The sequence below is a fragment of the Pituophis catenifer genome, unplaced genomic scaffold (genome assembly GCF_029215685.1).
Source record: "Pituophis catenifer annectens isolate HBS135680 unplaced genomic scaffold, rPitCat1.0.hap2 SCAF_5, whole genome shotgun sequence".
Taxonomy (NCBI): Eukaryota; Metazoa; Chordata; class Lepidosauria; order Squamata; family Colubridae; genus Pituophis; species Pituophis catenifer.
Genome location: NW_027256885.1, coordinates 30,338,945 through 30,411,033, shown reverse-complemented (window position 1 = coordinate 30,411,033; position 72,089 = coordinate 30,338,945). Strand labels below are relative to the sequence as shown.

The 72,089-nt window shown below is 40.4% G+C and overlaps 1 protein-coding gene and 1 pseudogene across 1 annotated transcript; one reads left to right on the top strand and one right to left on the bottom strand.

Annotated features, from left to right (window-relative positions):
* Positions 1–1,828: 1,828 nt before the first annotated feature.
* LOC139317621 (vomeronasal type-2 receptor 26-like) lies at positions 1,829–26,928 on the top strand (annotated as a pseudogene).
* A 12,508-nt stretch (positions 26,929–39,436) lies between these two features.
* LOC139317619 (vomeronasal type-2 receptor 26-like) lies at positions 39,437–70,837 on the bottom strand. The gene is made up of 7 exons (XM_070944706.1): positions 70,688–70,837; positions 56,786–56,853; positions 55,018–55,309; positions 51,402–52,262; positions 50,463–50,690; positions 41,026–41,152; positions 39,437–40,332 (listed from the first exon to the last, which is right to left on the bottom strand). Exons 1-7 carry the CDS (start codon positions 70,835–70,837, stop codon positions 39,437–39,439), a joined length of 2,622 nt encoding a protein of 873 aa, XP_070800807.1.
* Positions 70,838–72,089: the final 1,252 nt, after the last annotated feature.

Here is a 72,089-nt window from a genome sequence, read left to right as displayed (position 1 = left end):
GGAGAGGAGAGGATTTATTTTATTTATTAAATTTATTTGCCCATGAAGTAATAGGAGTACTAGAATAGAATTTAAAAAAAAAAGAATTAAAGAATTTCAGATGAGCATTGTTGCCCTTCCTATCTTGGTGGATTGGTGGAGGCAGCAGGAAAGGGGGGGAAAGATATGATTTTGGACACAAATGCATGCCGCTTTCATAAATGTAGCTTCATATGCATGCACACCTGCACACTCAGCCACTGCTTCCATGTGCCAGTTCCAAACGGGCTGTGGCCCAACACTAAGCCGCAGTTGGGGACCCCTGCTCTGAATGATAGCTAAACTTCCTTTCCGATATCCTTTGTCAAGAAATCTTATTGCAGACTGCAAAATATCAATTGTGCATAAGTTGATTGGTTTGATCAGGTGTAGGCTTATGTAACTAACCAAGACAGGAAAAAAAAGCATTATGTGCAGTGGTGGGTTTCTACCGGTTCGCCCTAGTTCAGCTGAAGTGGTAGTAACGGTGGCAGGAGGCTCCACCCACCCGCCCAGACGTCTCTACACATGCGCAGAAGTGCCGTGCATGCGCATCAGTGTGCGCGCACCCACGAGCAAACCAGTAGCGACCAAAATTGAAACCCACTACTGATTATGTGTCTACAAGGAATGTAAGGATATGGATTTAAAAAATGACTTGAAATGAGAAAAAGAACCAAGTTTTTCTTTGCGGCAAATACAATGTGGAAAAATATGGGTCTCCCATATTTTAGAAAAAATTCTGTTCTGAAATTTATTTATTCACTTTATTAATGTAGCCCAATTAAAAACTTATCTCTACTGGCCTCCCTCCCTCCCTCCCTCCCTCCCTCCCTCCCTTCTTCCTTCCTTCCTTCCTTCCTTCCTTCCTTCCTTCCTTCCTTCCTTCCTTCCTTCCTTCTTTCTTTCTTTCTTTCTTTCTTTCTTTCTTTCTTTCTTTCTTTCTTTCTTTCTTTCTTTCTTTCTTTCTAACCACCCACTGTTTCCATCCCAAATGACTCTGAGCCACTTAAAGACCTGCTCCCATTAACAAAGTTAAAAAGAAATGTCAATGTCATGATATAATTAGATTACAAATACAATCACCCAAGTACTGAAAGGCCTCTCAAAAGAAGAAATTGAGGAGGTGGGGAACATATAACATGATGGGTCGACTTCTCTTTGCTTCTTTAGAAAAAGTTTAAGTGGGGTAGTTCTAGCAAAATGTTTCATGTTTGGCATTTGTTGACTGGAATTGCCTTTTTTTCCTGTCTCTCTCTCTCTCTCTACTTCCAATATTGTTTTCAGTTATGACTGTTTTGTTCAAGTCCATGAATATCATCATTCTATTTTCCTACTCAAAGTCTCTGGGGAGCTTTGCTGAACGTCTATTGATTTCCCCTATAATTACCTATGGATTCTTAGCTTTGTAGCTTCTTCTCAAATCCCTGGTGATGTCCAAGGGACAATCCAAAAGAACAGGTCAAGATTGGAAATTTTATTAATTGTGGGACCCGAGAGCTAGAAACGTGACAATCTGTTCTTTGAGAAAAGATATATATGGAAGCTATTCTAATTAGTGAGAGGGGTTATTATTATTATTATTTTGTCATGTTTCATTGCTGCAGACAGAACTAGTTCATATGTGGTGACACAGGTATTCTCGAAGAAGATGGTATTTTTCATTGCAGTAATGGCAGGGTTACTGCCAGGGTTGACATGCCTTACTCCTCGGATTAATGCATGTGCTATGGGGAAACCTCCCCATATGAAGCACAAGTATTTTTTGTCAGGCGATTTTATAATGGCTGGGATACTATCTCAGTTCTACATGTTATCTGATCCAGTGCATTTCAGAAGGCATCCTTCTGAAGAATTAGTTGATGAGCCCATGTAAAGACTTTCTCTTCTTAACTGTAGCATATCTCAAATCAGATATTCTTCTGTAATAGGATGCTTGGACTGAGTTAATTAGTATTATTATTTGCAACATAAATTATTTCTTCTGTTTCTTGCTGGTTAGTTCCTTCATTCTAAATATGGATTGCTACCCAGAAATATTTCTTACCTGCCAAATAAATAATGAACACATTTGGTGTTTTGGGGATTAAAAATCCATATTAAAGCTTTTCTCACTTACTTACTGTTGTACAAATCACCAATGCTTTATTATCGAATCACTCTTTGTTGCCAATTGAATGTCAACATTTCATGATTTAATGGTTGCTGTGAATATTAGGGAATGATGGTGCTATATAGCACTTGAACGTGATATCTAAAGAGGTGCCTCATGAAGCATGGAGCACAAATGTAGGGTCTGTCTGCCCTAATGTAAGAGCTATCTGCATGAAGGGACTTATATACAACATTTACCTTCAAACATGCTTCAAAACAGATTTTTCACTTAGTTGCTCTATCTGATCTTTATGGAGAGGTTCATCAGCATAACCTTATATCAATTTGAGAATATAACATTTCTCCATTCTCTCTCTCTCTCTCTGTCTCTCTCTCTTACACACACACACACACACACACACATACACACACCCCTCCCAGAAAACCAACCAGTTGGAAAACAAAACAGCTAAAGATAGAAAACTAGAAGTATGTCTGACAATTACAGCTACATGATAATAAGATTATGAATGTAAAGCAATTCATCTGTTTCCTTGTGAAAATTCTATACAATGAATGAATCATAACAGCCAATCTTCATCTAGTGAAAAATTGTACTTCTATGTTTTTCCTAAGAGCATTTTATCTTTCCTTTAAAATAATGTGTTGGACACTCTGAAATATTTCTGCAGACTATTTCCATTATTATGCAAGTGTTTTATTAGATTCCATACTCTTACATTACCTCTCATGTAATTTACACATCACTCATATGATTGAGTACATCTGTAGAAATGGAAAACATTTTTGAGGCATTTACATGATTTCCTGAATGGTAGTGTGTACAATCAAGTTTTGTGTGTAGCGTTTAGTTGAAAATAAAGTATATGTAATGTCACATTCTGTGAGAAATGAAATATGTTTATAATGAATGAAAGAGCCATAACAGTTAGCCTTCATCAACTAAAAAAATGTACTTTTATGTTTTTCCAAAGAGCATTTTCTCCTTTATCAAAAATCATGTTTTTAATTCTCTGAAATATTTTTCCAGACTATTTGAAATAAAGTATTTCATTAGATTTCATACCGTTATATTAGAACATTGTACAGTTTCTGAGTGTATTTACATTATTAATTTAGGCATTTACATGAATAACTTACATGTGTAGTGTTCATTTGAAATATTAAAAAATTATATGTAATGTCACATTCTTTGAGAAATGAAATATGTTTTGGAATATATCTCTTATTGCAGATTTTTCCTACAGAACTATCAACATATTCTGGCATTGGCTTTAGCTGTAAAAGAGGTCAATGAAAACAAACACATTTTACCCAATGTGACTCTGGGTAGCACCTCTCTAATAGTTATTTCATGGCGAGATGGACATACTTGGCTTCAATGGAGCTTCTCTCAACACGGGGCAGATTCATCCCCAATTATAAGTGTGATTCCAAGGATAGGGCAATATCTGTTATTGCAGGAACTAACTCTCACATCCATCAGCACATGGGAAATGTTTTGAATGTCTACAAGATGCCCCAGGTAAAATTTGCCCTTGAATGAAATGTAATGGGCTGTGAGAAGAGCCTTGAGAGACAGGAGGAAGAGCCACAGACTAGTTAATGATCTAATCAAAAGCATCTGAGCCCTAACCAGAAAAGAAATTTGGGGAAGAAACTCAGAATGGACTCTTTCTTGTTCTTTCAAATATAAAGGGAGAGGAGAATTCTTTTAGACTTGCAAAATCAGAAAACCAAAATCACGAACCCTAAACATACTTTTATTGTAAATTTCAGTAACAGAAGCCCACAAGTTTGAAATCAATGCTCCCCATCCTTTTACATTTTGAAAGTTACATTTACAAATGCAAGAAAACAATTACATAATTATTTTTTGTTAAATTTTGTAATTTGGAAATAAAGTGGCCATCCAAACAGAAATGGAAAAAAAATGTGGTGGCTAGATGAGATATTTTAGATACTGTCCTTGATACAGTCTGAATCCAAACCAATTAATAGACTATGATTCCTTGACTGACTTATAAATACACTTTATATAAGTATCGATAGATTTTTGTGAATATATTTTCTTACCATATTTTAATAATCACATGCATTCATGATTAAGAAATTCAAGGTGTTATTAGTTGGGAATTTCAGGTCACAAAAAGGTTGCTACTCCACATTTTCAAAAGCCTGTTTGAAAGAGGGGAGGGAAATTCTTTGATTTATAGTATGCATTCTCTTGGGATTGCTATAAAATAAAATGGAAAGTTAGCAGCAGATGCATGACCCAAATATGAAATAACTGAAGTGAAAAGAGGAAATTCATTCTATGTGCTTCAGAGGTGCTTTTTTCAAAAAGCAACTGGACTTTGCTTTACTTTCACTTCTCATTCAAGAAGCTTCCTCACTTGATCAGAACCAAAGTTGGTTTGGCTGCAACTGCCAAAAAAGCCAACACAGTCCTAGGCTGCATCAACAGAGGCATAGAATCAAGTTCACATGAAGTCTTAGTATCACTTTATAAGGCCTTAGTTAGACCACACTTGGAATATTGCATCCAGTTTTGGTCACCATGATATAAAAAAAGATGTTGAGGCTCTGGAAAGAGTGCAAAGAAGAGCAATTAAGATGATTATGGGACTGGAGGCTAAAACATATGAAGAACAGTTGCAGGAATTGGATATGTCTAGTCTAGTGAAAAGAAGGACTAGGGGTGACATGGTAGCAGTGTTCCAATATTTGAGGAGTTGCCACAAAGAAGAGGGAGTCAACTTATGTTCCAAAGCACCAGAAAGCAAAACAGAAACAATGGATGGAAACTAATCATGGAGAGAAGCAACCTAGAACTAAGGAGAAATTTCCTGACTGAGAACAATCAACCAGTGGAACAGTTTGTCTTCAGGGGTTGTGAGTGTTCCATCACTGGAGGCTTTTAAGAAGAAATTGGACATCCATTTTTCCTAAATGGTTTAGGGTCTCCTCTTTGAGCAGCGGGTTGGAATAGAAGACCTCCAAGGTCCCTTCCAACTCTGATGATGGTGGTGGTGGTGATGATGATGTTGATCAGGACTGAAGAAGCTTCTTTGATGAGAAGCAAATATATGCTTCCTCAAAGAAAAGCAAAATCCACAGGATCCAATCTGGGTCAATCACCGGGGCCAGAGGTTTTGTCTTCCAAGCTTTTGGACTCATGTTAGAGCCCATCTTTGGGGAACTTCTCTCTAGCAGATTGTGTGCTGTTCTATGTGTGGTATTTATAGTGCTTGTTGTAAGTAGTTTTTAAGATGTTGATTGGGTTTGTTGATGGTTGGCTTTTACGTCATTTGCTGTCATTTGTTTGTATTGCCCAGCCCTCACCTTCGAAGTACTTAATAGGCTGGTGGTAAATCAGCACGCCTGTTGAAGTCCAGTTGCCTTTTGAAAGTCCAGTTGCCTTTTGAAAAAAACACATTTGAGGCAACCATGACCTGATTGAGAATCTCCATAGACATTCACTCTGCCCTTCTAGTAACTGGTGTATAGCAACATATATCCATATTTGAATGTATACTCCTATGCATCCACATTAGGATACAGGAAGTATGAGATGGGAACTAAGCAAAGCTGGAGGATGGGTAGGGTGCACATTGAACACAAAACAGTGTTCTTATGCTGTTCATTTGACATAAGATCTCATCTGCATCTCACCATGACTTCATTGCTTTATTTTTAATTTATTTATTTATTTACTGTTTTCTATGAAAAGAAAGGCTAATGAAATTTTGGGATGGATTTCCTTCCTTAATCCCAACCAAACCATTTTAGCCCTTAATATTTCTGGTCCATTTTCAGTATAACATTGCCTGAATTAATGCATTTCTGAGGTCTCTGGTTTTGTATTTATCCTACGATAATGAAAATTCTGCACACCAATTCTTTCTGAATATGATTACCATATTTTATGCTTCATAAGATGCACCTAGGTTTCAAGGAGGAAAAGATGAAAACAAAATATGAACATGGAGCACCATCTCACTGTGAATACGGAGCATTGAATACGGAGCAGTAGTGTAGTGACGGCAGGAGGCAGAGCCTGAGAGGACCACAGATAGGTGTCCTCTCATGTGCCAGCTCCACCTATTGACTCCTGCACTGAGGAAAAGAGACAGAAGAGGCAGGGTTCAGCACTGTAAAAGGACCCTGCCATCGCGGCCCAGCTGCAATTCACCATATTCACTCCATAAGATGCACAGACATTTCCACCCACTTTTTTTTTGGGGGGGGGTGGGAAGTACGTCTTATGGTGTGAAAAATACAGTAGATCTTGGTTATTATGGAAGATAATAAATTAAGAGCAGATATTTTTCAAAAACAATGAATATTTCATTTTGGAAAATCATGTTCCCTTTTTTCTATATTCAGCTGATATATGGATCTTCTCCAATGATAGATGACAAGATACAAACTGTTTTCTTTCATCGTTTTTTCCCAAATGGTGACCAACAGATTATGGGTATTCTCCACTTGTTGCTGCATTTAAGGTGGACATGGATTGGACTGATTCTCCAACCTGAGGAGAGTGAAAAGAGATTCATACAAGATGCTATTATTTTGTATTCTCAGAAAGGTATCTGCTTTGACTTCATGGAAGAGATGGGCAAGGAAACATTTTCTAATGATATTGCAGGAGCATTTAAAGACTTTGTCAGCGTTCCAAATTAGGCTTTCTTCCAGCGCTGACATAACAAGTTGAAGCAGAAAGAGCGGAAGCTTGATTTATTGCTGAGATGAACTTTTACCTAGTTTTGTATGTACAGATAGTGTTTCCTGGGAGACGAGGATGGGGGCTGCATTCCTGTGAAAAGAACGTGCCGGGGTGTAGAGATGGATCTGTATGATGGCCAATGGGATATTGGGGTTGGAGAGCGGAAGAGGAGGGGGTTGGAAGGAGGGGCCAGTTTGGCTGCAATTTGAATCAGAAATGTCGGATTCTGCTATTCTTAAAAATAAAATGATTCATTAGACAGCTTGCGCTTGAGAATGAAGTTTATTCAAGATAGCACCGAAACCTGACAGACAGCCAAACTCTCCTCCAAATCCAGGCTGGCTGAGTTTAAATCATCCCGTTCCCTCCCAGACATCTGGTCGGACGGACTATGGCTGAAGCCAAGCTATCGGAGGAAAGCCTGCTTCAAGAAACGGGAGGAGCAGAAGCGGTCGTGATTCCAGCCAACTTGGAAAATACAAAGGTTCAACTTTCTTCACCTTCCCTCCCCGCAGAACTTCAAGCAAAGAAACGTGAAGCAGATAAGTACCCGGGGACTGTGCCAAAAGCCTTAGAGGCGAAATCCCCTTTTGCAAAGGCAAAAGATAAAGAAAAACCCCTAAGTGAATTGGGAAGGGCGAGCTGGGGATGGGAATGGCAGCGAAGCCCAGACAAGGCAGCACCTCCCCACCCCAGGATGAGAGACGAGGCAGAGGACTATCAACACCAGGGCTGGCCCTCCAGAGCTCAGCACAGAGAGGAGAGGGCAGAAAGACTGAACGCTATGATAGAACAGTATTTAAGATGCTACGTCGACTACCAGCAGTCCAATTGGGCAGACCTCCTATCTTTTGCGGAGGTTGCATATAATAATGCTGTCCACAGCAGCACGGGGCTAACCCCGTTCAAAATAGTGAGTGGCATGGATTTTGTTCCCATGCCAGAATACCCGAGGGAGCCCCCTTCCTCAGTCAGTTTGACCGACTGGATGGCAATGTTGAGACAAACTTGGGAAAATGTTAAGAGGGCGCTGGCAAAGGCGGCTCAATCTTATAAGGACCAAGCAGACAAGCACCGAACTCCCCAAAGACCATTTCAGCTGGGAGAGAAAGTTTACCTCTCCACCAAGTACTTGAGACTTAGACTCCCGAGCAGGAAATTGGGCCCAAAATTTATAGGACCATTTCCTATAATAAAAATAATCAACCCCGTTACAGTGCAATTGCAGTTGCCACGGCTTTTGGGGAAAATTCACCCCGTTTTTCACAGTAGCCTTCTAAAACCTGTAGTGGGGTCTACTTTAAGGCCAACGCCACGTGAACCCCCTGGGCCCCTGGTTGTTGGGGGCCAAACGCACTACGAAGTGCAGCGGATTCTTGATTCAAGATGGCACAGGGGGCGCCTTCAGTACTTAATTAAATGGAAGGGTTACCCATTGTCAGAGGCTTCCTGGGTGAAGAGCGCAAACATCCAAGCTGATCGCCTTATAGCAAAATTCCATGCAGACCACCCGGGAAAGCCGGGAGGGGGGGGGTGCACAGCCAGGGAGGGGCTGATGAGACTAATCTTGTTGTGTTTTCCCTATGGGATAGGTGATGTCGCAGAAGTGAAGGGAGAGGGGCCGGATGTCAGCGTTCCAAATTAGGCTTTCTTCCAGCGCTGACATAACAAGTTGAAGCAGAAAGAGCGGAAGCTTGATTTATTGCTGAGATGAACTTTTACCTAGTTTTGTATGTACAGATAGTGTTTCCTGGGAGACGAGGATGGGGGCTGCATTCCTGTGAAAAGAACGTGCCGGGGTGTAGAGATGGATCTGTATGATGGCCAATGGGATATTGGGGTTGGAGAGCGGAAGAGGAGGGGGTTGGAAGGAGGGGCCAGTTTGGCTGCAATTTGAATCAGAAATGTCGGATTCTGCTATTCTTAAAAATAAAATGATTCATTAGACAGCTTGCGCTTGAGAATGAAGTTTATTCAAGATAGCACCGAAACCTGACAGACTTTGGTAAAATGTACATGATTATCATGAAGAGCACTACCAATGTCATTATCCTCTATTGTGAAAACCAAGTCACCACCATTTTTAGAATGTTGCCCTATTTTACAGATTTTGAAGAGATGCCCGTTGAGAGAAAAGACAAAGTTTGGATAATGCCAGCCCAGATGGAGTTTACATCCCTTCCCTTTCAAAAATATAGGGGTATGGACTTTTTCCATGGTGTTATAACTTTTGCAATTTCTTCCAAGGAGATTTCTGGATTCAATAAATTCCTTCAGATGAGAAACCCAACTTCTGAAGTGGAAGACCATTTAATGAGAGTGTTCTGGGAAAAGGCTTTTGAATGCTCATTTTCTAAAGATAATGCAGATGAAGATGCTGGAATGCTGTGCACTGGAGAAGAGAAGTTGGAGAATCTACCTAAGTCTGTGTTTGACACCACCATGACTGGGCAGAGTTACAGCATCTATAACGCAGTCTATGGTGTGGCACATGCTTTACAAGCCATGCTTTCCCCCAAGTCCAAACACAGAGCAAGGCCAGAAGTTGGGAGAGAAACATTGTTGACTCAAAAAGCATGGCAGGTAACAAAAGAATAAATGAACATTTCCTATTGCTCTTCTTTCTAATGCAATGAGCTCTACCATTGTAGATATGGCCAATGAAAACATCAAACTGATGATTTTTAATTCTTGTATGACTCAATTTTCCTCATTCTTCCAAGATTTAAAAAGATTGGCAATTGTGAATAGATAACAACTTATAATAATATGGAGGGAAGGGTTTATGATTTACCTTATGGAGGAAAAGGTTTAGATGCTGCAGTATCTGTGTGGTTGATAGAGGTACAAAGGATAAATGTTAGAGGAAAATTAATTCTATGAAAGTGCCCAATTATGTTAAAGGGATGACACATAAGTTAATACCAATCTTTCTTTCTTTCTTTCTTTCTTTCTTTCTTTCTTTCTTTCTTTCTTTCTTTCTTTCTTTCTTTCTTTCTTTCTTCTTTCTTTCTTTTTCTATCTATCTATCTATCTATCATTTATCTATCTATCTATCATTTATCTATCTAACTAACTAACTAACTATCATTTATCTATCAATCATCTACCTTTCCTTTCCTTTCCTTTCCTTTCCTTTCCTTTCCTTTCCTTTCCTTTCCTTTCCTTTCCTTTCCTTTCCTTTCCTTTCCTTTCCTTTCCTTTCCTTTCCCCTTCCCCTTCCCCTTCCCCTTCCCTCCCCTTCCCTCCCCCTCATTTTCTTTTCTTTTCACTTCACTAATTAATTGACTACCTCTGCTTCTGTTTAGCTCCATCACTATTTGAGAACCATCTCATTTAATAACACGGCAGGACAGAAAATTTTCTTTAATGAAAATGGGGATCTAGAGACTGGATTTGACATCATCAACTGGATCACATTCAAAAACGAGACCTTTGTTAAAGTCAGAGTTGGAAAGATCGACCCAACAACTTCTCCAGATAAACTATTCACTATTTCTGTACAAGACATCGCCTGGCCTACCATGTTTAAACAGGTATTTCCTGCTCTGATTTTGTACTGTGTGTTCTTTCCCTTCCCTTCTTGTTCACAGAATTATTGATTTGAATGGATGTTACCCTTAAATTTGTCAGACCAGAGACAACAGGGAGCTTGAAATACAAAGACTGAAATTTTAAGCCAGGCTTAAAATAATTTTCTGGTATCTCCTTGTCAAATTTTTATGGTTTTAGCAGAACCTAATTCAATACCTAGAGTCTTTTTTTGTATTTCAAAATTGCCTTGATACACATACAAAAGACACACACAAGTTAAAGTCATTAAAGCTACATATGATGTAATTCACAACATTTCAACACGGACAGTGTGCAAAATTTAATGCCTGCTGTGCATGCTGGGAGATTTGCATCACAAGAGGATATGTTTGGAAAATCCATGGTTTATTTTGCCAATCGTGCTTCTGAATATTATCCAAGCTGCCTGTTAGATCAGGCGCAGGAACAGAAGACGTGACCAGCTCAATACATGTAACAGCTTTATTTACAATGTAACAAGTAAAAGAAGACTGCTGGCGCACTGCCGGAGCTCTCCTTATATTCGCTCCCGGCAGACGCACCGCCCCTAGACAGGGATTCAAATCTCCCGCCCGATGGCTGGCAGCCAATCAGGGCGGATGTCCTTATAAGGACATAACACTCCTCCCCCCTTAGTCTGGACTGTCAAATCTCGTCCACAAAAGTCACGTAATCACGCAGGTACGTAGGACGCCTCGGCACCCTAGCTGACCTGCGCAGTCTCACTTGTTCTCTGTCTCCGACCTGGATGGACGGGGCTCTGTCGTCTCCCGGCTCCCTCTCCGGAACCGGGCTTGGTTCGGCTGTCGAGTGAGCGGGGTCACCCCCAGCGCCTCCGGCCGGACCGCAGACCTTGGATGGCTGGTTCTGATGGTCTTCTTCCTGGCCTGTGGATCTGTCGCCTCATCTCGGTGGCTCGGTTCCGACCCGGGAAGAGCGTCTGAGTCTCGGTAAGTCCATCGTTTGCTCCCCCCTGGTCTCCCGGGCGCTGCGGTTCGGTTGCGGTTCGGCCTGGTGCCGGGTGGGTGGTGGTTCTGTTTGGTGCCCTCTGGACCGGCCTGCGGGTGGTGCTGGCTTGTGTTGCGTTGTCCGACCTCGCAGGGGTGGTGTTGGTCTGCTGGGTCGGGCTGGCGTTGGTCTATCCCGTCTGGTCGGTGGTGGTCGACCTGGTCGGGCTGTTGTTGCGGCACTACCTCTGTGGGGCGGCGGAGGTCTCCCCTGCCGGGGTGGTGCAGGTCTACCTGGCCGGGTTGTTGTCGGCTTTCCCTTCCCCCTAGTCCCTGGTCTACCGTCGGGTGGTGCCTGGGGTCATCCGGGTCGGGGTGTTGTTTCCTGGCTGCCTCTTGTGATGGGCGGGGGTCCCTCTCGCCGGGGAGTCGTGTGCCACCCTTGCCCATGGGTTGGGGGGTGCCCGTCTTGGATGTGTCCCGGTCTACTCGCCTGGAACCGTGGTCTCCTTGGCTGGGCTGGCGTAGGCTGCTGTCACTGGTGGGGTGCGCCGCTCCTCCTCTGGGCAGGTACCGGTCTACTTGCGGGCTGGGTTGGTGGTCCCTGGCCCTGTTGTGCCCGGTGCCCACCTGGCTGGGTTGGTGGTGCCATCCCCCGTGCGGTTGGCCCCGGTCTACCTCGCTGGGCTGTCGACGTGACAGCATCTGGTAGTGGGCTGGGCCGACCTTGTCGGGGTGGTGCTGCTCTGCCTCGCAGGGGTGTGGTAGGCCTACCTCGTCGGGGTGTTGTAGGCCTACCTGGTCTGGGTGTGGTAGGTCTACCTCGCCGGGGTGTTGGAGGCCTACCTCGTCGGGGTGTTGTAGGCCTCCCTCGTCAGGCTGGTTTTCATGTGCTCCCCCCCACCTTTTTCGGAGTTGGTCGATGTGGCGTCTCGTGAACTGTCCATCTTCCAACTCGACGATGTAGGATTTGGGGCCGGTTGTGCTGGCAATCTTCCCTTTCAGCCATTTAGGAGAGCCGCTGAAATTTAGCGCGAAGATTGAATCTCCGTTGCTGAAGGCGCGAAGCGGGCGGCTGGCGGTTGCGGTCACTTCCGGGCTGTATTGGGGGTGCAGCCGGTCCAAGGGTGACCTCAACCTTCTGCCCATCAACAGTTCGGCCGGGCTCTTGTGGGTGGTGGCGTGTGGCGTGATGTGCTGGGTGAGGAGGAAGTTGTCTATGCGCTCTTGCCAGTCCCCCGGGCCCATCTTGGTGAGGGCCTCTTTGGTCAGTCGGACCATGCATTCGGCTTGTCCGTTTCCGGCCGGCCTGTAGGGGGCGGACAGGGCGTGGCGGATGCCCAGTCCTGCCAGGAAGGACTCCATGGCCAGGGATGTGAGCCATTGTCTGAGACCAGCACATCCGGTAGACCATGTGTGGCAAAAAGGCGGCGCAGGGCTCGGATCGTTGCATCTGTTGTGGTAGATGCCATGGGCACCACCTCGAGCCATTTGGAGAAGGCATCTACCACGATGAGGAGGTGTCGCCCTTGCATCGGACCCGCGAAGTCGATGTGGATCCTCGACCAGGGGTTGCTGGGGGTCTCCCACTTCGCGACTTCGGATTGCGGCGGTGCTGGGTGAACTTCTTGGCACGGGTCGCATCTGGAGACCCATTGTTCAATGTCTCTGTCCATGGAGGGCCACCAGACATAACTCCGTGCCAGGGCCTTCATGCGGACGATGCCCGGATGCCCCTTGTGCAGGGTCTCTAACGTCCACCGTTGCAGAGTGCTTGGAATCAGCACCCTGTCTCCCCATAGCAGGCAGCCCTTTATGGTGGACAGCTCCTCCTGTTTCCTGGCGAACGGGCTGAACCTTTCCTCTGGCTTTTCCGCTGGCCACCCTCTGAGGATCCAGGACTTCACTTGGCGGAGTGTGGGGTCCTTTTGGGTGTGGACGGCCACATCTGCGGATGACACCGGGCAGCTGGCGTCGTCATCAATGTGCAGTAGGTGGAGCGTGGGGGCTGGGTCCTCGACCGGCTTCTTCGACGGGCATCTGCTGAGGGCGTCAGCGTTCCCTATGGCTGTGCCTGGCTGGTGCACGAGCCTATAGGAGTAGCCAGCTAGGAAGATGGCCCATCTCGTCATTCTTGGGGACATGAAGGTCGGGGTTGGTTGGTCGCCTGCGAGGAGTCCCAGGAGAGGCTTGTGGTCTGTGACTATGGTGAAACGTCTTCCGTAGAGGTATTCGTGGAAACGCTTCACTCCAGCCACGATGGCCAGGGCTTCTTTGGCCAGCTGGCTATAGTTCCGTTCTGCGCCGGACATAGTCTTTGAGAAGTACGCTATTGGGGCTTCCGAGCCATTGGGCAGTTCGTGGCTGAGAACTGCCCCCACCCCGTAAGGCAACGCGTCGCAGGTCAGTCTGATGGGGAGCGTCTCGCTGTATTGGATGAGGACGCTTTTGGACGTCAATAGTCCTTTGATGGCCCGGAATGCCGCTTCCTCTTCCTGGCCCCACTTCCAGGAAGCCGATTTCCCCAGCAGGCGGTGAAGTGGCTCAGCAACTGTGGCTTTCTGTTTTAAAAAAATGGCGTAGAAGTTGAGCAACCCAAGGAAAGCCTGAAGCTCCGTTTTGTTTTTTGGGCTTGGAGCTTCATGGATTGCTTCCACTTTTGATTTGGTGGGGTGTATGCCTGTGCTATCAATGAGGAAGCCCAGGAACTCGACTTCCTGTACTCCTATGATGCACTTGTCCCGCCTGACCCTCAAACCCTTGGCCTTGAACCGCTGCAGGACAAGCCTGAGCCTTTCAAGGAGTTGGGCTCTTGAGTCACCGGAGATGAGCACATCATCGAAGTAAGGCACCACCCCTGGAACGCCTTGGAGAAGGCGTTCCATCATGGATTGGAAGATACCCGGGGCAGCGCTGACTCCAAATTGGAGGCGGTTACATTTAAATGCCCCTCTGTGCGTGACAATTGTTTGAGCCTCCGCCGTTTTGTCATCCACTGGCAGTTGCTGGTAAGCCTGGGCCAGGTCCAGTTTCGCGAAAATTGATCCAGATCCCAGGGAATGCAGCAGATGTTGCACCACTGGGACTGGGTATGCGCTCTGTGCCAACGCCTTGTTGATGGTACAACGGTAGTCAGCACAGATGCGCACAGACCCATCATGCTTCAGTGGGGTCACAATGGGGGTCTCCCATGAGGCATGATCGATCGGTTCCAGGACGCCCTGGGCGATCAGCTTATCCAGCTGTTCATCTACTTTAGGCCGCAGGGCAAATGGAACTCGGCGGGGCTTGAGCCTGATTGGGGTGATTCCCTTATCTAGATTAAAAGAGATTGGCCTCCCCACAAATTTTCCCAGCTTACCATCGAAGACTTCCTTGAACTCTTCGATGATGGAGTCGAGTTCGTCCCTGCGGATCTCGTGGATGCCCTGAAGTGAAAGTCCTAGCGGCTTGAACCACTCCACACCCAACAGGTTCGGTCGGCTGTGCTGCACGATGGTGATGGGTAGCTTTCCGTCGAAGTCATTGTACTTCACGTGGATGGTGGCTCTGCCTAGGATTTCAATGGGGTTCCCGTTGAAGTCCACAAGTTTGTCTTTCGGGGCTTTCAGCTGGGTCCTTTTGTATGCCGGTTTCAGCTGTTGTAGGTGCTGCCAGTCCATGATGGAGAAGGCGGATCCGGAGTCTACCTCCATCTTGCATGGGGACCCCTCTGCTATCAGCGTCACGTGGAACTTGGTGGTCCCCTCGTCGCTTGTGTGAGCAATGGTGGTGGTCTGGTGCACCGTTCTGTTTCGGGGATATTCCTCCTCCCCGCGCCGGGACTGGTTTGAGGACCGTTTGGATGTCCTCTGATTATCTTTGCGATTTTCCCGGAATCGTGGTCTGGGCGGTTCCGGGGCTGGGTCTGTGGCTCTGCAGGCCTCAGCGATGTGGCCCCTCTTCAGGCATCGGCGGCAGGTCGCGTCCCTCCATCTGCAGTTTGCCCTGGGGTGGTCGCCTCTGCAGCTGCCGCATCGCTCTCCCTGGTCGCCATGCTGTGGGTTTTCCCGCCTGGGGGGGCGGGACACCTTGTGGACGGCCATTTCCCCATCAGACTCGGATTGAGTGGTTGCCTCGTCTGATGAGGTCGGGCCCGACTTGTGGATCTTATGGATCCCTCTTGCTTTTACCATTGCGGCGGCTGCTTGCTCCGACGTTTCAGCCGCTGTTGCCTCGTCGAGGACGTCTTTAAGCGGGATCCTCTTCCTGCTGAGGAATTTCTTTTGCAGCCCCACATCTCGCATTCCAAAAACAATGCGGTCCCGGATGGCATTGTCCACATTGTCGAACTCACAGTTGGCAGCGAGTTGGCGGAGCGCTGCCACGAATTCCTTGATGGATTCACCTTCCCGCTGGTTTCTTTGCTGGAAGGTGAACCTGTTTGCGATGGGGGTGCCTGTAGGTGCATAGTGCTCCTGTAGGACTTCCTGCAGGTCGTTCCAGGACATCTCCTCGATGTCCCTGGGTGCCACGAGGTCAATCGCCATCTCCAGGACGTCCGATCCGCAATGAGCCAGGAAGAGGGCTCTTTTCCTCTCATCGTCGAGGTTCTGGTATCCATTGCCTCGCAGGAACTGCCGGAATCGGACCATGTATGACCTCCACTTCTCCCGGGATGGGTCGAACGGGTTCAGCGCGGTCATCGGGGCTTGCGGGGTAGCCATTCTGGAAGTCGCTGAGGTGTAGTGACTTCAGCTCGTTGGGCGATCGTGCCGTGAGTCTTCTCTTCTCTAGTCCTTCGTCGCCAGTGTTAGATCAGGCGCAGGAACAGAAGACGTGACCAGCTCGATACATGTAACAGCTTTATTTACAATGTAACAAGTAAAAGAAGACTGCTGGCGCGCTGCCGGAGCTCTCCTTATATTCGCTCCCGGCAGACGCACCGCCCCTAGACAGGGATTCAAATCTCCCGCCCGATGGCTGGCAGCCAATCAGGGCGGATGTCCTTATAAGGACATAACACTGCCTTTCCAGAATCTATGCAATTTGAAGTTACGTTTCATTTTAAAGGGGGAATATCTTTTCTGAAATCCTTGATGTTAATGTCATTGAAAAAAGTTGTGAAAAAAGAAGTAAAAAATCATTTGATTGACGACATATTCTAGCTAATGGTTATTATATGCTGTGGTTGGCTAAAGCTGGTCTGCTTCTTTGGAAGGCATGTAGACTTCTGCTTCTCCCTTCTCAGTTATGGCTGTAGTAGTTTCTGAGTGTCTTTGCTCAATCCATCAATAGTTTTGGTCTCAGCTCTTTCACGTACAACTGGTTGCTGTAGCTCTCCAACACACTCTTTTATCTCTTCTACTGCCACCGACTGATCTTCTTTTTAAAGTTATATTTCGTTTCTTTCCTAGGGTTAATTTCTTCTATATGTATTCTGCATTTCTACCTGTTGTTGTTGTTTTTTCCTTTCTTGCTGTCTGTTGTATATTCAAGCAAGCATGGAGATAGATCTACTCTTTTATCTCTTCATTTTTAATCCAAAATTTCATTTTGCTTTTTGCTTTCTGAACCAATCTTCCTCCTAGGACCAGCAAAAGAATGAGCCATCTACCATTTTGAGTAGACAGGAAATAATAAGTTTATCCTCACCCTGTGGCTAAGGAACTGGGAATGCTATTTCTAGTCACATTTCCTTTCCCTCTTTTAGAAGCAGAAAAATTCTCCACATTTGCTGGTTCACTCTGACAAGTATCCTCATATGCCATCCTCAAACTCTGCTTTCCTCAGTATCTTATATACTGGGATTCTGGTCTGTCAGATTAGCTCTTTTATTATGGTGTGGGTGGGGTTCAGAAGTGGAGTGGTGACTCGAGCCTTTAAAAAAGGAATTCAGCAAAGGAATAATGAAATGGTGAATACAGAGATAAATATGATGGATGGATGGATGGATGGATGGATGGACAGTTGGATAGATAGATGGATGTAGAGATGAATGGCAGTTAGATGGATAGATGGATGGGTGGGTGGGTGGGTGGATGGATGGATGGGTGGGTGGGTGGGTGGGTGGATGGGTGGGTGGGTGGATGGATGGACAGTTAGATGGATGGATGGATGGATGGATGGGTAGTTGGGTTGGTGGATGGGTGAGTGGAGACTCTGCCAAATTCTGGTTTGTACCACAAATGGCAGGAATAATGATAAAACTGTGGCTCCTAATTTGCATCTTTATCCACAAGTACTTGAAAGCCATAGTCACCCAAAGGAAAGCAGTTGATGTTAATATTCCTGGCATGGATGAGAAGGAAAAAAGAAAAGTCAGGGATCATGTTAACCATGGTCCACAGAGAATGCCTCACCATTGTTGTAGCCAAAGTAGAGAAAGGCATTGAAACTCAGGAGAAAAAGATACTAATCTCTCTTTCCAACTAATTTTTGTTTGAGATATTTACATTCACCTAGCCAAATATCTTCACATCTCCAATTCTTAGTGTTCCTACGTTCAGTTTTGATTCTAGCTCTCATTTCCTTCAGCACATTCACTGATTTGTTATAAATGCTCTAAAACAACACATTTTTGGACCTCTACACTACATCGTTCCCCAGTCTAGGGAGAGGTGTTCATCTCCGTTTCAAAGACAGCGCAGTCCGAAGATGTCTCCGTGATCATGTGGCTGGCATGACTAAACACCAAAGGCACATGGAACGCTGTTACCTTCCCACCAAATGTGGATACTATTTTTCTACTTGCATTTTTTATGTGCTTTCAAACTGCTAGGTTGGCAGAAGCTGGGACTAATAACAGAAGCTTGCCCCGTTATGCGGTATTAGGGATTTGAACCATTGAACTGCCAACCTTTCGATCGACAACCTCATTGTCTTAGCCGCTGAGCCCTAAAATTAAATTACCTACCACAAGTAGTGTCACAAGTAAATGCCTTATTCTCTAATAGGGAAACTGTATATACTCGGGGTATTAGGGGTTAATTTATTCTTCCTCTCCTAATATATTCATATGTAACCACTCCCATCCTTTTACTCCGCCTTGTGAATATAAAAGGGGTTGTATGCACCTCCTCCTTGCTTCTATCTATGAGTACTTAGAGAATATAGAATGCCTACTGTAAATAAACAGTGTTATGTTTGAATACTTTATTCTTAAATCATTTATTGAGTCTGATCCTTAAAATTACGCAACAATCTGGTAGCAGAGGATGGTTGAATTGACTCAATAAAACTTTAGATATGCCTAAAAGAGAAAACTCCAGAAACAAAAGAGAAAGACCCAACACCAGGGCACACAGTAAAGAAATGGAAGCGGATCAAGAAATGATAGATGAATCCACAACTGTAATATCAAGAGAATCTGAAGACTGCACTACAGACAATGAAGAGATAATGGATGAAACTGATGACCAAGAAGAGAACGAGATAGAAAACAACGAACTCAGGTCAGAGATACTGAGACTTTTGAAAAGTCAAAAGGATGACGAAAATCTCATCGCGAACCTCCAAGACATAATAAAAAACAGCGGAGCAGCGAGAGAGAAACACATCGTAACAGATGAATCTAAAGAATCAAAAATGGTGAGCGAATCGCCTGTAGATAAGAATATAACAAAGAAGAAGACTAACGGTCCCACACAAAATTTTGAATGGCAGCCATCTTGGTTCCAACAGACCACTAAGATGAGCGAAGCAGAGCCAATCAGAAAGCAGAATTCAAAATGTCTGGCGCGAAAAGCCTTACATGATGCAAAAAGCAAAAAGGAGAAAATTTACTCTTCAGAAGAATCAGACACAGACATCGAAGAAACTTCAATTGAAATGCAAATAGAATCAGCAATGAAAACGCTTTTTGCAACATTCGGTCCAAAATTAAGAATTACAAAAGAATCAACAAAAGCTAGTAATCGAGAAATAAAGAAAAGACAAGCAAGCAAGCAAACATCTCAGAATCTACCCGCTTCTATCCAAACGACGAGAGCACCGACGCCTGAACCCAGAGAGCCCTGCAAATACCACCCCACGCCACAGACGATCCCAGGAACCAGCGATCTCAACAAGAATCATCTCAACGAAAAGAAACGAGCGCCTGCTGTCACCTGGACATCCAAGATCGAACCAGAGACCGATTCGTCGGAAGAAGAATGCTACGAGGGAGCTGCAGCAGCGAGAACCTCTCCCGACAGCTCCAGAAGCGAAATGAGCAACGCGCATGCGCGAACATACGCAGACAACTACGGAGGACATGAAGAGCAGAGAGAGCCATTCAGACTCGTTGCAAGCATACCTACACCATTCTGCAACTATCAACACTTGCAAGATCACGGACTACCTCCAGTTGTAAGTAATGGAGCTAACAATATTGGGAATTTGCCCAATGATTTCCCAAAACTGAGAATAGATGGTATTAATTTGCAGGAATGGTGTCAACAACTTCAGGTTGTTTTTCTAAAAGAAAACTTATTATTCTTTATTACTAACCCCCCCAAAAGACCTTGGACTCTAAAATTGGACTGCCTACACCACAGAGCATTTTACCTATTAATATCCAGTATATCTCCTGCTATGTACCATAGTATTAAGCATAATTTGACTGTCTCAGAAATTATTCAATGCATGTTTAAATTGTTTCATAGTGAAAGTGTAGCGACTACTACAAGAATGTCCAAAGATTTCTTCTCAGCTAGGATAAAGCCAGGGGTTACTATAAGTGAACATTTAATGTCTCTAAACAAAATCAGAGCAGAGCTGCATTTAAGGGGAGAGGTAATTTCAGATCAAACAATGAAGAGTGTTATCATTAATTCATTAGACCCATCATGGGATAACTATATATCACATTTAGACACAATTAATTTAGGATACTTGTCCATAGAGAATTTATCAAATAAGCTAATAGCTGAAGATAATTCAAGAAGGAGTCGATGTAATAATCACATAGAACATAGACAATATAAGAAAGTAGCATTCCAAGAAAAATATCGAGAATCAATTGAATGTCACAACTGTGGATCTAAAGAACATTGTAGAAGAGATTGTCCTAAATTCCTTAGAGAAAGGCAAAAACTTGACTATAGAGGTAGATACCATAACAGACAATCATCCATTGATAGACATAGATATAGAAGCTCACCCAATTATAGAGAACATAGAGGGGGCAGGGATAATTCAAGAGATAGAAGATCTGGTTCACTAAATGGATTAAACAAACATAATACAACTAACATACAACATTCAGGGGACAATGATTGGCTCATTGACTCTGGGGCAACTAATCACACAACACACAACAAAAGTATATTATCTTCATTTATAGAAGATAAATTTGTAATCAAAGTAGCCAATCAAGAAAAAGTTCAAGTTATTGGTAGAGGAAATGTAAACTTACCCGGTCTAGGAAAAATAGAGGGGGTATTACTAATACCAGAAATACCTCATAACATACTTAGTGCAATAAAACTAAGTAGAGATTCTGACATAAATATAGTTTTCTCAAAGGGAAAAGCAACACTAGAGAAAAACAAAACAAGCTTAGGTAGTGTGATTATCAAAGGAGGTCTACCATATTTAATCACAAAAGAAAGATGGTTACACAACATTGATTCCAACATGGAGGATGACAATAACATAGATAATGGAGACAATAGCAATAGTGATAATGAGGAACATGAAACAATTCATAGCCACAAAGACACATCTACTAATGACACATCCAATAACAAAAAACCTACAATTGGAAAACCAATCCACGATGAATGTGCGCATGTTTTACATAGGAAATTAGGACATGCTAGTTTTCCTGTAGTACAAAAAATGATTGAACATGCCGAAGGTGTTAAAATAAAAAATTGTAAAAACTATTTGGAATGCTCAGTATGTAAGTCCACAAAACTCAGAACTAGCCCCAAACCAAGAAAGGCAACAAGATCAACTAATCAAATTTTTGATTTGGTACACATGGATTTGGTTGGTCCATTAACACCATCAATCACATATAGAAAACGATACTTTCTGACTATTGTAGATGACTATAGCCGTTATGGATTTGTCTATACTTTAAAACACAAAGATGAAACATTTCAGAAATTCAAAGAGTTTTACAAACGTGTAGAAACACAACATAATATTAAAATAAAACAAATCATGACAGATAGGGGATCTGAATTCATGTCAAAAGAATTCTCCCAATGTCTAAAAAACAAAGGGATGCTACATTTCACGTCTAGCCCTTTCTCTGCATTTCAAAATGGAGTAGTAGAGAGAAAGAACTCGACATTACAAACCATGATTAGATGCACATTAGAAGATGCTGGCTTAGGAAAACAATTCTGGTCAGAAGCATTACAATATTCCAATTATACACAAAATAGAACTTGGTCCAGTATTATAAACAAGACACCATATGAATTAATGTACAATAGAAAACCCAAAATAGCACACATGCACATATTTGGAGTCACAGCGGATGTACACATACCAAAACAATTGAGGCGTAAAGGAGAGAACGTGTCCAGAAGACTTAGATTCATGGGATACGAAACAGGCACAAAAGGGTACAGATTTATTGATAATAACAACAAATTTATAATTTCTAGAACAGCTGTATTTCATGAACAGGCCAATTGGTCTAAAATACATCTTAATGAAATATTCCCAATCACAAGCTCAGACACTGAACATCAAGATAAAATAGATAGAGAAGGATGCAATCACAACACACATAAAAGCAAAAATAAAACATGGATAAATAGTCAACACAGAATAAAGACAGATTCATTAACAGAAAAGGAGGCAAGATACTTACACGATAACGATAGTAAACCAGAAAAAATAATCAGATGTAACAGAAATCAAGTGCCAAGCAAATACAAAGATTACGTAATGTACATGGATAGTGAAACATCAACGCCAAACACATACGAGGAAGTATTAAAGCTTCCCACTGAAGAAAGAAGAAAATGGGAATTAGCCATGACCAAGGAGATGGACAGCTTACAAGGATTAAATGTATTCACACCTACACCTGCACCTAAGGATAAAACTATTATAGGCACCAGGTGGATATACAAAATTAAAAATCTGGAAGAAGGCAACACATTATATAAAGCTAGATTAGTTGCACAAGGTTATGCTCAAAAATATCCTGAGGATTACACAGACACATATTCTCCCACAGTAAGAACTGAGAGTGTCAAAACAGCTTTAGTTATAGCATCTGCACTTAACCTTAATGTATTCCAATATGACATACAGACTGCGTATCTACACGCAAAACTTGACAAAGAGATATATGTAAGAGCACCTCATAGTCAATACACAAACAAAAATGAAACGTGGTTATTAAATAAAAGTTTGTACGGGTTAAAACAATCTGGCAAACGCTGGTATGAATGTTTAGTCAAAGTACTCAAAACTATGAATTTCAATGCCACTACTGCAGACAACTGTTTCTTTGTCAAAAAAGAGGATGACTCCTTAGAATTTGTGTTAATTTATGTGGATGATATTTTGTATATAGGTAAACATAAAGAAAAAAGAGATGCATTTGTAACAAAACTAAATGAACATTTTTCTTTAAAATCATTAGGAAAGGTAAATAAATATCTTGGAGTTCAAATCAGTAAAACCAAAAAAGGATTCAAACTTTCTCAGAAAGATAAGATTATAGAACTCCTAAACAAGTGTAATTTAAATGATGCTAAACCTTGTGACACTCCTATGCAAACAGACTTCTTAAGGAACATAGATGAATCATCCCCTGAATTTAAGGATAATACACTCTACAGATCAGTTATTGGTTCCCTCTTATATATTTCCAATTGGACTAGACCTGATATTGCATTACCCCTCAATCTGTTATCCAGATACGTTAGCAAACCCTTAATGTATCATTGGGAAGCCGTTAAAAGAATATTAAGGTACTTAAAGCACAGCTTAGATTTCTGTTTACTACTGGAACCTAATAATATCAAAGAGCCCATCCTCACCTGTTACGCTGATGCGGATTGGGCAGGTGATACCATATGTAGAAAAAGCACATCAGGTTATATATTTTTTCTTAACGATTGTCCAGTTTACTGGTATACTGGAAAACAGGATTTAGTAGCCACATCAACAACTGAGGCAGAATATGTTTGTTTGTCCAAAGCCTCCAACAATCTTGTATGGTTTAATGATTTATTGTCAAATACTTGGAAGAAACCCTCATTACCATTTATCATACACGAAGATAACAAAGCTGCTATTGAGATATCTAGGTCTGATGCTATTGGTCAAAGATCCAGACATATAGATATAAAATTCAAGCACGTGAGACAATTATCTCAAGATGGATTTATTAAAGCAGTTCACTGCGAAACATCAGAACAAATAGCTGACATATTGACTAAGCCTTTGACATCTAAACAACACAAATATTTAACTTCCAAATTACAAGTTTTGTATTGTTCTGAATCTGAATGTAATTATTGTTGTATATCGAATCGGCATTTAGAGGGGGATTTGTCACAAGTAAATGCCTTATTCTCTAATAGGGAAACTGTATATACTCGGGGTATTAGGGGTTAATTTATTCTTCCTCTCCTAATATATTCATATGTAACCACTCCCATCCTTTTACTCCGCCTTGTGAATATAAAAGGGGTTGTATGCACCTCCTCCTTGCTTCTATCTATGAGTACTTAGAGAATATAGAATGCCTACTGTAAATAAACAGTGTTATGTTTGAATACTTTATTCTTAAATCATTTATTGAGTCTGATCCTTAAAATTACGCAACAAGTAGAATGCTTATCTTACAGAAGTACTGCAACACAGCATACTTTTTAAATTTTTTCTTCCTCTCTTTTTCATTGTAATTCTCTTTTGCTACCTTCAGCTCATTCTGCAGGTTTCTATCTCTGCAGTTCTTTGCAATTTGAAAATAGGAAATTAAGCAATGTCAGGTTTCCAAAAAATGTAGTATTTCTACAAATTATCTACAGTAATATACACTAATCTTCAAAATAAAAGCAAGGAAACACAACACTGTAGAATGCTTGGTGTAGATGCTGGCTACATTTCTACAAGCAGTTTCAAGGCAAATGGAAACAAACTTTATTTTTGCAAAGTACTGTATTTACAAATACAATAGTTTCTGAAGTACAGTACTTAAAAAGAAGCAGAGCAATTTGAAAAGGGCTTTCAAACAAACAGTAGAGTACTAGGGAGCAGGGGTGTCAAACTTGCGGCTTTCACGGCGGCATCACGTGATGTATCGGGACTTTTTCTCCTTCGCTAAACCAGGTGGGGGCAGGGCCAGCACGTGACGCATCTGACACCATGGGCTGGGAGTTTGACAGCCCTGCTATAGAGGCACAAAAAAGAACATTTGAAAATACTTACAGAGGCAATTCTCCAGTCCTTTTTGCCAAGCCAGCAAAAAACGATCCTCCAGGAAGCCGAAAATCCTCCACGCAGCAGCAAAAACAAAAAACAAAAACAAACTCGGCACTGGCTTCAAAATCACCAAATCTTGTTTGGGCATGGGACCAGGAGAAAAAACAACCCAGTTTCAGAAAATTGCATGTCATAACCCCGAACGGCAAAGGGAAGTTACAGAGTAAAAAAGGGCTGTCACTGCAGCAGTGACTGAATCCAAGTCACATAGCTACAGAGCCCTCTTTTTGGTCGCAGTTTTGAATTTCTAACAAGTACCCTTTCTGGATACATTCGTTCTTGTGAAAATTTGCTAAATATCTGGGGTATTACCTGTATTTAGATGTAAAATACACCCTGACATAGAATTTTCTGATTGAAAACTTGTGATTTTTAATAAATCCTGCTTTCACTTCTTGATAGGTTCAACCTCTTTCTGTATGCAATGACAATTGCTATTCAGGGACCAGGAAGAGGAAAATAGAAGGGAAGCCATTTTGCTGTTATGACTGCATTCCATGTGCAAAAGGGAAAATTTCAAACCAGATGAGTAAGAGCTGCTTTGCGGAAAACTGTTCAGACTCCTTACAGTAACTGTGATTCAAAATGCTAATATTTAAACCTCTTAAGGCAGGGGTGTCAAACTCGTGGCCCATGTGCCGGATGCGTTACACGCTGGTCATACCCACATTCTGTTTAGCGAAGAGGAAAAAAGTTGTGATATGTCACGTGATGACTCCGTGATGATACAATTTTGACACCCCTGTCCAAAGAGGACTTTTATTGCCATGACTGAATGAATGATATTCCTTCATAAATTTAAAAATGAACAGATATTTAGAGAATCCAAAAATAAATGTTTGGTTTGAGTTGTTCTAGATTGTTACAGATAATGGCTTCTGATTAATGCAGAACTAAGTAATTAAAAGATAAGCTCAATGAAAATCTAGTTCTTTTGTAGGATGAGGGATTTTCCCAAGAAAGATAGGAATGAAGGGAGGGGGGATGGAAAAGGAGACAGAGAGGGAGAGGGGGGACAATATATATAAAAGAAGAACAGGGTAGAATTGTAATCACAAAACAATGTGTAAGTATTACACATTCTGGCATATTTAAAGCATGGCACTAAATATACAATAAGAGATTATCATTTAATTAATGCCATTACTTAGCTCCTACATGAACTCTCAATCCCAGTACATTGGTATTTCTAGAAATTGACCATGATATTTTCTTTTTCCAGATGCAGTTGATTGCTTTCAATGTTCCGAAGAACACTATGCAAACAAGGCTCAAAATCTCTGTATTCTAAAAACTACAACCTTCCTGTCTTACAATGAGCCACTGGGAATCACTTTGGCCACTGTTAGTCTCTTCTTTTCTTTCTTGACAGCTTTAGTGTTAGGAATCTTCATTAAAGAGCAGGACACACCCATAGTCAAAGCCAACAATAGGAATCTCACCTACATTCTTTTCATTGCCCTCCTCCTTTCCTTCCTTTGCAGCTTACTCTTCATTGGGAAACCTGACCAAATGAAATGTCTCTTGCAACAAACTGCTTTTGGTATCATCTTCTCCATAGCCCTTTCTTGCATTTTGGGGAAAACAACCATTGTTGTTATTGCTTTCATGGCCACTAAGCCAGGCTCCAAAATGAGGAAATGGGTGGGGAACAGGTTGGCCAAAGGTATTATCCTATCTTGCTCCATAGCACAATTCACCATTTGTATAGTATGGTTGGCAATTTCTCCCCCATTCCCAGATTCAGACATTCACTCCATGGCTCAAGAAATTGTCTTGGAGTGTAATGAAGGTTCAGCTATCATGTTTTACCTTATCCTTGGCTTTATGGGGTTCTTGGCTTCTATCAGCTTCACAGTGGCCTTTCTAGCCAGGAGGTTGCCTGACAGCTTTAATGAAGCCAAATTTATCACCTTCAGCATGTTGGTCTTTTGTAGTGTCTGGGTATCATTTGTCCCAACCTATTTGATTACAAAGGGAAAATATATGGTGGCCGTGGAGATCTTCTCAATTTTGGCTTCGGCAGCTGGATTACTGGGCTGCATCTTTTTCCCCAAATGCTATATTATTATTTTTAGACCTGATTTGAATACAAAGGGACAGTTAATAAAGAAATGATTCAGATTTTGCTTATTGGTGTGGAATTAGTGTTCCCCTAATTCCAACAGTAAATGTGGGACTCATTTCATGACAGAATTGTTGACTCAGCGCCATAAATGTAAGCATATAATCTCAACAAAAATTTCTATTAAAGATCTCTTACACATAGTGAAGAGGATGTCAGGGTTCCAAGTAACAGCCCAGATGAAATCAAAACTCCAAGGCCAGAAGGTTCCTCAAAGTATAGATTTATTAGGTATGTCATATTGGCACAGCCTGTGAAAACCCAACTCTGAAGCTCCCCGGGTTTTCCCCACCCAGTTCAAAATCCAAAGCTCATCTCCCCTCTACACACAACCATCACATGCCCCAATTAGGTCACAGTCCCAGACCCGAATGACTCCCATCCACACCCTGCCAGGTGCTGGTAAGAGTGTCCTTGGTTCCCAGGAGGAAGACTGTTACTTTGGTTACATGTTTCCCCAGCTGGCGCCAGGGTTGACAGAGGAACATTTATATGCAGAAGCCTATAATTAGAAAAGGATTATAAAATTCTATCAAGTAACAGTAATTCTCGTTTCCTTGAGAACAATGTTAGAGTTTGCAGCAATCCAACCAGCACACAAGTAAATAATTAAGCAGGATTCATGTATAAAAGAAACTTCTTTATATACAGTAATATAAAACATGATGCATGTATACAGTACCCATGCAGCAGAAGCCAGAACCAGAACTCAGAATCCAGAAGTACAGAATCTATATAAACACAGAAGCAATAATGCAAGGACAAACCAACTCTTTTATACATAACAATCAAGCTCAGCCATGTCCAGGCTCCAAACTGTCTGAGTCACATAACAGTCCCCAGTGGCTGACCTGTTGCCATGTCTATTCCAATTCATGACCTCTTATACACTGACATGCCTCCCTTCATGACTGGAATAGACAGAAAACCAAATAACTTAATATTCTTCAGAGACCTGTATTTGAAGACCCAAGTTCACAGTTCCCTTCAAATACCTGAGAATCCCTTTTACACCCATCCAATGCAATTGTGTTGGTGCAGCAGTAAAGTGACTCAAGATGCTTACTGCACAAGCTATATCTGGTTTGGACCACTGCGACAGATATAACAAGCTCCCTATTGCAGACTGATATATCTCTTGATCACGGGCTTCACTTTTGTCCTCACCTAAATTTCATTAGCAGAGTACCTGTCAGGTAGAATCACTGTGGGGCATCCGGTTTATCTATCAACTAAATACATAAGACTGAATCTGCCTCGTAAGAAGCTGGGACCTACCTAAGTTTTTAGGTCCATTCCCAATAATGAAATAATTAACCCAGTGACAGTTCACCTTAACCTCCCCCGCATTCTAGGGAAAGTGCATCCTGTTTTCCACTGTAGTTTACTAAACCAGCCATAGGTCCACATTAAGACCGTAGGCTCAACCACCTCCCAAACCTATGGTGGTGCAAGGGGAAACTCATTACGAAGTAAAAAAAAAAATATTAGACTTTAAGTTATATAGAGGTAGATTGCAATGTTTTTTTTGCATTGGAAAGGGTACCCTTTGTCTGAGGCTACTTGGGTTAAAAGCTGGGATGTGAAAGCAGACAGGCTAGTAAAACAATTCCATGATAAATACCCTGATAAGACAAAGGGTCCTCTGGGGGGGGGGGGTAGTGTGTTGAATTAACCCTCTGTGTTACTCGTGTTGCAGGACATGATTTTCTGATCAGGGAGGGTGGCCTATCAGGCCTGGAAGCCATCTTTTGTATTTGATCTTCAGGCTTGCCACATTTACTACTGTGGGAAACTGGGAGTGGGGATTGTATGGAGCAAGAGTGATATATAATCATAATAACATTCCTTTCTCAGAGAGTGAAGGACATCTTGCATCTCCAGTTGGGACGGTGCTTGATTTGACCATGTGATGGACCTGTGGGTGCTGGGTAGGGACTTGGACTTTCCTTTGGGTGGGGAAAACCTGGAAGCTTTCAGATTCGGGTTTTCCCAGATGTGCCAATATGGCATCTCTAATAAAATGGAACTTTGAGGAACTTCAGGCCTCGGAGTCTTCTTTTGTTGGGGGTGTTACTTGGAACCCTGACAAAGACACTATTATTAAAGTGACCCCTGAAGGCTACAACACAAGACTGAATTTATAGAGAGATTTATGAAGATTATGGAAAAATTCTTTGGACTATCCAGAGGAACAGGTCGATTAACTTTGGGATATAAAGATTCATGAATATTGAACTTTTTGAGAAGTGACTTTAGGTTTGAATATTATTATTGAATATTTTTAGATTATTGGACAAAAGAGGAACAAAATAAAACTAAACGAGATGCTCCACCAGCAAGAAAAGAGTGGAATTTGGGGAGAGATGGTGTCATTAATTCAAAGTATTAAGGATACTTTGACAAGAAGCTACAAGGAGATGTATGAATAAAATGCAGAGCATAGATGGACAGCTAGAAAACATGATACAAAGGACAAGGAGTGACCAAGACACCCAGGAAGAGGAGGAGCCAATTAAAAGAGTAGATGAAAAAACAGAACCGGAAAAGCAACAAATAAAATGAGATGACAAGAAGGAGATAACTACAAAAACAACAATGATTGATGAAATAAGATGAGGGGAGAGTATTTTAAGGGAATTAAAAAAGAACTGGAGTTGCAGGAAGATTTTTTTTTTGGAAGAGAAATAGGGGCAAGAGTAGATATTTTGAAAATTAGACAATGGAATAGGGCAGAGAAGGGAGAAATGTTTAAAATGATTGATCAAGATAGAGACAAAGATCCAAGAGAGGAACATGGGAGGCAACCTAAGAAAAGAACAACTAAAGCTTTCAAGAGGGCAAGAGATGATGGATAGAAAGGGAATATTTTTAAATATAATAGTGGCATAATTAAAAGTTAGAATAGGGATACAAACAAGAGAGAGGGGGTTAATGGAATTAATTAATTAGATTAATTTTTATTACTTCACCTTATTAAAATGAAATTAATTAAGTAGATGGATGGTAGGTGTCTATATGAAAGTTAGTTATATACTGTAGAAGATAGATGATAGATAGATAGATAGATAGATAGATAGATAGATAGATAGATAGATAGATAGATAGATAGATAGATAGAAAAATAGACAGATAGGGATGGATGAATGGAGGGCTGGATAAATGATAGATAGATAGATAGATAGATAGATAGATAGATAGATAGATAGATAGATAGATAGAGATGGAGGGATGGAGGGTTGGATAGATAGATAGATAAGTAGATGGGTGGTAGGTATCTATTTGAAAGTTAGTTAGACACTGTAGAAGATAGATAGATAGATAGATAGATAGATAGATAGATAGATAGAGATGGAGGGATGGAGGGTTGGATAGATAGATAAGTAGATGGGTGGTAGGTATCTATTTGAAAGTTAGTTAGACACTGTAGAAGATAGATAGATAGATAGATAGATAGATAGATAGATAGATAGATAGACAGATAGATGATAGATAGATAGATAGATATATAGATAGATAGATAGATGATAAGTAGATGGATGGTAGGTGTCTATATGAAATTTAGTTAGATACTGTAGAAGATAGATAGATAGATAGATAGATAGATAGATAGATAGATAGATAGATAGATAGATAGATAGTGAAGTGGTTCGGGAATAACGAGAGGCACAACCAAGCAACTGACAACAGCTCTTTAATTTACAGTGAGACTTCAGCAAAAACTCAGAGGCTGCAGCCCTCCTTATATACAATCCTGGAGGGACTGTCAGCCAATCAGAAACATAGGCAGGTTTGAAACTCCCGCTCAAAAGTATCAATACATAACACCCCTCCCTTCCCAGAAGGCACTAACATTTAAATATTTACATAAGTACACACAAAATCTCGCAGGTGCCCAGGCCGAGTTCTCGTCCTAGTTGACCTGCGCAGTTCAGTGTTTGGTGGGGCATCGAGCTGGTCGGAGGGACTTTTTGTCTCTCCCGGCTCCGCCAATGGAACCTCCTGGATTTTGTCCGGGGCGTGGTTATCCCCGGTTGGGAGTGGCGACTCGCTGGGGCAGCGCTGGAACCAGGGCTTGTCAGCTAAGTATTCTCGCGAACCCGGGCTTGAGTTAGCTGTTTGGGGAAAGCTGTTATAGTTAGGCTCGGAGATATCTAAATTGATGTTTGCTTCGCCGACTACCCTTCTTCTCAGTTGGTCTATGTGGCGCTTCCAGAGTCTGTCTACTCCTACGTCTACCGTATACGATTTCGGGCCTGTTATGCCCACTATGGTTCCTGCAACCCATAGAGGTCCGCTGGCATAGTTGCGAGCGAACACCGGGGACCCAACCTGGAACTGTCTTAGTCCAGATGTCTCTCCCCTGAAATTTTCGTGCGAGTAGTTGGGGTGAAGCCTATCTAACACGCACCGGAGCTTCCTGCCCATGAGGAGCTCGGCTGGGCTTCTCCCTGTGGCTGTGCATGGTGTGGCATGCTGAACAGCTAAGAATTGGTCTATCCTGGCCTGCCAGTCCCCGTTATCAAGTCTGGATAGGGCCGCTTTGGCCGTTCTTACAAAACGTTCGGCCAATCCGTTAGAAGCCGGGTGGAACGGGGCCGATAGGGCATGGCGAATGCCCAGTCCGGCCAAGTAACCCTCGAACAGGGTTGCCGTGAACTGAGGCCCGTTGTCAGATACCAGAGTATCCGGTAGGCCATGTGTGGCGAATAGTTTGCGAAGGGCTTTAATAACTGCCTCGGCTGTGGTAGAGGGCATTAGAATTATTTCGAGCCATTTTGAGAAGGCATCTACTACAATTAAAAACGTTTGCCCATGGAAGGGGCCAGCGAAATCGATATGGATTCTCCCCCATGGCCCTTTTGGTTTCTCCCACTCTCGGATGGGCGCTACCGGGGGATCGGGGCGAGACTCCTGGCAGGGTCTGCACTTCCCCACCCACTCGGAGATAACTTGGTCCATGTTGGGCCACCATACATAGCTGTGGGCTAAACTCTTCATTCTGACCCTGGTTCGTAGCTTTGTTGGCACCACCACCCTGTCGCCCCACAACAAACAACCACCTTGCGTAAACAGTTCGTTCCGTTTGTTTACAAAACCTTGGTATTCCCCCCCGTCCACCTTGACCGTCCACCCTTTCAGCACCCACCCCATCACAGTGCGAATGATCGGGTCCCTGGCTGAGGCTTTTGCCACTTCGGCAGAGGAAATAGGTCCCAAGGTTACTGAGTCCAGTAGAAGGACGGAGGCCTCTGGTGTTGGATTGGTCAGTAAGTCAGGCAGGGGGCAGCAACTGAGGGCATCCGCGTGACCCAGGGTCCGTCCAGGTCGATGCACAAGTTGATATGAATAGGCCGAAAGAAAAATGGCCCATCTAGTCAAACGTGGGGAAAGGGCAGCGGGGGTGGGCCTGTCGCCTGCCAAAAGTCCTAGCAAAGGCCGGTGATCAGTCACAAGTTCGAATTGCCGGCCATAGAGGTATTCGTGGAACTTTTTAACCCCCGCAATTGCAGCCAGAGCCTCTCTGTCCAACTGACTATAGTTCCGCTCTGCGCTTGACAGGGTGCGAGAGTAAAACGCAATGGGCGCCTCTAGGCCGTTCGGCAGTCTATGGCCTAGGACGGCACCAACTCCTACGGGGGAGGCGTCACAAACTAATACAAGCGGTAGCGCTGCATTGTATTGTATTAGGAAACTGTCTTCTGATAGAAGTTTCTTTACTGCCTCAAAAGCGGCAGCTTGTGGTTTCCCCCAGACCCATGGTACATTCTTCCCCAATAGTTTGTGTAGGGGATCTGCAACGGTAGCTTTGTCTTTCAGGAACATTGAATAAAAATTGAGCAGTCCAAGGAAGGCTTGGAGCTCTGCTTTGGTCTTGGGGGCAGGTGCGCTCCTAATAGCTCTCACCTTGCTTTCGGTAGGGTGGATGCCTGTGCTGTCCACCTTGTACCCCAAAAATTCAACGGAGGGGACAGCGATCATACATTTGTTCTTTTTAAGTTTAAGTCCCGCTTCCCTAAATCTAGACAGGACGTTCCTTACTCTGTCCCCTAGCTGACGTTCGTCCTGGGTGCTGACTAGAACGTCATCGAAATAGGGCACCACTCCGGGAAGCCCTTGCAACAGGCGCTCCATGGTGCTTTGAAATAGGCCGGGTGCGACGCTCACCCCAAACTGGAGCCTGGTGCATTTAAATGCACCCCTATGAGTCACAATCGTTTGCGCCTCTGCCGTGGCATCATCAACTGGTAATTGTTGATAGGCCTGAGCCAAGTCTAATTTAGCAAAAAATTTTCCGGGCCCCAGGGAGTGTAGTAGATGATGCACGATCGGCACCGGATAGGCGCTCGGCTGCAAAGCCTTGTTGATCGTGCACTTGTAGTCAGCGCAGATCCTAATTGAACCATCAGACTTTACTGGGGTCACTATAGGGGTTTCCCACTTTGCATGGTCAACGGGAACCAACACCCCTTGTTTAATTAATTTGTCCAGTTCCGCATCGATCTTCGGTTTCAATGCAAAAGGCACCCGTTTGGCCTTGAGTCTTATTTGGGCTACGTTGGGGTCTAAATTAAGGGAGATAGGGGTCCCCACATACTTGCCCAACGTGTCCCCGAAAACGTCCTGGAACTCGGTCAGGAGACTGTCTTTTAACGATGACTTGAGCATCTGGTGGACGCCGGTGAAGCCCATGCCGAGGGCTCGGAACCACCCCATGCCGAGAAGGCTGGGAAGCTGCCTCGTGACGATGGTCAGCGGCAGGTCTCTTTCGTAGTCTCCGTAGGTGACTCGGAACGTGCCCACGCCTTCGAGGGGGACTCGGTTCCCCTGGTAGTCTAGGATGCGCAGTCTCTGTTTGGAGAGCTGGTCCTTCCGGAACGATGGCAGGAGGGTCTTTAGGGTCGCCCAAGACATTATGGAGAGAGCCGATCCGGTGTCGATCTCCATCGAGCATGGCTTGCCGTTGATTTCGACCACCGTGCTGACTTTGTCCTCGATTTCCGCGCTGGCCTGGTCTATGTGGATGCTGCGGCCATCTCGAGGTTCAAATTCGCGCCGTTTTTTCGCGCCGCCTTCTCTCGTTGGCTGTTTCTGGCGCGCTGATTCTGGTTGGCTGCGGCGCTCACGTGGTTGGTGTTTTCTGGGCAGAATGGCTCTACAGACTCGCGCCAAGTGCCCTTTTTTCTCGCAACGCCTGCAAATCGCCTCCCTGTACTTGCAGGACAGTCTGTCATGGTGCCCTCCACAGCTGGGGCAGCTTCGCCGCGGGCTGCCCGTGTCTTTTCTCTGGTGCTCTGTTCGGAAAACGTCCTCATCCGACTCGGACTCCGAGCTGGATCCGGCGTCTTCTCTGTGCACCGGGGCAGACTTGGGGTTATCTTTGCTGGTCAGCGGACGCTGCAGCGTTTCTGCGGCTTTTGTGGAGGCTTCATGAGCCCTGGCCTCGTCTAGGGCTCCAGCAAGCGTCAAATCAGGCTTGGCGAGCAGGCGCCGTTGTAGCCTAATGTCCCGAATGCCACAGATAAGTTGCTCAAGCAACGCATCGTCCAAGTCCCTATAGTCGCAATGAGTTGCGGCTTTTCTCAGGCTGGCCATGTAAGCGCTGACCGGTTCTCCCTCTCGCTGAACGCGCTGTCTGAGTTGGTATCGTTGCACGAACTTGGAGGGCACGGGAGCATAGTGAGCCCGGAGCGTGGCCATCAGGGTGTCCCAGGAGACGGTCTGGACCGGAGTTGGCTCACACAGTGACTCTGCCATCTCGAACACGTCGGGTCCACAGTGGCTTAGGAAGAGGGCTCTCTTCCGATTAGCGGAGAGCCCTTGCATGTCGCTGGCTTCGAGCGAGCATTCGAACCTTGTTAGGTACGAGACCCATTTTTCGCGGGTCGGATCAAAAGGCTTGGGCGGAACGTAGGCAGACATGTTCGGTATGTCTCCTGTAGTTCGCCTCGTCACCTAGCTGAAGCTTGTGTCTCACTGGTTCGCTTCTTGTGCTCTCAATCCCACCTTCGTCGCCAATGAAATGGTTTGGGAATAACGAGAGGCACAACCAAGCAAGTGACAACAGCTCTTTAATTTACAGTGAGACTTCAGCAAAAACTCAGAGGCTGCAGCCCTCCTTATATACAATCCTGGAGGGACTGTCAGCCAATCAGAAACATAGGCAGGTTTGAAACTCCCGCTCAAAAGTATCAATACATAACAGATAGATAGATAGATAGATAAATAGATAGAAAGATAGACAGATAGACAGATAGACAGATAGACAGATAGATAGGGATGGATTGATTTAGGGATGGATAGTTAGATGATAGGTAGAAGATAGATAGATAGATAGATAGATAGATAGATAGATAGATAGATAGAAAGACAGATAGGGATGGATGAATGGAGGGCTGGATAAATGATAGATAGATGATAGATAGATAGATAGATGATAGATAGATAGATAGATAGATAGATAGATAGATAGATAGATAGATAGAGATGGAGGGATGGAGGGTTGGATAGATAGATAGATAAGTAGATGGGTGGTAGGTATCTATTTGAAAGTTAGTTAGATACTGTAGAAGATAGATAGATAGATAGATAGATAGATAGATAGATAGATAGATAGATGATAGATAGGGATGGAGTGATGAATAGATAGATGATAGGTAGATGATAGATAGATAAATAGATAGATAGATAGATAGATAGATAGACAGACAGACAGACAGACAGACAGATAGGTAGGGATGGAGTGATGAATAGATAGATGATAGGTAGATGATAGATAGATAAATAGATAGATAATAGATAGATAGAGACATAAATAGTAGATAGATAGATAGATAGATAGATAGATAGATAGATAGATAGATAGGGATGGATGGACGGATTTAGGGATGGATAGTTAGACGATAGGTAGATGATAGATAGATAGATAGATAGATAGATAGATAGATAGATAGATAGATAGATAGATAGATAGAAAGATAGAAAAATAGAAAAATAGACAGATAGGGATGGATGAATGGAGGGCTGGATAAATGATAGATAGATAGATAGATAGATAGATAGATAGATAGATAGATAGATAGATAGATAGGGATGGAGTGATGAATAGATAGATGATAGGTAGATAGATGATAGATAGAAAAATAGATAGATAGATAGATAGATAGAGATGGAGGGATGGAGGGTTGGACAGATAGATGATAAGTAGATGGATGGTAGGTGTCTATATGAAAGTTAATCGACCTGTTCCTCTGGATAGTCCAAAGAATTTTTCCATAATCTTCATAAGTCTCTCTATAAATTCAGTCTTGTGTTGTAGCCTTCAGGGGTCACTTTAATAATAGTGTCTTTGTCAGGGTTCCAAGTAACACCCCCAACAAAAGAAGACTCCGAGGCCTGAAGTTCCTCAAAGTTCCATTTTATTAGAGATGCCATATTGGCACATCTGGGAAAACCCGAATCTGAAAGCTTCCACGTTTTCCCCACCCAAAGGAAAGTCCAAGTCCCTACCCAGCACCCACAGGTCCATCACATGGTCAAATCAAGCACCGTCCCAACTGGAGATGCAAGATGTCCTTCACTCTCTGAGAAAGGAATGTTATTATGATTATATATCACTCTTGCTCCATACAATCCCCACTCCCAGTTTCCCACAGTAGTAAATGTGGCAAGCCTGAAGATCAAATACAAAAGATGGCTTCCAGGCCTGATAGGCCACCCTCCCTGATCAGAAAATCATGTCCTGCAACACGAGTAACACAGAGGGTTAATTCAACACACTACCCCCCCCCCCAGAGGACCCTTTGTCTTATCAGGGTATTTATCATGGAATTGTTTTACTAGCCTGTCTGCTTTCACATCCCAGCTTTTAACCCAAGTAGCCTCAGACAAAGGGTACCCTTTCCAATGCAAAAAAACCATTGCAATCTACCTCTATATAACTTAAAGTCTAATATATTTTTTTTTACTTCGTAATGAGTTTCCCCTTGCACCACCATAGGTTTGGGAGGTGGTTGAGCCTACGGTCTTAATGTGGACCTATGGCTGGTTTAGTAAACTACAGTGGAAAACAGGATGCACTTTCCCTAGAATGCGGGGGAGGTTAAGGTGAACTGTCACTGGGTTAATTATTTCATTATTGGGAATGGACCTAAAAACTTAGGTAGGTCCCAGCTTCTTACGAGGCAGATTCAGTCTTATGTATTTAGTTGATAGATAAACCCGATCCCCCACAGTGATTCTACCTGACAGGTACTCTGCTAATGAAATTTAGGTGAGGACAAAAGTGAAGCCCGTGATCAAGAGATATATCAGTCTGAGATCTCTGCATGGCCGTAATCTGGGGACGTGAAAAGAGCCTTAAACTGATGGATTTGAATTATCCACTTTGGAATTTCTTTTTGTGTTGATAAACATATTATAATTATCTTGAATCACAAGGCAAGAGAATTATGCTGGGGCATGCAGAAGATCAGGTTGTTACCCACTACGATGATGGGAATTAATAATCCTGATGAAACCCACAATTATTACTATATGGAATATAATTATAATGTCACTCGGGTGGTTGTTTTTACCTTTATACATATAAGAAGATATTTACTACTGATGGGGGCAGATATGATTGAAGATCCTGAATAAACTGTTGCACCAGCAAGCTATGTTACCCGATTATGGATGTTGGTTCTACCAATCCAGTGGAAAGACCTCAAAGAAGATATTATATGGATTATAAATTTAAAGTCATTGTCTTTTCTTTTTTTTTATTTAGATATAATGGAAAATATAGACATATATTTTTAAGTAGTGTGGGCAGTGAATCAAAGATATTAAGAAATGTTGTGTATGGTAATTTTGCATGATAGTGGGTGAATAAGCTAGTTAGTAGATTGATTAGTCTAAGAAAAGGGATTTTTAAGTGATATATTTAGGGGAGTGGAGGAAATGGATAGAGTGGAATAAATGTTAAACTAGATTTTATGGGGAAGGCCGCTTTGAAATGTTATAGTAATATATATAGAAGATTAAATGTTAAAGTAGGACTTATCGTATAGTTTTAAAGTGGAGAAGTTATTCTATAATGTTATAGTATAATGTCTTTTTTTTTCTTTCTTTTCTCTTTTCTGAAATGTATGGATAAAGGGGGATGTTATAATATTAATAATATTTTTAGTAAGTAAAGGTCAATATTTAGAGGAGGGAGTAAGTAATCTGTTATGAATTAGGTTTTTTTTTTGTTATGAAGAAGTCACGGGGGGATGGGTGGGGAGGGGGGTTAGGGAGGGGGAGGGAGAGGGGGAAAAAAAAGGGGGAAAAATTTGTATTTGAAAACTTTTTCAATAAAAAAAAAAAAAAAGAGATATATCAGTCTGCAATAGGGAGCTTGTTATATCTGTCGCAGTGGTCCAAACCAGATATAGCTTGTGCAGTAAGCATCTTGAGTCACTTTACTGCTGCACCAACACAATTGCATTGGATGGGTGTAAAAGGGATTCTCAGGTATTTGAAGGGAACTGTGAACTTGGGTCTTCAAATACAGGTCTCTGAAGAATATTAAGTTATTTGGTTTTCTGTCTATTCCAGTCATGAAGGGAGGCATGTCAGTGTATAAGAGGTCATGAATTGGAATAGACATGGCAACAGGTCAGCCACTGGGGACTGTTATGTGACTCAGACAGTTTGGAGCCTGGACATGGCTGAGCTTGATTGTTATGTATAAAAGAGTTGGTTTGTCCTTGCATTATTGCTTCTGTGTTTATATAGATTCTGTACTTCTGGATTCTGAGTTCTGGTTCTGGCTTCTGCTGCATGGGTACTGTATACATGCATCATGTTTTATATTACTGTATATAAAGAAGTTTCTTTTATACATGAATCCTGCTTAATTATTTACTTGTGTGCTGGTTGGATTGCTGCAAACTCTAACATTGTTCTCAAGGAAACGAGAATTACTGTTACTTGATAGAATTTTATAATCCTTTTCTAATTATAGGCTTCTGCATATAAATGTTCCTCTGTCAACCCTGGCGCCAGCTGGGGAAACATGTAACCAAAGTAACAGTCTTCCTCCTGGGAACCAAGGACACTCTTACCAGCACCTGGCAGGGTGTGGATGGGAGTCATTCGGGTCTGGGACTGTGACCTAATTGGGGCATGTGATGGTTGTGTGTAGAGGGGAGATGAGCTTTGGATTTTGAACTGGGTGGGGAAAACCCGGGGAGCTTCAGAGTTGGGTTTTCACAGGCTGTGCCAATATGACATACCTAATAAATCTATACTTTGAGGAACCTTCTGGCCTTGGAGTTTTGATTTCATCTGGGCTGTTACTTGGAACCCTGACATCCTCTTCACTATGTGTAAGAGATCTTTAATAGAAATTTTTGTTGAGATTATATGCTTACATTTATGGCGCTGAGTCAACAATTCTGTCATGAAATGAGTCCCACATTTACTGTTGGAATTAGGGGAACACTAATTCCACACCAATAAGCAAAATCTGAATCATTTCTTTATTAACTGTCCCTTTGTATTCAAATCAGGTCTAAAAATAATAATATAGCATTTGGGGAAAAAGATGCAGCCCAGTAATCCAGCTGCCGAAGCCAAAATTGAGAAGATCTCCACGGCCACCATATATTTTCCCTTTGTAATCAAATAGGTTGGGACAAATGATACCCAGACACTACAAAAGACCAACATGCTGAAGGTGATAAATTTGGCTTCATTAAAGCTGTCAGGCAACCTCCTGGCTAGAAAGGCCACTGTGAAGCTGATAGAAGCCAAGAACCCCATAAAGCCAAGGATAAGGTAAAACATGATAGCTGAACCTTCATTACACTCCAAGACAATTTCTTGAGCCATGGAGTGAATGTCTGAATCTGGGAATGGGGGAGAAATTGCCAACCATACTATACAAATGGTGAATTGTGCTATGGAGCAAGATAGGATAATACCTTTGGCCAACCTGTTCCCCACCCATTTCCTCATTTTGGAGCCTGGCTTAGTGGCCATGAAAGCAATAACAACAATGGTTGTTTTCCCCAAAATGCAAGAAAGGGCTATGGAGAAGATGATACCAAAAGCAGTTTGTTGCAAGAGACATTTCATTTGGTCAGGTTTCCCAATGAAGAGTAAGCTGCAAAGGAAGGAAAGGAGGAGGGCAATGAAAAGAATGTAGGTGAGATTCCTATTGTTGGCTTTGACTATGGGTGTGTCCTGCTCTTTAATGAAGATTCCTAACACTAAAGCTGTCAAGAAAGAAAAGAAGAGACTAACAGTGGCCAAAGTGATTCCCAGTGGCTCATTGTAAGACAGGAAGGTTGTAGTTTTTAGAATACAGAGATTTTGAGCCTTGTTTGCATAGTGTTCTTCGGAACATTGAAAGCAATCAACTGCATCTGGAAAAAGAAAATATCATGGTCAATTTCTAGAAATACCAATGTACTGGGATTGAGAGTTCATGTAGGAGCTAAGTAATGGCATTAATTAAATGATAATCTCTTATTGTATATTTAGTGCCATGCTTTAAATATGCCAGAATGTGTAATACTTACACATTGTTTTGTGATTACAATTCTACCCTGTTCTTCTTTTATATATATTGTCCCCCCTCTCCCTCTCTGTCTCCTTTTCCATCCCCCCTCCCTTCATTCCTATCTTTCTTGGGAAAATCCCTCATCCTACAAAAGAACTAGATTTTCATTGAGCTTATCTTTTAATTACTTAGTTCTGCATTAATCAGAAGCCATTATCTGTAACAATCTAGAACAACTCAAACCAAACATTTATTTTTGGATTCTCTAAATATCTGTTCATTTTTAAATTTATGAAGGAATATCATTCATTCAGTCATGGCAATAAAAGTCCTCTTTGGACAGGGGTGTCAAAATTGTATCATCACGGAGTCGTCACGTGACATATCACAACTTTTTTCCTCTTCGCTAAACAGGATGTGGGTATGACCAGCGTGTAACGCATCCGGCACATGGGCCACGAGTTTGACACCCCTGCCTTAAGAGGTTTAAATATTAGCATTTTGAATCACAGTTACTGTAAGGAGTCTGAACAGTTTTCCGCAAAGCAGCTCTTACTCATCTGGTTTGAAATTTTCCCTTTTGCACATGGAATGCAGTCATAACAGCAAAATGGCTTCCCTTCTATTTTCCTCTTCCTGGTCCCTGAATAGCAATTGTCATTGCATACAGAAAGAGGTTGAACCTATCAAGAAGTGAAAGCAGGATTTATTAAAAATCACAAGTTTTCAATCAGAAAATTCTATGTCAGGGTGTATTTTACATCTAAATACAGGTAATACCCCAGATATTTAGCAAATTTTCACAAGAACGAATGTATCCAGAAAGGGTACTTGTTAGAAATTCAAAACTGCGACCAAAAAGAGGGCTCTGTAGCTATGTGACTTGGATTCAGTCACTGCTGCAGTGACAGCCCTTTTTTACTCTGTAACTTCCCTTTGCCGTTCGGGGTTATGACATGCAATTTTCTGAAACTGGGTTGTTTTTTCTCCTGGTCCCATGCCCAAACAAGATTTGGTGATTTTGAAGCCAGTGCCGAGTTTGTTTTTGTTTTTTGTTTTTGCTGCTGCGTGGAGGATTTTCGGCTTCCTGGAGGATCGTTTTTTGCTGGCTTGGCAAAAAGGACTGGAGAATTGCCTCTGTAAGTATTTTCAAATGTTCTTTTTTGTGCCTCTATAGCAGGGCTGTCAAACTCCCAGCCCATGGTGTCAGATGCGTCACGTGCTGGCCCTGCCCCCACCTGGTTTAGCGAAGGAGAAAAAGTCCCGATACATCACGTGATGCCGCCGTGAAAGCCGCAAGTTTGACACCCCTGCTCCCTAGTACTCTACTGTTTGTTTGAAAGCCCTTTTCAAATTGCTCTGCTTCTTTTTAAGTACTGTACTTCAGAAACTATTGTATTTGTAAATACAGTACTTTGCAAAAATAAAGTTTGTTTCCATTTGCCTTGAAACTGCTTGTAGAAATGTAGCCAGCATCTACACCAAGCATTCTACAGTGTTGTGTTTCCTTGCTTTTATTTTGAAGATTAGTGTATATTACTGTAGATAATTTGTAGAAATACTACATTTTTTGGAAACCTGACATTGCTTAATTTCCTATTTTCAAATTGCAAAGAACTGCAGAGATAGAAACCTGCAGAATGAGCTGAAGGTAGCAAAAGAGAATTACAATGAAAAAGAGAGGAAGAAAAAATTTAAAAAGTATGCTGTGTTGCAGTACTTCTGTAAGATAAGCATTCTACTTGTTGCGTAATTTTAAGGATCAGACTCAATAAATGATTTAAGAATAAAGTATTCAAACATAACACTGTTTATTTACAGTAGGCATTCTATATTCTCTAAGTACTCATAGATAGAAGCAAGGAGGAGGTGCATACAACCCCTTTTATATTCACAAGGCGGAGTAAAAGGATGGGAGTGGTTACATATGAATATATTAGGAGAGGAAGAATAAATTAACCCCTAATACCCCGAGTATATACAGTTTCCCTATTAGAGAATAAGGCATTTACTTGTGACAAATCCCCCTCTAAATGCCGATTCGATATACAACAATAATTACATTCAGATTCAGAACAATACAAAACTTGTAATTTGGAAGTTAAATATTTGTGTTGTTTAGATGTCAAAGGCTTAGTCAATATGTCAGCTATTTGTTCTGATGTTTCGCAGTGAACTGCTTTAATAAATCCATCTTGAGATAATTGTCTCACGTGCTTGAATTTTATATCTATATGTCTGGATCTTTGACCAATAGCATCAGACCTAGATATCTCAATAGCAGCTTTGTTATCTTCGTGTATGATAAATGGTAATGAGGGTTTCTTCCAAGTATTTGACAATAAATCATTAAACCATACAAGATTGTTGGAGGCTTTGGACAAACAAACATATTCTGCCTCAGTTGTTGATGTGGCTACTAAATCCTGTTTTCCAGTATACCAGTAAACTGGACAATCGTTAAGAAAAAATATATAACCTGATGTGCTTTTTCTACATATGGTATCACCTGCCCAATCCGCATCAGCGTAACAGGTGAGGATGGGCTCTTTGATATTATTAGGTTCCAGTAGTAAACAGAAATCTAAGCTGTGCTTTAAGTACCTTAATATTCTTTTAACGGCTTCCCAATGATACATTAAGGGTTTGCTAACGTATCTGGATAACAGATTGAGGGGTAATGCAATATCAGGTCTAGTCCAATTGGAAATATATAAGAGGGAACCAATAACTGATCTGTAGAGTGTATTATCCTTAAATTCAGGGGATGATTCATCTATGTTCCTTAAGAAGTCTGTTTGCATAGGAGTGTCACAAGGTTTAGCATCATTTAAATTACACTTGTTTAGGAGTTCTATAATCTTATCTTTCTGAGAAAGTTTGAATCCTTTTTTGGTTTTACTGATTTGAACTCCAAGATATTTATTTACCTTTCCTAATGATTTTAAAGAAAAATGTTCATTTAGTTTTGTTACAAATGCATCTCTTTTTTCTTTATGTTTACCTATATACAAAATATCATCCACATAAATTAACACAAATTCTAAGGAGTCATCCTCTTTTTTGACAAAGAAACAGTTGTCTGCAGTAGTGGCATTGAAATTCATAGTTTTGAGTACTTTGACTAAACATTCATACCAGCGTTTGCCAGATTGTTTTAACCCGTACAAACTTTTATTTAATAACCACGTTTCATTTTTGTTTGTGTATTGACTATGAGGTGCTCTTACATATATCTCTTTGTCAAGTTTTGCGTGTAGATACGCAGTCTGTATGTCATATTGGAATACATTAAGGTTAAGTGCAGATGCTATAACTAAAGCTGTTTTGACACTCTCAGTTCTTACTGTGGGAGAATATGTGTCTGTGTAATCCTCAGGATATTTTTGAGCATAACCTTGTGCAACTAATCTAGCTTTATATAATGTGTTGCCTTCTTCCAGATTTTTAATTTTGTATATCCACCTGGTGCCTATAATAGTTTTATCCTTAGGTGCAGGTGTAGGTGTGAATACATTTAATCCTTGTAAGCTGTCCATCTCCTTGGTCATGGCTAATTCCCATTTTCTTCTTTCTTCAGTGGGAAGCTTTAATACTTCCTCGTATGTGTTTGGCGTTGATGTTTCACTATCCATGTACATTACGTAATCTTTGTATTTGCTTGGCACTTGATTTCTGTTACATCTGATTATTTTTTCTGGTTTACTATCGTTATCGTGTAAGTATCTTGCCTCCTTTTTTGTTAATGAATCTGTCTTTATTCTGTGTTGACTATTTATCCATGTTTTATTTTTGCTTTTATGTGTGTTGTGATTGCATCCTTCTCTATCTATTTTATCTTGATGTTCAGTGTCTGAGCTTGTGATTGGGAATATTTCATTAAGATGTATTTTAGACCAATTGGCCTGTTCATGAAATACAGCTGTTCTAGAAATTATAAATTTGTTGTTATTATCAATAAATCTGTACCCTTTTGTGCCTGTTTCGTATCCCATGAATCTAAGTCTTCTGGACACGTTCTCTCCTTTACGCCTCAATTGTTTTGGTATGTGTACATCCGCTGTGACTCCAAATATGTGCATGTGTGCTATTTTGGGTTTTCTATTGTACATTAATTCATATGGTGTCTTGTTTATAATACTGGACCAAGTTCTATTTTGTGTATAATTGGAATATTGTAATGCTTCTGACCAGAATTGTTTTCCTAAGCCAGCATCTTCTAATGTGCATCTAATCATGGTTTGTAATGTCGAGTTCTTTCTCTCTACTACTCCATTTTGAAATGCAGAGAAAGGGCTAGACGTGAAATGTAGCATCCCTTTGTTTTTTAGACATTGGGAGAATTCTTTTGACATGAATTCAGATCCCCTATCTGTCATGATTTGTTTTATTTTAATATTATGTTGTGTTTCTACACGTTTGTAAAACTCTTTGAATTTCTGAAATGTTTCATCTTTGTGTTTTAAAGTATAGACAAATCCATAACGGCTATAGTCATCTACAATAGTCAGAAAGTATCGTTTTCTATATGTGATTGATGGTGTTAATGGACCAACCAAATCCATGTGTACCAAATCAAAAATTTGATTAGTTGATCTTGTTGCCTTTCTTGGTTTGGGGCTAGTTCTGAGTTTTGTGGACTTACATACTGAGCATTCCAAATAGTTTTTACAATTTTTTATTTTAACACCTTCGGCATGTTCAATCATTTTTTGTACTACAGGAAAACTAGCATGTCCTAATTTCCTATGTAAAACATGCGCACATTCATCGTGGATTGGTTTTCCAATTGTAGGTTTTTTGTTATTGGATGTGTCATTAGTAGATGTGTCTTTGTGGCTATGAATTGTTTCATGTTCCTCATTATCACTATTGCTATTGTCTCCATTATCTATGTTATTGTCATCCTCCATGTTGGAATCAATGTTGTGTAACCATCTTTCTTTTGTGATTAAATATGGTAGACCTCCTTTGATAATCACACTACCTAAGCTTGTTTTGTTTTTCTCTAGTGTTGCTTTTCCCTTTGAGAAAACTATATTTATGTCAGAATCTCTACTTAGTTTTATTGCACTAAGTATGTTATGAGGTATTTCTGGTATTAGTAATACCCCCTCTATTTTTCCTAGACCGGGTAAGTTTACATTTCCTCTACCAATAACTTGAACTTTTTCTTGATTGGCTACTTTGATTACAAATTTATCTTCTATAAATGAAGATAATATACTTTTGTTGTGTGTTGTGTGATTAGTTGCCCCAGAGTCAATGAGCCAATCATTGTCCCCTGAATGTTGTATGTTAGTTGTATTATGTTTGTTTAATCCATTTAGTGAACCAGATCTTCTATCTCTTGAATTATCCCTGCCCCCTCTATGTTCTCTATAATTGGGTGAGCTTCTATATCTATGTCTATCAATGGATGATTGTCTGTTATGGTATCTACCTCTATAGTCAAGTTTTTGCCTTTCTCTAAGGAATTTAGGACAATCTCTTCTACAATGTTCTTTAGATCCACAGTTGTGACATTCAATTGATTCTCGATATTTTTCTTGGAATGCTACTTTCTTATATTGTCTATGTTCTATGTGATTATTACATCGACTCCTTCTTGAATTATCTTCAGCTATTAGCTTATTTGATAAATTCTCTATGGACAAGTATCCTAAATTAATTGTGTCTAAATGTGATATATAGTTATCCCATGATGGGTCTAATGAATTAATGATAACACTCTTCATTGTTTGATCTGAAATTACCTCTCCCCTTAAATGCAGCTCTGCTCTGATTTTGTTTAGAGACATTAAATGTTCACTTATAGTAACCCCTGGCTTTATCCTAGCTGAGAAGAAATCTTTGGACATTCTTGTAGTAGTCGCTACACTTTCACTATGAAACAATTTAAACATGCATTGAATAATTTCTGAGACAGTCAAATTATGCTTAATACTATGGTACATAGCAGGAGATATACTGGATATTAATAGGTAAAATGCTCTGTGGTGTAGGCAGTCCAATTTTAGAGTCCAAGGTCTTTTGGGGGGGTTAGTAATAAAGAATAATAAGTTTTCTTTTAGAAAAACAACCTGAAGTTGTTGACACCATTCCTGCAAATTAATACCATCTATTCTCAGTTTTGGGAAATCATTGGGCAAATTCCCAATATTGTTAGCTCCATTACTTACAACTGGAGGTAGTCCGTGATCTTGCAAGTGTTGATAGTTGCAGAATGGTGTAGGTATGCTTGCAACGAGTCTGAATGGCTCTCTCTGCTCTTCATGTCCTCCGTAGTTGTCTGCGTATGTTCGCGCATGCGCGTTGCTCATTTCGCTTCTGGAGCTGTCGGGAGAGGTTCTCGCTGCTGCAGCTCCCTCGTAGCGTTCTTCTTCCGACGAATCGGTCTCTGGTTCGATCTTGGATGTCCAGGTGACAGCAGGCGCTCGTTTCTTTTCGTTGAGATGATTCTTGTTGAGATCGCTGGTTCCTGGGATCGTCTGTGGCGTGGGGTGGTATTTGCAGGGCTCTCTGGGTTCAGGCGTCGGTGCTCTCGTCGTTTGGATAGAAGCGGGTAGATTCTGAGATGTTTGCTTGCTTGCTTGTCTTTTCTTTATTTCTCGATTACTAGCTTTTGTTGATTCTTTTGTAATTCTTAATTTTGGACCGAATGTTGCAAAAAGCGTTTTCATTGCTGATTCTATTTGCATTTCAATTGAAGTTTCTTCGATGTCTGTGTCTGATTCTTCTGAAGAGTAAATTTTCTCCTTTTTGCTTTTTGCATCATGTAAGGCTTTTCGCGCCAGACATTTTGAATTCTGCTTTCTGATTGGCTCTGCTTCGCTCATCTTAGTGGTCTGTTGGAACCAAGATGGCTGCCATTCAAAATTTTGTGTGGGACCGTTAGTCTTCTTCTTTGTTATATTCTTATCTACAGGCGATTCGCTCACCATTTTTGATTCTTTAGATTCATCTGTTACGATGTGTTTCTCTCTCGCTGCTCCGCTGTTTTTTATTATGTCTTGGAGGTTCGCGATGAGATTTTCGTCATCCTTTTGACTTTTCAAAAGTCTCAGTATCTCTGACCTGAGTTCGTTGTTTTCTATCTCGTTCTCTTCTTGGTCATCAGTTTCATCCATTATCTCTTCATTGTCTGTAGTGCAGTCTTCAGATTCTCTTGATATTACAGTTGTGGATTCATCTATCATTTCTTGATCCGCTTCCATTTCTTTACTGTGTGCCCTGGTGTTGGGTCTTTCTCTTTTGTTTCTGGAGTTTTCTCTTTTAGGCATATCTAAAGTTTTATTGAGTCAATTCAACCATCCTCTGCTACCAGATTGTTGCGTAATTTTAAGGATCAGACTCAATAAATGATTTAAGAATAAAGTATTCAAACATAACACTGTTTATTTACAGTAGGCATTCTATATTCTCTAAGTACTCATAGATAGAAGCAAGGAGGAGGTGCATACAACCCCTTTTATATTCACAAGGCGGAGTAAAAGGATGGGAGTGGTTACATATGAATATATTAGGAGAGGAAGAATAAATTAACCCCTAATACCCCGAGTATATACAGTTTCCCTATTAGAGAATAAGGCATTTACTTGTGACACTACTTGTGGTAGGTAATTTAATTTTAGGGCTCAGCGGCTAAGACAATGAGGTTGTCGATCGAAAGGTTGGCAGTTCAATGGTTCAAATCCCTAATACCGCATAACGGGGCAAGCTTCTGTTATTAGTCCCAGCTTCTGCCAACCTAGCAGTTTGAAAGCACATAAAAAATGCAAGTAGAAAAATAGTATCCACATTTGGTGGGAAGGTAACAGCGTTCCATGTGCCTTTGGTGTTTAGTCATGCCAGCCACATGATCACGGAGACATCTTCGGACTGCGCTGTCTTTGAAACGGAGATGAACACCGCTCCCTAGACTGGGGAACGATGTAGTGTAGAGGTCCAAAAATGTGTTGTTTTAGAGCATTTATAACAAATCAGTGAATGTGCTGAAGGAAATGAGAGCTAGAATCAAAACTGAACGTAGGAACACTAAGAATTGGAGATGTGAAGATATTTGGCTAGGTGAATGTAAATATCTCAAACAAAAATTAGTTGGAAAGAGAGATTAGTATCTTTTTCTCCTGAGTTTCAATGCCTTTCTCTACTTTGGCTACAACAATGGTGAGGCATTCTCTGTGGACCATGGTTAACATGATCCCTGACTTTTCTTTTTTCCTTCTCATCCATGCCAGGAATATTAACATCAACTGCTTTCCTTTGGGTGACTATGGCTTTCAAGTACTTGTGGATAAAGATGCAAATTAGGAGCCACAGTTTTATCATTATTCCTGCCATTTGTGGTACAAACCAGAATTTGGCAGAGTCTCCACTCACCCATCCACCAACCCAACTACCCATCCATCCATCCATCCATCCATCCATCCATCCATCTAACTGTCCATCCATCCACCCACCCACCCATCCACCCATCCACCCACCCACCCATCCACCCATCCACCCACCCACCCATCCATCCATCCACCCACCCACCCACCCATCCATCTATCCATCTAACTGCCATTCATCTCTACATCCATCTATCTATCCAACTGTCCATCCATCCATCCATCCATCCATCCATCCATCCATCCATCATATTTATCTCTGTATTCACCATTTCATTATTCCTTTGCTGAATTCCTTTTTTAAAGGCTCGAGTCACCACTCCACTTCTGAACCCCACCCACACCATAATAAAAGAGCTAATCTGACAGACCAGAATCCCAGTATATAAGATACTGAGGAAAGCAGAGTTTGAGGATGGCATATGAGGATACTTGTCAGAGTGAACCAGCAAATGTGGAGAATTTTTCTGCTTCTAAAAGAGGGAAAGGAAATGTGACTAGAAATAGCATTCCCAGTTCCTTAGCCACAGGGTGAGGATAAACTTATTATTTCCTGTCTACTCAAAATGGTAGATGGCTCATTCTTTTGCTGGTCCTAGGAGGAAGATTGGTTCAGAAAGCAAAAAGCAAAATGAAATTTTGGATTAAAAATGAAGAGATAAAAGAGTAGATCTATCTCCATGCTTGCTTGAATATACAACAGACAGCAAGAAAGGAAAAAACAACAACAACAGGTAGAAATGCAGAATACATATAGAAGAAATTAACCCTAGGAAAGAAACGAAATATAACTTTAAAAAGAAGATCAGTCGGTGGCAGTAGAAGAGATAAAAGAGTGTGTTGGAGAGCTACAGCAACCAGTTGTACGTGAAAGAGCTGAGACCAAAACTATTGATGGATTGAGCAAAGACACTCAGAAACTACTACAGCCATAACTGAGAAGGGAGAAGCAGAAGTCTACATGCCTTCCAAAGAAGCAGACCAGCTTTAGCCAACCACAGCATATAATAACCATTAGCTAGAATATGTCGTCAATCAAATGATTTTTTACTTCTTTTTTCACAACTTTTTTCAATGACATTAACATCAAGGATTTCAGAAAAGATATTCCCCCTTTAAAATGAAACGTAACTTCAAATTGCATAGATTCTGGAAAGGCAGCTTGGATAATATTCAGAAGCACGATTGGCAAAATAAACCATGGATTTTCCAAACATATCCTCTTGTGATGCAAATCTCCCAGCATGCACAGCAGGCATTAAATTTTGCACACTGTCCGTGTTGAAATGTTGTGAATTACATCATATGTAGCTTTAATGACTTTAACTTGTGTGTGTCTTTTGTATGTGTATCAAGGCAATTTTGAAATACAAAAAAAGACTCTAGGTATTGAATTAGGTTCTGCTAAAACCATAAAAATTTGACAAGGAGATACCAGAAAATTATTTTAAGCCTGGCTTAAAATTTCAGTCTTTGTATTTCAAGCTCCCTGTTGTCTCTGGTCTGACAAATTTAAGGGTAACATCCATTCAAATCAATAATTCTGTGAACAAGAAGGGAAGGGAAAGAACACACAGTACAAAATCAGAGCAGGAAATACCTGTTTAAACATGGTAGGCCAGGCGATGTCTTGTACAGAAATAGTGAATAGTTTATCTGGAGAAGTTGTTGGGTCGATCTTTCCAACTCTGACTTTAACAAAGGTCTCGTTTTTGAATGTGATCCAGTTGATGATGTCAAATCCAGTCTCTAGATCCCCATTTTCATTAAAGAAAATTTTCTGTCCTGCCGTGTTATTAAATGAGATGGTTCTCAAATAGTGATGGAGCTAAACAGAAGCAGAGGTAGTCAATTAATTAGTGAAGTGAAAAGAAAAGAAAATGAGGGGGAGGGAAGGGGAGGGAAGGGGAAGGGGAAGGGGAAAGGAAAGGAAAGGAAAGGAAAGGAAAGGAAAGGAAAGGAAAGGAAAGGAAAGGAAAGGAAAGGAAAGGAAAGGAAAGGAAAGGAAAGGAAAGGAAAGGTAGATGATTGATAGATAAATGATAGTTAGTTAGTTAGTTAGATAGATAAATGATAGATAGATAGATAAATGATAGATAGATAGATAGATAGAAAAAGAAAGAAAGAAGAAAGAAAGAAAGAAAGAAAGAAAGAAAGAAAGAAAGAAAGAAAGAAAGAAAGAAAGAAAGAAAGATTGGTATTAACTTATGTGTCATCCCTTTAACATAATTGGGCACTTTCATAGAATTAATTTTCCTCTAACATTTATCCTTTGTACCTCTATCAACCACACAGATACTGCAGCATCTAAACCTTTTCCTCCATAAGGTAAATCATAAACCCTTCCCTCCATATTATTATAAGTTGTTATCTATTCACAATTGCCAATCTTTTTAAATCTTGGAAGAATGAGGAAAATTGAGTCATACAAGAATTAAAAATCATCAGTTTGATGTTTTCATTGGCCATATCTACAATGGTAGAGCTCATTGCATTAGAAAGAAGAGCAATAGGAAATGTTCATTTATTCTTTTGTTACCTGCCATGCTTTTTGAGTCAACAATGTTTCTCTCCCAACTTCTGGCCTTGCTCTGTGTTTGGACTTGGGGGAAAGCATGGCTTGTAAAGCATGTGCCACACCATAGACTGCGTTATAGATGCTGTAACTCTGCCCAGTCATGGTGGTGTCAAACACAGACTTAGGTAGATTCTCCAACTTCTCTTCTCCAGTGCACAGCATTCCAGCATCTTCATCTGCATTATCTTTAGAAAATGAGCATTCAAAAGCCTTTTCCCAGAACACTCTCATTAAATGGTCTTCCACTTCAGAAGTTGGGTTTCTCATCTGAAGGAATTTATTGAATCCAGAAATCTCCTTGGAAGAAATTGCAAAAGTTATAACACCATGGAAAAAGTCCATACCCCTATATTTTTGAAAGGGAAGGGATGTAAACTCCATCTGGGCTGGCATTATCCAAACTTTGTCTTTTCTCTCAACGGGCATCTCTTCAAAATCTGTAAAATAGGGCAACATTCTAAAAATGGTGGTGACTTGGTTTTCACAATAGAGGATAATGACATTGGTAGTGTTCTTCATGATAATCATGTACATTTTACCAAAGTCTTTAAATGCTCCTGCAATATCATTAGAAAATGTTTCCTTGCCCATCTCTTCCATGAAGTCAAAGCAGATACCTTTCTGAGAATACAAAATAATAGCATCTTGTATGAATCTCTTTTCACTCTCCTCAGGTTGGAGAATCAGTCCAATCCATGTCCACCTTAAATGCAGCAACAAGTGGAGAATACCCATAATCTGTTGGTCACCATTTGGGAAAAAACGATGAAAGAAAACAGTTTGTATCTTGTCATCTATCATTGGAGAAGATCCATATATCAGCTGAATATAGAAAAAAGGGAACATGATTTTCCAAAATGAAATATTCATTGTTTTTGAAAAATATCTGCTCTTAATTTATGATCTTCCATAATAACCAAGATCTACTGTATTTTTCACACCATAAGACGTACTCCCCCCCCCCAAAAAAAAAAGTGGGTGGAAATGTCTGTGCATCTTATGGAGTGAATATGGTGAATTGCAGCTGGGCCGCGATGGCGGGGTCCTTTTACAGTGCTGAACCCTGCCTCTTCTGTCTCTTTTCCTCAGTGCAGGAGTCAATAGGTGGAGCTGGCACATGAGAGGACACCTATCTGTGGTCCTCTCAGGCTCTGCCTCCTGCCGTCACTACACTACTGCTCCGTATTCAATGCTCCGTATTCACAGTGAGATGGTGCTCCATGTTCATATTTTGTTTTCATCTTTTCCTCCTTGAAACCTAGGTGCATCTTATGAAGCATAAAATATGGTAATCATATTCAGAAAGAATTGGTGTGCAGAATTTTCATTATCGTAGGATAAATACAAAACCAGAGACCTCAGAAATGCATTAATTCAGGCAATGTTATACTGAAAATGGACCAGAAATATTAAGGGCTAAAATGGTTTGGTTGGGATTAAGGAAGGAAATCCATCCCAAAATTTCATTAGCCTTTCTTTTCATAGAAAACAGTAAATAAATAAATAAATTAAAAATAAAGCAATGAAGTCATGGTGAGATGCAGATGAGATCTTATGTCAAATGAACAGCATAAGAACACTGTTTTGTGTTCAATGTGCACCCTACCCATCCTCCAGCTTTGCTTAGTTCCCATCTCATACTTCCTGTATCCTAATGTGGATGCATAGGAGTATACATTCAAATATGGATATATGTTGCTATACACCAGTTACTAGAAGGGCAGAGTGAATGTCTATGGAGATTTTCAATCAGGTCATGGTTGCCTCAAATGTGTTTTTTTCAAAAGGCAACTGGACTTTCAAAAGGCAACTGGACTTCAACAGGCGTGCTGATTTACCACCAGCCTATTAAGTACTTCGAAGGTGAGGGCTGGGCAATACAAACAAATGACAGCAAATGACGTAAAAGCCAACCATCAACAAACCCAATCAACATCTTAAAAACTACTTACAACAAGCACTATAAATACCACACATAGAACAGCACACAATCTGCTAGAGAGAAGTTCCCCAAAGATGGGCTCTAACATGAGTCCAAAAGCTTGGAAGACAAAACCTCTGGCCCCGGTGATTGACCCAGATTGGATCCTGTGGATTTTGCTTTTCTTTGAGGAAGCATATATTTGCTTCTCATCAAAGAAGCTTCTTCAGTCCTGATCAACATCATCACCACCACCACCACCATCATCAGAGTTGGAAGGGACCTTGGAGGTCTTCTATTCCAACCCGCTGCTCAAAGAGGAGACCCTAAACCATTTAGGAAAAATGGATGTCCAATTTCTTCTTAAAAGCCTCCAGTGATGGAACACTCACAACCCCTGAAGACAAACTGTTCCACTGGTTGATTGTTCTCAGTCAGGAAATTTCTCCTTAGTTCTAGGTTGCTTCTCTCCATGATTAGTTTCCATCCATTGTTTCTGTTTTGCTTTCTGGTGCTTTGGAACATAAGTTGACTCCCTCTTCTTTGTGGCAACTCCTCAAATATTGGAACACTGCTACCATGTCACCCCTAGTCCTTCTTTTCACTAGACTAGACATATCCAATTCCTGCAACTGTTCTTCATATGTTTTAGCCTCCAGTCCCATAATCATCTTAATTGCTCTTCTTTGCACTCTTTCCAGAGTCTCAACATCTTTTTTATATCATGGTGACCAAAACTGGATGCAATATTCCAAGTGTGGTCTAACTAAGGCCTTATAAAGTGATACTTGAATCTATGCCTCTGTTGATGCAGCCTAGGACTGTGTTGGCTTTTTTGGCAGTTGCAGCCAAACCAACTTTGGTTCTGATCAAGTGAGGAAGCTTCTTGAATGAGAAGCGAAAGGTAAAGCAAAGCTTTTCAAAAAGCAACTGGACTTAGTGAATGGAATTGCTCATCTCTAATTAAGCCATTAGCTAGGCTGATTTCAGGAGGGAGGAAGGAAAGCCATTCTGCAATTTAAAGAGCAAAATAAGAAATTCCCAAATAATAACACCTTGAATTTCTTAATCATGAATGAATGTGATTATTAAAACATGGTAAGAAAATGTATTCACAAAAATGTATCGATACTTCTATAAAGTGTATTTATAAGTCAGTCAAGGAATCATAGTCTATTAATTGGTTTGGATTCAGACTGTATCAAGGACAGTATCTAAAATATCTCATCTAGCTACCACATTTTTTTTCCCATTTCTGTTTGAATGGCCACTTTATTTCCAAATTACAAAATTTAACATAAAATAATTATGTAATTGTTTTCTTGCATTTGTAAAAATAACTTGTTTACAATGTAAAAGGATGTAAAATGTAAAAGGATGGGGAGCATTGATTTCAAACTTGTGGGCTTCTGTAACGGAAACTTACAATAAAAGAATGTTTAGTATTCATGATTTTGGTTTTCTGATTTTGCAAGTCTAAAAGAATTCTCCTCTCCCTTTACATTCAAAAGAACAAGAAAGAGTCTATTCTGAGGTGCTTCCCCAAATTTCTTTTCTGGTTAGGGCTCAGATGCTTTTGATCAGATCATTGTCTAGACTGTGGCTCTCAAGGCTCTTCTCTCAGCCCATTACATTTCATTGAAGGGCAAATCTTACCTGAGGCATCTTGTAGACATTCAACACGTTTGCCACGTAGGGATAGATGTGAGAGTTAGGTCCTGCAATAACAGATATTGCCCTATCCTTGGAATCACACTTATAATTGTGGATGAATCTGCCCCGTGTTGAGAGAAGCTCCATTGAAGCCAAGTATGTCCATCTCGCCATGAAATAACTATTAGAGAGGTGCATACCCAGAGTCACATTGGGTAAAATGTGTTTGTTTCCATTGACCTCTGTTACAGCTAAAGCCAATGCCAGAATATGTTGATAGTTCTGTAGGAAAAATCTGCAAGAAGAGATATATTCCAAAACATATTTCAATTCTCAAAGAATGTGACATTACATATAATTTTTTAATATTTCAAATGAACACTACACATGTAAATTAATCATGTAAATGCCTAAATTAATCATGTAAATACGCTCAGAAACTGTACAATGTTCTAATATAACGGTATGAAATCTAATGAAATATTTTATTTCAAATAGTCTGAAAAAATATTTCAGAGTGTTAAAAACATGATTTTTGATAAAGGAGAAAATGCTCTTTGGAAAAACATAAAAGTACATTTTTTTAGTTGATGAAGGCTGACTGTTATGGCTCTTTCATTCATTATAAACATATTTCATTTCTCACAGAATGTGATATTACATATACTTTATTTTCAACTAAACACTACACACAAAACTTGATTGTACACACTACCATTCAGGAAATCATGTAAATGCCTCAAAAATGTTTTCCATTTCTACAGATGTACTCAATCATATGAGTGATGTGTAAATTACATGAGAGGTAATGTAAGAGTATGGAATCTAATAAAACACTTGCATAATAATGGAAATAGTCTGCAGAAATATTTCAGAGTGTCCAACACATTATTTTAAAGGAAAGATAAAATGCTCTTAGGAAAAACATAGAAGTACAATTTTTCACTAGATGAAGATTGGCTGTTATGATTCATTCATTGTATAGAATTTTCACAAGGAAACAGATGAATTGCTTTACATTCATAATCTTATTATCATGTAGTTGTAATTGTCAGACATACTTCTAGTTTTCTATCTTTAGCTGTTTTGTTTTCCAACTGGTTGGTTTTCTGGGAGGGGTGTGTGTATGTGTGTGCGTGTGTGTGTGTGTGTAAGAGAGAGAGAGAGAGAGAGAGAGAGAGAATGGAGAAATGTTATATTCTCAAATTGATATAAGGCTATGCTGATGAACTTCTCCATAAAGATCAGATAGAGCAACTAAGTGAAAAATCTGTTTTGAAGCATGCTTGAAGGTAAATGTTGTATATAAGTCCCTTCATGCAGATAGCTCTTACATTAGGGCAGACAGACCCTACATCTGTGCTCCATGCTTCATGAGGCACCTCTTTAGATATCACGTTCAAGTGCTAAATAGCACCATCATTCCCTAATATTCACAGCAACCATTAAATCATGAAATGTTGACATACAATTGGCAACAAAAAGTGATTCGATAATAAAGCATTGGTGATTTGTATAACAGTAAGTAAGTGAGAAAAGCTTAATATGGATTTTTAATCCCCAAAACACCAAATGTGTTCATTATTTATTTGGCAGGTAAGAAATATCAGTGGGTAGCAATCTATATTTAGAATGAAGGAACTAACCAGCAAGAAACAGAAGAAATAATTTATGTTGCAAATAATAATACTAATTAACTCAGTCCAAGCATCCTATTACAGAAGAATATCTGATTTGAGATATGCTACAGTTAAGAAGAGAAAGTCTTTACATGGGCTCATCAACTAATTCTTCAGAAGGATGCCTTCTGAAATGCACTGGATCAGATAACATGTAGAACTGAGATAGTATCCCAGCCATTATAAAATCGTCTGACAAAAAATACTTGTGCTTCATATGGGGAGGTTTCCCCATAGCACATGCATTAATCCGAGGAGTAAGGCATGTCAACCCTGGCAGTAACCCTGCCATTACTGCAATAAAAAATATTCGAGAATACCTGTGTCACCACATATGAACTAGTTCTGTCTGCAGCAATGAAACATGACAAAATAATAATAATAATAATAATAATAATAATAATAATAATAATAACCCCTCTCACTAATTAGAATAGCTTCCATATATATCTTTTCACAAAGAACAGATTGTCACATTTCTAGCTCTTGGGTCCCACAATTAATAACAATTTCCAATCTTGACCTGTTCATTTGGATTGTCCCTTAGACATCCCCAGGGTTTTGAGAAGAAGCTACAAAGCTAAGACTCTATAGGTAATTATAGGGGAAATCAATAGACGTTCAGCAAAGCTCCCCAGAGACTTTGAGTAGGAAAATAGAATGATGATATTCATGGACTTGAACAAAACAGTCATAACTGAAAACAATATTGGAAGTAGAGAGAGAGAGAGAGACAGGAAAAAAAGGCAATTCCAGTCAACAAATGCCAAACATGAAACATTTTGCTAGAACTACCCCACTTAAACTTTTTCCAAATTACCAAAGAGAAGTTGACCCATCATGTTATATGTTCCCCCCCTCCTCTATTTCTTCTTTTGAGAGGCCTTTCAACACTTGGGTGATTGTATTTGTAATCTAATTATATCATGACATTGACATTTTTTTTAAACTTTGTTAATGGGAGCAGGTCTTTAAGTGGCTCAGAGTCATTTGGGATGGAAACTGTGGTTCGAAAGAAAGAAGGAAAGAAAAAGAAAGAAAGGAAGGAAGGAAGGAAGGAAGGAAGGAAGGAAGGAAGGAAGGAAGGAAGGAAGGAAGGAAGGAAGGAAGACCAGTGGAGACAAGTTTTTAATTGTGGAGACACTTTAATTTATAAAGTGAATAAATAAATTTCAGAACAGAAACATTTCTAAGATATGGGAGACCCATATTTTTCCACCTTGTATTTGCTGCAAAAAAAACCTTGGTTCTTTTTCTCATTTCAAGTCATTTTTTTAATCCATATCCTTACATTCTTTGTAGACACATAATCAGTAGTGGGTTTCAATTTTGGTTGCTACCGGTTTGCTCGTGGGTGCGCGCACACTGGCGCGCATGCACGACACTTCTGTGCATGTGCAGAGACGTCTGGGCAGGTGGGTGGAGCCTCCTGCTGCTGCTACTACCAGTTCAGCTGAACTAGGGCGAACTGGTAGAAACCCACCACTGCACATAATGCTTTTTTTTTTCCTGGCTTGGTTAGTGACATAAGCCTACACCTGATCAAACCAATCAACTTATGCACAATTGATATTTTGCAGTCTGCAATAAGATTTCTTGACAAAGGATATCGGAAAGGGAGTTTAGCTATCATTCAGAGCAGGGGTCACTGACTGCGGCTTAATGTTGGGCCACAGCCCAACTAAGTTCGGACTTGGCACACGGAACCAGTGGCTGAGTGTGCAGGTGCACATGCATATGAAGCTACATTTGTGAAAGCGGCATGCATTTGTGCACAAAATCATCCTTTTTCCCCCCTATCCTGCTGCCTCCACCAGTCCAACAAGCCATAAAGGTTGGAGACCTCTGATTTAGAGCACTCCTTCCAATTTAATTGTAGAATTCAATTTGTGCTACAAGTCTTTGCTATTTTATCATATGCAGAAAAAAATATATGCAATCAAGATCTATTTAATAAAGATAGGAAGGTCAACAATGCTCATTTGAAATCCTTAAATTCTTTTTTGTTCCATTCTAGTACTCCTTCATGGGCAAATAAATTGGAACATGTGAAAACACTGAAATAACAAAATAATTCTTGGGGTTTTCTTTTTTTCTCTCCTCTCCTCTCCTCTCCTCTCCTCTCCTCTCCTCTCCTCTCCTCTCCTCTCCTCTCCTCTCTTCTTCTTTCTCTCCAGAACCTGTATCGAACCTGTATAGAGAGTATACAGCCTCTCTATACAGGTTCTATATAGAGCTTTCACGTCATTAATTGAAGGAAGGGATAACCACAACTTTGTAAATTTTCAGTTTTGTGGAGATAAGGACATTCTGTCACTCTAGTACTGTATATAGCTGTCCCATAGCTAAGCTAACCTTGCTGATTCTGGAGTTAATTTCTTTATCCCAAAATTCATAGCTCAAGATAATGCTTCCCAAATATTTGAAGCTCTTACATTTGTCATAAAATAAACTAAAGCATATTTGCTGAGGTCTAATTTGAGAGAGGGAAATAATGCTAAAGGGATAGAATATAAAATATTCTTTATTGACCAATTGTGATGGGACACACAATGAATTTGTCTCCGGTGCATAAGCTCTCAGTGAACATATAAACAACAAAGGAATATAATCATAAGATACCAGTAGGAGAAAGTAGTAGGAAAGAGAAATTTCCTGACAGTTAGAACAATTAATCAGTGGAACAACTTGCCTCCAGAAGTTGTGAATGCTCCAACACTGGAAGTTTTTAAGAAGAGATTGGATAGCCATTTGTCTGAAGTGGTGTAGGGTTTCCTGTCTGAGCAGAGGCTTGGACTAGAAGACCTCCAAGATCCTTTCCAACTCTGTTATTGTATTCTGTTCCGTTCCGTTCCATTCCATTCCATTCCATTCCATTCCATTCTATAGATGTGAGCCATCTTTTTTTAGCCAAAGTCTGTAGCATTTGTCTAAGGATCAGTTTATTTCCCCTGTAATTAGCCAAATATTCCTTAACTACTTTTCCAATTCTTCATAAATTCCAAGGAACAGAAGAAAACAAGGATTTAAGAAATGTTAATAATATCAATTCCTCTGCTGGAATCAATCATCTGGCTATAATTACCTCATTCTTTAAAAGGAGATATATATACTCTATAGCAGTGGTCCCCAACCCCCGGTCCGCGGACCGGTGCCGGGCCGTGGAGTACCTGGCACCGGGCTGCGCAGCGGCCGGGGGACATGAACGCTGCAGCGCAAAGGCTCCTGGGCCGTGCGCAAAAGCTCCTGGGCCGTGCGCAAAGGCTCCAGGGAAGAGAGCCCCGCGCAGGTACGCACGTGTGGCCCAAAGCCCCCACCCCTGCGCGCGCTCAGCGGGCCACGGTAAAATTATCAAAGGCTGATTGGTCCGCGGCGATAAAAAGGTTGGGGACCACTGCTCTATAGGATATTTTAAAGAGAGATATTCCAGTAAGATTACTAATATTATTATTGTGCAGAACAAATTGGTTCCTATGTGGAAACCTATATTTTCTTGAACAGGATCTCCTTGTTCAAGGTCTTGATAATAATTTTACTGCCGCATATTGTACAGTAATTCTCAATTTATGACCACAATTGGGCCCAAAATTTCTATTGCTAAACAAGGCAGTTGTTAGGTGACTTACACATGACTTTATGACCATTTTGACATGGCTGTTAAGTGAAACACTGCAGTTGTTGAACGAATCACATAGTTGTTGAGAAAATCCTCCATTGACTTGGTTGTTGAAAGCTGGCTGGGAAGGAACAAATAGTGATCACAGGACTTCAGGGTGCTGCAACCCATATAAAAGTATAGCATTTGGTTTGCTAAACACCCAAATTTTGATCATGTGACCATGGTGATGCTGAGCCAGTCATAGGAAATAACACCATAAATTTAAGTTAGTGCATTCTGAGTTGGGTCAGGCTGACCCAAGCTAAATTAGAAGAAGGAAGGAAGATACCCTGTTCCAAATAATTGTTTTAGTTAAGGACATATTGAAAGGGTATTTTTATGAGGGAAATGCCCCTCCAAGGGGGAATTCTAAATCGGGAAAAATGTTGCTGAGAAAGCCAAAATGTTATGTAACATTCGAAAAACAATGATAAGTGGGGGATATGTTTTAATTGTTTTGCTGATTGCTTGAAAATGTATTTAAACCACGGATTCGGAGCTGTAAGACATTTTCTCTCCATGGGAGAACCCTTTTGCAAAAGCTTATGATATATTTATATCATAAATATATTTTTAATAAATCTGCTTTTTACTTGTTCATGGTCTCTGTTTTACTTTTTATGAGGTTTGCTGTTTTTTTTTAATCTCACACTAATATTTAGTGGGCAAGGAAAGTTTTCACTATTATTTATTTATTATTTATTTCTTTATTATTTTCACTATTGGGAAACTTTGGTCCCAGCTTGTTACTAGGCGGCTTTAGTCTTATGTATTTAGTTGATAGATAAACCCAATCTCCCACACAGAAAGGAGGTTGAAGAGATTGGTGTTTGTCTGTTTGCTTTTTGTATGCCTCAGCAGCTTCCGTGAGCGCTTTTTAAGTATTGTCCCAGCCCTTCCTCAGCGACTCCATCCACTAGGTCGGGGTCATGGAGGAGAGGGGTTCTCTGGGCAGTTCGGGCATGGGTACAAAGTCCATGCTGCTGGTGACCTGGAAGGTGGTTAATCTGGTGCTACTGTGCACGGTGTTGTTGTAAGCCTCTTCTGCAAATGGCAGCAGGCCCCTCCAGTTCTCTTGTTGGCAATCCACATAGCATCTTATATATTGTTCCACCATTGTGTTCGCTCGTGCCACAGCTCCATTTGTACTCAGATGGAAAGCCGAGCTAGGTGTGGCCTTGTGTGGACCCGACCGATGTCAGGAACTCTCTCCAAAATTTAGCTGTAAATTGGACTCCTCGATCCAAGATGACCCGTCAAATCCTCCGTTGACTTGGTTGTTGAAAGCTGGCTGGGAAGTGATCACCATGACTTCAAGGTGCTGCAATCTCTATAAATGTACAGCATTTGGGTTGCTAAACACCTAAATTTTGATCATGTGACCATGGTGATGCTGAGCCAGTCATAAGTGTGAACATTGGTTGTAACTTTTCTCCTACAATGCTTTGGCTAAAGCTAATATTTAGTGGGCAAGGAAAGTTCAAGGTTAAATAATAATTAATTTTATACTTGGCATTACACACTGCATCCATCCCAAAGGACTCTGAGCAGTTTACAGACCTATTCCAATTATAAATGTTAACAAAACAAATGTCATGATATAATTAAGTTAGAAATAAAATAACCCTTAAAAACTCCAACGAGATTCACTGAACATCCATTGATTTCCCCTATAATTACCTACGGAGTCTTAGTTATATAGCTTCTATTCAAAACCTTGGGGATGTCCAAGGGGTAACCCCAAAAAAACAGGTCAAGATTGAAAGGTGTTATTAACTGTGGGACCAGAGCTAGAAATGTAACAATCTGCTCTTTGAGAAAGGATATATATGGAAGCTATTCTAATTAGTGAGAGGGGTTATTTTATTTTATTTTTTTTGTCATGTTTCATTGTTGCAGACAGAAGTGGTTCATTTATGGTGACACAGATATTCTCAAAGAAGATGGTATTTTTCATTGTAGTAATGGCAGGGTTACTGCCAGGGTTTACATGCCTTACTCCTCAGATTAATGCATGTGCTGTGGGGAAATCTCCCCTTATGAAGCACAAGTATTTTTTGTCAGGTGATTTCATCATAGCTGGGATACTGTCTCAATTCTACATGATATCTGATCCAGTGCGTTTCAGAAGGCATCCATGTGAAGAACTAGTTGATGAGCTCCTGTAAAGACTTTCTCTTCTTAACTGTAGCATATCTCAAATCAGATATTCTTCTGTAATAGGATGCTTGGACTGAGTTAATTAGTATTATTATTTGCAACATAAATTATTCCTTCTGTTTCTTGCTGGTTAGTCCCTTCGTTCTAACATAATTTGCTACCTTAATAAATATATACACATCCACATTTACAGTATGACAGATCTCAGTTCAGTGATTTATTAAAATTTCATATTAATCTTTTCTCATTTAATTACTTTAAATCAAATAAGCAATACTTTATGATGGGATCACTTTTTGTTGCCAATTAAATGGTGTCATTTCCTGATTTAATGGTTGTTGTGAATATTAAGGAAAAATGGTGCTATATAACACTGTAAACTTGATTTCTAAAACAGGTACTTCAGAAAACATGGAGCAAAAATATAACCTCTAATGAAAAAGCTACACTTTACTTGGGATAAGGGAGCTCTCTAAGTCTATTATGAGCAAAGAAAAAAAAAAAAGATTTATATACAACATCTGCCCTCAAGCATATTTCTTTGAACAAATTTTTCATATACGCAGAAACCCCCTGAAGGAAATAGAAAGGGATGATGCTACTATATATCTAATATCATATATGTTTTCTGAGGTTTTCGCGGGTGTTTGTATGTAGGTCTTTGGTTATTCGGGTTTTCTCCCGCGTAAAATTGGAGGTTTCTTGGTAACATTTCGACGAAGTCTCATTCGTCATCTTCCGGCTGGTGTCTTCGGCTTCGTGCTTCTAGGAGCAATGTGTGTGATCGCAGCTGTTTCTTCCTTTTAACTGCCAGTGGGAGTGTGAACTGATTGGGTGGGAGCATGGCTGTGTTCTGATTGGGTGGAGGTGTGTTCTGATTGGTTGGGGGTTTGGCTGTGCTCTGATTGGATGGGGGGTTGGCTGTGCTCTGATTGGACGGGTGTGTGTTCTGTTTAGGTGGGGGCTTGGTTGTGCTCGGGTTAGTCTGAGTAGCAGGGGGATTTGAGCTGGTGAGCTGTGTTGCTGTTGTTTGGCTTGGTGTTCGTGGCCGTGCTACCTCTTCATGGTGGGTGTCAGTCTGCTTCATGTATGGATTGGAGGGGTTTAAAGGGGCTAATGATGCAGCTGTGGTCTGGCTTCTGGTCCACGGTCGTGCCTCATCCTCAGTGTGGGTTTGAGTCTGCTTTCTGCGTGGATGTGTGGTGGTTACATCCTGTGTGGCTCTCGTGAGTGTGGGTCTGGTGTCATTCTTTGTGTTAGGGACTCGTTTGTCAATAAGGGCGGGTTTCCAACACAAAGTCCCTAACACAAAGAATGACACCAGACCCACACTCACGAGAGCCACACAGGATGTAACCACCACACATCCACATTTTACCTAATGTGACTCTGGGTATGCACCTCTCTCTCGAGGTGGACATACTTGGCTTCAATAGAGCTTCTCTCAACACGGGGCAGATTCATCCCCAATTATAAGTGTGATGCCAAGGATAGGGCAATATCTGTTATTGCAGGACCTAACTCTCACATCTATCCCTACGTGGCAAACGTCTTGAATGTCTACAAGATGCCCCAGGTAAGATTTGCCCTTGAATGAAATAGGCTGTGAGAAGAGCCTTGAGAGCCAAAGTCTAGACAATGTTCTGATCAAAAGCATCTGAGCCCAAACCAGCAAAGAAATTTGAGAAAACAACTCAGAATGGACTCTTCCTTGTTCTTTCGAATGTAAAAGGAGAGGAGGGGGGAATTCTTTTAGACTTGCAAAATCAGAAAACCAAAATCATGAATATTAAACATTCTTTTAATATACAGTTACAGTAACAGAAGCCCACAAGTTTGCAAACAATTTTTCCCCTCCTTTTACATTTTGAAAGTTATGTTTACAGTGGAAGAAAACAATTAAGTCATTTTATATTAAATTTTGTAATTTGGAAATAAATAATTGGCAATTCAAAGAGAAATGAAAAAAAAATATATAGTGGCCAGATGAGATACTTTAGATACTGTACTTGATTTATTTCTCAGTCTTAATCCAAACCCATTAATAATTTATGGTTCCTTGACTGACTTATTAAATACACTTTGCATAAGTGTAATTTGCCAACAGTGTTCAAGTGGTGCTCCAGTTGTTTGGAGATTGCACCCAATACATTTTCATGGATGCCTTTTTTTACCATGTTTTAATAACCACATTAAGGATTCATGATTTAAAAAAATTCAATGTACAGTATTATTACTTGGGAATAGTTATTTTGCTCTTTAAATTCATTTCCTGAATTAATGCACTTCTCAGGTCTCCGGCTTTGTACTAATACTACAATAACAAATGGTTGAATGAATATTCTGTACATTAGTTGTTTCAGAACATAATTAGAATTTGGTTATTACGGAATTATGGAATAAATTAAGAGCAGATTTTTTAAAAAAATAATGTTTCATTTTGGAAAACCATGCTTCTTTTCCCCCCCCTATATTCAGCTGACATATGGGTCTCCTCCAACGATAGATGACAAGATGCAAACTGTTTTCTTTCATCGTTTTTTCCCAAATGGTGATCAACAGATTATGGGTATTCTCCAGTTGCTGCTATATTTTAGATGGACATGGATTGGACTGATTTCCCAACCTGATGTGATTGGAGAGAGTTTCGTACAAAATGTTGTCCCTTTGTTTTCCCAGAAAGGTGTCTGCTTTGACTTCATAGAAGAGATGGTCAAGGAGACATTTTCTAATGATATTTTAAGTGTCCTTTCAGATTTTCGTAAAACATACGTGATTATGATGAACAGCACTGTCAATGCTATTATCCTATATTGTGAAAACCAGAACACTATGTTTTTTAGAATGTTGCCCAATATTGAAGAATTTGTAGAGGTATCCATTGAGGAAAAAGATAAAGTTTGGATAATGCCAGCCCAGATGGAGTTTACCTCACTTGCACTTCAAAGAGCTATGGATATGCATGCCTTCCATGGTGTTATAACTTTTATAGCTTCTTCCAAGGAGATTCCTGGATTCAATAAATTCCTTCAGATGAGAAACCCAAGTTCAGAAGCAGAAGACCATTTAATGAGAGTGTTCTGGGAGCAGGCTTTTCAATGTTCTTTTCCTAAAGATAAGTTAGATGAAGATATAATAGTCTGCACTGGAGAAGAGAAGTTGGAGAATCTACCTAAGTCTGTGTTTGATACCATCATGAGTGGGCAAAGTTACTGCATCTACAATGCAGTCTATGGTGTGGCACATGCCTTACAAGCCATGCTTTCCCTCAAATCCAAATCCAAAACAAGGAGAGAAGTTGGGAGAGAAATATTGTTGGCTCAAAAAGCATGGCAGGTAATAAAAGAACAAATGAATATTTCCTATTGCTGTTCGGTCTAATCAATACGCTGTGTCACAAAGGTTATGGCCAATGAGAATGCTGGAGTGATGATTTTTTAAGTCTCCTGCCACTCTATTTTTCTCTTGTTTTGAAAAACCTTTGAAGTTGGGAAGATATAACAATGCTACAAGAATATGGAAGAAAGAATTAAGATACAGTAGCATCTCTGATTTTGGCAGACGTTCGATGCATCTATGGCAGTGAAGAAATATTGAATGAACAATTATTCTATTAATGTGCCCAATCATATTAAATGAACGACCTTTAACTTAATACTACTGATTCTTTTTTCTTTCTGTTCCTTCCTTCTTTCCAATTAATTGTCTACCTCTTCTTCTTTTTTTTTTCAATTTTTATTTATAAGTATAAACTAAACAGAACAATGAAACGTACAAAACATAAAAACATATAAACATCCATTTCAATACATGTCTAGTTTGTCGCAACTATAATATACATTTCTCTTTGTATTTTGACTCTTCCTTATTTGGTCATTCCCTTTTATCTATCTAATATTGATCTTTGTTGACCTATGTCTGTTCTTTGTTTCCATCATATTATATTTGGTCATTTTATTTACTTCCTATTGCTTCATCTCTTTCCTATCTTTCAACCAACTATACCACTTTTCCCATACTAAGTAAAAGTCATGTTCTTCCCTATTTTGTAATTCCTTTGTGAGTCTATCTAATTCCGCACATTCCATAATTTTATTGATTACTTTATCTGGTGTTGGTATATCACTACTCTTCCAGTGTTGCGCGTATAGTATTCGTGCTGCTGTTATCATATGTATAATTAAATAGGTTGTTTCTTTTTCATAGTATCCATTCACTATGCCTAATAAGAAGCTTTCTGGTCTTAGTTCTATCTTTTGGTGTGTTATTTCCTCTATTTGTATTTTGATCCTTTGCCAATATTGTTTCGCCATTGGGCAGGTCCACCACATATGGTAATAGGTGCCTTTGTGATGATTGCATTTCCAACATGTTGATGGCGTGCCGGGGAACATTCTTGCCAATCTGGCTGGTGGCAAGTGCCACCTATAAAACATTTTATAGAGATTTTCTTTATAGGATACAGACATTGTCATTTTATAATTTATTTTCCATAATTTTTCCCATTTGTTTAATTGAATACTATAACCGAAATTTTTTGCCCAGGTTATCATATTTTCTTTCACTACCTCTTCTTCTAATCTATATTCTCGTAAGTAATTGTAAATTTTTTTGATCAGTTTGTCCTGTGTCCCTTGCAAAATTTTATCTAATTCTGTTTGACCTTTTTGAAATTCAAATTGAGCCAAATCTTTATTGTATCTTGATTTTATTTGTATATACGGCCACCAGTCAATGTCTGTACCCATCTCTTTTAGTTCTTGCCTCGTTCTTAGTTCCCCCTGATTGTTTAACAGATCTTTATAAGTTTTCATTTTGTTATAGTCCATGGCATTTGGATAGATCTGGGCTTCCATTGTTGACAACCACTCCGGAATTTTGTAATAATGTGCCTTTTTAATACTCTGCCATGTTTGGTATAATGTGTGTCTGATTGTATGTCTCTGAAAATATTCATGCCTTTTGTCTGTGCCCTCCCATAAGAAGGCATGCCATCCTCGCTGAAGATCGAATCCTTCCAAATTCAATAGTCTATGGTTTTTGAGTTCCATCCACTCCTTGATCCAAATTAATGCTGATGCTTTGTAATATATTTCCCAATCGGGCAATGCCAATCCTCCTCTCTCTCTTGAGTCCTGTAGGTGTTTTAGTTTAATTCTTGCCTTCTTCCCTTGCCATATGTAGTCTGCAATTAGTTTATTAAAGTCCTTGAAGAAGTTCTTCCCCGGTTTTATTGGAATCACTTGAAACAAGAATAGTATTCGAGGCAACACATTCATTTTAATGGAGGCGATCCTTCCCAAAAGAGATAGCTGTAACTTTTCCCAAATTTCTAAGTCTTTCTTAATTTGTTTTGTTAGTTTATCATAATTATCTTCTTTAATTGATGAACTTTTATTGGTCAGCCATATCCCTAGGTATTTTACTCTTTTTGTCTCTTCTAATTGTTTTTCTTGTTGATTGGTAAGGTCCTTAGTCAATATTTTTGTTTTCTGTTTATTAATTTTGAGCCCAGCTACTCTCCCGTATTTCTCTATCTTGTCTAGTAACTTGGTGCCGGTTGTTATTGGTTGTTCTGTAATGAATACAATATCATCAGCAAAAGCTTGGAGTTTGTACTCTTCACGTTTGATCTTTAGGCCTTTTATTTCATGATCTCTTCTGATTTCTTTTAGGAGGGTTTCCAGGGCTAATATAAATAATAGGGGGGGACAGGGGACATCCCTGTCTCACCCCTTTTAATATTGGGAATTGTTCTGTTAAATCACCGTTAATTGTTATTTTCGCTGTCTGGCAGGAGTATATTCTTTTTATCATATTTATGAATTTATCCCCAAATTTCATGGCTTCCAATTGTAGAGTGAGAAATTTCCAATTAAGATTGTCAAATGCCTTCTGGGCATCTAGAAAAATTAAGGCCGCTTGTTTATCTTTGTTCAATTCATAATATTCTAATACATCGATTATTAGTCTCATGTTATTTTTTAACTGTCTCTTTGGGATAAAGCCATTTTGGTCCGGGTGTCTATAATCTTTAATTATTTTCTTGATTCTTTCTGTGATGATTGATGTAAATAATTTGTAATCCACATTCAGCAAAGATATCGGTCTATAATTTTGAATCTGTGTGTGATCTGCTTCTTCTTTAGGTATTAGCGTAATGATAGCCTCTGTCCAAGAGTTTGGAATTTTGGCTTCCATAATTACATCATTAAATACTTCAAGCAGGATTTCATCTATTGAATGTTGGCAGTTCTTATAGAACTCTGCTGGTATTCCGTCTGGTCCCGGAGTTTTATTTATTTTCTGTTTATTCCTCGCCGCAATAAGTTCTATCGTTGAAATTGGCCTATCCAATAGGTCTCTATGTGTCTCTGTTAATTCTTTAATCTCAACTTCTCTTAGGTATTGTCTAATGTCTTTTTCCGAGGGTTCTTCCTGTTCATATAATTTTTGAAAAAATGCTCTCGCTATATTCTTTTTGTCCATATTCCTGTATTGCATCTCTCCAGTGTTGTCTTGTAATTGATGTATGGTCCATTTTTCCTTTTCTTTCTTCAATTTATATGCCAACCATCGGCCTGTTTTGTTAGCATGTTCGAAATAGTTTTGTTTCACTAATTTAATTTTCCTAGCTATTTCTATTTGTGTGATCAGATTTATTTCATGTTTTATCAAACCTATTTTTCCCTTTACTTTTTTGTATTGTGGTTCATTTTGTAGTTTGTATTCATGTTCTTTAAGTTCTTTGAACAATTTATCTCTTTTCTGCTGTTTATCTTTATTTTTCTTCACCGAATATGCTATTGTCAGACCTCTTATGTAAGCTTTCTCCGTGTCCCACAGATTTTGGAGAGAGGTTTGCTCTTTACAATTAATCTCAAAGAAAATTTTCATTTCTTTTTCTATCATTTGTATATAATCTTTCTCTTTTAAGATTTCAACATTCATCATCCATCTCTTTTTCTTTCGATATCCTTTCCAAATTATTTTTAGCGGGCTATGATCCGCCCATATGTTTGTCGATATTTCTATTTCTTCCAAATCTTTTCTAAGATCTGTTGTCATCCAGGCCATGTCTATCCTGGACCAAGATAAATGTGGATTAGAATAAAACGTATACTGTTTTTTTTCCTTATTTATTTCTCTCCATGCATCTTGTAGACATAGCTCTTGCGCCATTTCCATAAAAGTGTCTGGCAGGGTTTTTTTCCTAGTTTTATTTTTCTTGGTGCTCTTGTAATCTTTTTCAGTATCTAAAATTGCATTAAAGTCACCTACAAGGCAAATGTTTTCATAATCCAAATCTTTTACTTTATTGTGTACCTTTTCATAGAAGGCCCGCTGGTTTTCATTTGGTGCGTAGATCGAAATCAATAATATCATTTTAGACTCTGTTTGTATTTCAATCATTAGGATTCTTCCCTCATCGTCTGCATAAATCTGTTTTGTTTTTAGATGCTTCTTAATGTAAACCGCAATACCTCTTTTTTTTTTATCTGATAGTGAAGTATAAAGGTTTCCTAATCTTGTGTTTTCTAATATTTTTTGATGACTTTTTTTGATGTGAACTTCTTGTAGACTAATTATATCCATCTCCAGTTTATATAATTTAGCAAATGTTTGTGTTCTTTTAATTGGGGCGTTCAATCCATTTATATTTATTGAAATCATTTTTATTTCCTGTTCCATCTTCCTTCTTATTTATTAGTTGTCTTTTGTTTGTTTCTGTTCTTTGTTATTCATTGTGTTTTTCCCCTTGCTCCTTCTCTCTCCAATTTTTCTCTTTCCAGTTTCTCTCTTCCCTTTTGTTCCTCTTCCGTTCCTTCTAGAGGTTGTTCTTCCTGGCTCTTATTTTCCGACTCCTCTCTGGTTTCTTGCTCTTCTTCCATGACAAAATACTGATCAAAAAAATTTTGGGCTCCCTCTAGGTTGTCTATCCTCACTTTCTTATCTTGCCATGAGATCAAAATGCCATCTGGTAGTAACCAACGAAACATATTTTATGCTTGTTTAGTTGTGATGTGAGGAAGCTGTAGTTTTTCCTCTGGTCTCTCACATGTCTTGGGATTTGTTTTAGTGTTATTATTTCTTTCCCTTTGTGGTACATCGTCCCCTCCCTCATTTTTCTGTATATCTCTTCTTTTATTGTTTTCTTCATAAATCGGACATGTACCTCTTTTGGAAGTTTGTTCCTATGAGCATAATTAGTATGCACCCTGTAGATTTCGTCGATATCTCTTCTTATATCATTTTTATCTCTCTGCAATGCTTCTGCGAAGATCTCCGTCATAATCTCTCCCAGGTCTTCCTCTTTGGTCTCCATTATATTCTGGAACCTTAAATAAAATGATGCTTTTTCCATTTCCAGAAATGTAAGTGAGTCTTCCGTTTCTCAGCTGCTTGTCAGCTGTTGATGTTCCAGCATTTCTACTTTTTTTATTGTCTGTTCCATTTTAATTTCCGTCTTTTGGATCCTTTGTTCATTCTTGACAATATTTTGTTGGATCCTTTCTATCTTGTCATCTATTTTCTGTATATTGTCATTTATCTTTCCCACATCAGATTTCAGATCATCATGATTTCGTCTTGTTTCCTCATGGTTGTTGGCAATCGTTTCCTGGGTCTTACTCATCGTTCCCTGTATCATTTCCAGAGCTAATTGCATATTATGTATGCTGGAAATGGAAGCTGTCTTGTCTTTTTCCATTCCTAACATTGTATCTATAGATCTCTGTTGAGCTGGAGAAGCCGTAGAGCAGTGGTTCTCAACCTTCCTAATGCCGCAACCCTTTAATACAGTTCCTCATGTTGTGGTGACCCCCAACCAGGGGTGGGTTCTAAATTTTTTTACTACCGGTTCTGTGGGCGTGGCTTATTTTGTGGGCGTGGCTTAGAGGTCATGTGACTGGGTGGGTGTGGCTAGTTGGTCATGTGACCGGGTGGCCATGGCTATGTGTATAGGGACTACTCAGAGGGCTGAAAAAAGTAATTTCTGACAGGTCCTCGCACTTTTGACTGGTCCTCACACTTATGACCATCCTCACATTTATGCCCGTGCAGCATTCTTAACAACCATGTCACTCATTTCACAACTGCTTCTCTTCACCATGGTGACAAGATAGGGCAAAAACATAAAATGTGAGGACAGTCGTAAGTTCGAGGACTGGTCAAAAGTGCGAGGACCAGTCAAAAATAACTTTTTCAGCCCTCTGAGTAGTCCATGTGCACAAAAGGACTACCCAGAGGGCTGAAAAAAGTGATTTCTGACAGGTCCTCGCACTTTTGACCGGTCTTCGCACTTATGACTGGTCATCATTTATGCCCATTGTAGCATTCTTAACAATGTGTCACTCATTTCACAACTGCTTCTCTTCACCATGGTGACAAAATAGGGCAAAAACATAAATTGTGAGGACAGTCGTAAGTTCGAGGACTGGTCAAAAGTGCGAGGACCAGTCAAAAATAACTTTTTCAGCCCTCTGAGTAGTCCATATGCATAAAAGGATACAGCAATAGAGAGGGATGAAGGAAGGGAAGGGAAATTAGAGGAGGAGTGAAGGTAAGAGAGGGAGGAA

Bases quoted from the DNA above. Each gene is read 5' to 3' on its own strand.
- LOC139317619 (XM_070944706.1), bottom strand. From the start codon at position 70,837: ATGGAGACCAAAGAGGAAGACCTGGGAGAGATTATGACGGAGATCTTC. The intron at 56,854-70,687 runs GTACATGTCCGA...ATACTATCTCAG, and splicing joins GGAACAAACTTCCAAAAGAG to TTCTACATGTTATCTGATCC. The intron at 50,691-51,401 runs GTAACAAAAGAA...GCTTCTGTTTAG, and splicing joins TGACTCAAAAAGCATGGCAG to CTCCATCACTATTTGAGAAC.